At 35.0% G+C, this 72,089-nt stretch overlaps 3 protein-coding genes and 1 non-coding gene across 4 annotated transcripts in view; all 4 read right to left on the reverse strand.

Moving 5' to 3' along the window:
- Nucleotides 1–29,762: 29,762 nt before the first annotated feature.
- On the reverse strand, nucleotides 29,763–30,086 carry LOC139850113 (uncharacterized). Its single transcript, XM_071839703.1, has one exon. It carries the CDS (start codon nucleotides 30,084–30,086, stop codon nucleotides 29,763–29,765), a length of 324 nt encoding a protein of 107 aa, XP_071695804.1.
- A 3,773-nt stretch (nucleotides 30,087–33,859) lies between these two features.
- Nucleotides 33,860–33,932, reverse strand: TRNAA-CGC (transfer RNA alanine (anticodon CGC)). The gene has a single exon. It is a non-coding gene; the product is annotated as a tRNA-Ala (tRNA).
- A 699-nt stretch (nucleotides 33,933–34,631) lies between these two features.
- On the reverse strand, nucleotides 34,632–36,856 carry LOC139847106 (nucleoside diphosphate kinase 3-like). Its single transcript, XM_071836715.1, has 7 exons — nucleotides 36,662–36,856; nucleotides 35,853–35,987; nucleotides 35,687–35,724; nucleotides 35,527–35,577; nucleotides 35,266–35,433; nucleotides 35,073–35,185; nucleotides 34,632–35,001 (listed from the first exon to the last, which is right to left on the reverse strand). The coding sequence occupies exons 1-7, from the start codon at nucleotides 36,738–36,740 to the stop codon at nucleotides 34,878–34,880; spliced, it is 708 nt and encodes a 235-aa protein (XP_071692816.1). The 5' UTR covers nucleotides 36,741–36,856; the 3' UTR covers nucleotides 34,632–34,877.
- A 32,358-nt stretch (nucleotides 36,857–69,214) lies between these two features.
- Nucleotides 69,215–72,089, reverse strand: part of LOC139850114 (uncharacterized) — a 5,776-nt gene continuing 2,901 nt past the window's right edge. Inside the window, exons 2-5 of the mRNA XM_071839704.1 lie at nucleotides 71,730–72,089; nucleotides 70,250–71,372; nucleotides 69,855–69,926; nucleotides 69,215–69,741 (exon numbers count right to left, since the gene is read on the reverse strand). The exon at nucleotides 71,730–72,089 is cut by the window's right edge and continues 490 nt beyond it. Coding sequence (XP_071695805.1) covers nucleotides 69,316–69,741; nucleotides 69,855–69,926; nucleotides 70,250–71,372; nucleotides 71,730–72,089 — 1,981 coding nt within the window. The 3' untranslated portion in view covers nucleotides 69,215–69,315. The remainder of the gene's footprint in view (nucleotides 69,742–69,854; nucleotides 69,927–70,249; nucleotides 71,373–71,729) is intronic.

The raw sequence follows: 72,089 nt of genomic DNA on the forward strand, positions 1-72,089 counted from the left end.
TAACGGAAGTACAAGCGAGGACGCCGAGTTCTCAACCAAGGTCGAGACCATCTTTAAGAAGTTAAAAGCGGATTTTCTTGCGAACGTTCGAAAGGTTTTTCAAGATTCGGTTGATGAGCAAATAACCGATCTAATTAATGAACGAATGAAGGCCACTATCGAAGAGGCCCTTGACGCTAGAAACATATATCCTCGTGGTGAAGGAGGTGAAGGAAGGCGAGACTTCCACTACAAGAATTTCAAGGATGCTCAACCCCCGATGTTTAATGGGGTGCGGAATCCTTTAAAAAGTACATGTTGGATCTCCGATATTGAGGGAGCTTTCCGTACCTCGGAATGTCCTCCCGAAAAGAAGGTGAGGTATGGCTCTAGCATGCTACGAGAAGAGGCTAAGTTATGGTGGGATGATAAAATCAACTTGTATGGTGAGGAACAATGTATGGGTTTGACGTGGGAAGAATTTAAGAAGGAGTTTTTCAAGGAATACCGAACTTCTTCCGATCTCGATAGAATCCGGGACGAGTTGCACCATTTGCAACAAGGTTTAATGGACTTAGTTACTCTTAAGTCTACCTTCTTGGCAAAGACTCGTTTTTGCCAGGAGTATGTTGGTGATGATCACAAGCTAATGAAGGATTTCTACCGCACTTTAAATGATGAGTACAAGGGTAAGATTAGTCGGGGTATGGCTAAATCTTTTGACGAGTTATTTGAATTGGCTCGGGGTTTTGAGCCGGAGGTGCCAAGAAAGAGCGATTTTACTTTTTCAAAGAGGAAGTTTGAGGGTACAAGTCATTCGAACTTTTCAAATAAGAAGTCAAAGAAAGGCTCCGAAAGCTTTAATAGTGTGAAGAAGGGTGCTTACGGGGGTTTCGGGCCCACGTGTTATAATTGTAATCAAAGAGGACACATGGCCCGTGATTGCACCAAGGCGTCGACCAAAATCACTTGCTTTAATTGTGGTAAATGAAATGTCCCGTTCTTATTGATTAAAAACGTTCCATATTAATTGATTTCGTTGCGAGGTTTTGACCTCTATATGAGACGTTTTTCAAAGACTGCATTCATTTTTAAAACAAACCATAACCTTTATTTCATAAATAAAGGTTTAAAAAGCTTTACGTAGATTATCAAATAATGATAATCTAAAATATCCTGTTTACACACGACCATTACATAATGGTTTACAATACAAATATGTTACATCGAAATCAGTTTCTTGAATGCAGTTTTTACACAATATCATACAAACATGGACTCCAAATCTTGTCCTTATTTTAGTATGTAACAGCGGAAGCTCTTAGTATTCACCTGAGAATAAACATGCTTTAAACGTCAACAAAAATGTTGGTGAGTTATAGGTTTAACCTATATATATCAAATCGTAACAATAGACCACAAGATTTCATATTTCAATACACATCCCATACATAGAGATAAAAATCATTCATATGGTGAACACCTGGTAACCGACATTAACAAGATGCATATATATAAGAATATCCCCATCATTCCGGGACACCCTTCGGATATGATATAAATTTTGAAGTACTAAAGCATCCGGTACTTTGGATGGGGTTTGTTAGGCCCAATAGATCTATCTTTAGGATTCGCGTCAATTAGGGTGTCTGTTCCCTAATTCTTAGATTACCAGACTTAATAAGAAGGGGCATATTCGATTTCGATAATTCAACCATAGAATGTAGTTTCACGTACTTGTGTGTATTTTGTAAATCATTTATAAAACCTGCATGTATTCTCATCCCAAAAATATTAGATTTTAAAAGTGGGACTATAACTCACTTTCACAGATTTTTACTTCGTCGGGAAGTAAGATTTGGCCACTGGTTGATTCACGAACCTATAACAATATATACATATATATCAAAGTATGTTTAAAATATATTTACAACACTTTTAATATATGTTGATGTTTTAAGTTTATTAAGTCAGCTGTCCTCGTTAGTAACCTACAACTAGTTGTCCACAGTTAGATGTACAGAAATAAATCGATAAATATTATCTTGAATCAATCAACGACCCAGTGTATACGTATCTCAGTATTGATCACAACTCAAACTATATATATTTTGGAATCAACCTCAACCCTGTATAGATAACTCCAACATTCACATATAGAGTGTCTATGGTTGTTCCGAAATATATATAGATGTGTCGACATGATAGGTCGAAACATTGTATACGTGTCTATGGTATCTCAAGATTACATAATATACAATACAAGTTGATTAAGTTATGGTTGGAATAGATTTGTTACCAATTTTCACGTAGCTAAAATGAGAAAAATTATCCAATCTTTTTTTCCATAACTTCTTCATTTTAAATCCGTTTTGAGTGAATAAAATTGCTATGGTTTCATATTGAACTCTATTTTATGAATCTAAACAGAAAAGTATAGGTTTATAGTCGGAAAAATAAGTTACAAGTCGTTTTTGTAAAGGTAGTCATTTCAGTCGAAAGAACGAAGTCTAAATGACCATTTTAGAAAACATACTTCCACTTTGAGTTTAACCATAATTTTTGGATATAGTTTCATGTTCATAATAAAAATCATTTCCTCAGAATAACAACTTTTAAATCAAAGTTTATCATAGTTTTTAATTAACTAACCCAAAACAGCATGCGGTGTTACTACGACGGCGTAAATCCGGTTTTACGGTGTTTTTCGTGTTTCCAGGTTTTAAATCATTAAGTTAGCATATCATATAGATATAGAACATGTGTGTAGTTAATTTTAAAAGTCAAGTTAGAAGGATTAACTTTTGTTTGCGAACAAGTTTAGAATTAACTAAACTATGTTCTAGTGATTACGAGTTTATACCTTCGAATAAGATAGTTTTATATATATGAATCGAATGATGTTATGAACATAATTACTACCTCAAGTTTAGTAGGTAAACCTACTGGAAGTGACAAGAAATGATCTAGCTTCAAAGGATCTTGGATGGCTTGAAAGTTCTTGAAGTAGGATCATGACACAAAAACAAGTTCAAGTAAGATTTTTACTCGAATTAAGATAGTTTATAGTTATAGAAATTGAATCAAAGTTTGAATATGAATATTACCTTGAATAAGAAAGATAATCTACTGTATATAACAAAGGTTTCTTGATCTTAGATGATTACTTGGAATGGATTAGAAAGCTTGGAAGTAAATTAGTAAACTTGAAGGGATTTTTGAAGTGTTCTTGAAGTGTTCTTCCTATGATGATTATAGCTTGATTCTTGAAGTGATTTTTGATGAAGATGATGATTAACTACTGGAAAAATACGTTCATAATAGTGTGTGTGTGTGTGTGTTGAGAGAGAATTAGAAAGAGAATTGGAAGTGAAATGGAGTGAATGATGAGTGGTAATTGGTGAGTGGTGAGTGGGGTTAAAAGGAGTTATAGTTAGTTGACTAGCTCATGGTAGAAGTTAAAATTGATTAGTCATACATGACATAATCAAGAGTGGAATCCCATGCTAGTTCCTATTGGTATATACTCATAGTAAGTACGTTTTGAAGCTGTGTATAATACGGGTAAGAATACGACTAGAATTCTTGATGAAAGAAAAGAATGGAAAAGTAACTGTAACGATTTTCGTTAAGTATGAGTGTTTTGATATATGTCTTGAAGTCTTCCAAAAGTATTTTAATACATCTAAATACACTACATGTATATACATTTTAACTGAGTCGTTAAGTCATCGTTAGTCGTTACATGTAAGTGTTATTTTGAAACCTTTAAGTTAACGATCTCAATTAATGTTGTTAACCCATTGTTTATTATATCTAATGAGATATTAAATTATTATATTATCATGATATTATGATATATTAATATATCTTAATATGATATATATACATTTAAATGTCGTTACAACGATAATCGTTACATATATGTCTCGTTTCGAAATCCTTAAGTTAGTAGTCTTGTTTATATGTATATAACTCATTGTTAATATACTTATGAAGATACTTACTTATCATAATCTCATGTTAACCATATGTATATCCATATATATATCGTCATGTCGTTTTTACAAGTTTTAACGTTCGTGAATCACCGGTCAACTTGGGTGGTCAATTGCCTATATGAAACATATTTCAATTAATCAAGTCTTAACAAGTTTGATTGCTTAACATGTTGGAAACATTTAATCATGTAAATATCAATCTCAATTAATATATATAAACATGGAAATGTTCGGGTCACTACAGTACCTACCCGTTAAATAAATTTCGTCATGAAATTTTAAGCTGTTGAAGGTGTTGACGAATCTTCTGGAAATAGATGCGGGTATTTCTTCTTCATCTGATCTTCACGCTCCCAGGTGAACTCGGGTCCTCTATGAGCATTCCATCGAACCTTAACAATTGGTATCTTGTTTTGCTTAAGTCTTTTAACCTCACGATCCATTATTTCGACGGGTTCTTCGATGAATTGGAGTTTTTCGTTGATTTGGATTTCATCTAACGGAATAGTGAGATCTTCTTTAGCAAAATATTTCTTCAAATTCGAGACGTGGAAAGTGTTATGTACAGCCGCGAGTTGTTGAGGTAACTCAAGTCGGTAAGCTACTGGTCCGACACGATCAATAATCTTGAATGGTCCAATATACCTTGGATTTAATTTCCCTCGTTTACCAAATTGAACAACGCCTTTCCAAGGTGCAACTTTAAGCATGACCATCTCTCCAATTTCAAATTCTATATCTTTTCTTTTAATGTCAGCGTAGCTCTTTTGTCGACTTTGGGCGGTTTTCAACCGTTGTTGAATTTGGATGATCTTCTTGGTAGTTTCTTGTATAATCTCCGGACCCATAATCTGTCTATCCCCCACTTCACTCCAACAAATCGGAGACCTGCACTTTCTACCATAAAGTGCTTCAAACAGCGCCATCTCAATGCTTGAATGGTACCTGTTGTTGTAGGAAAATTCTGCTAATGGTAGATGTCGATCCCAACTGTTATACATACTCGTAGCATGTCTTCAAGCGTTTGTATCGTCCTTTCGCTCTGCCCATCAGTTTGTGGATGATAGGCAGTACTCATGTCTAGACGAGTTCCTAATGCTTGCTGTAATGTCTGCCAGAATCTTGAAATAAATCTGCCATCCCTATCAGAGATAATAGAGATTGGTATTCCATGTCTGGAGATGACTTCCTTCAAATACAGTCGTGCTAACTTCTCCATCTTGTCATCTTCTCTTATTGGCAGGAAATGTGCTGATTTGGTGAGACGATCAACTATTACCCAAATAGTATCAAAACCACTTGCAGTCCTTGGCAATTTAGTGATGAAATCCATGGTAATGTTTTCCCATTTCCATTCCGGGATTTCGGGTTGTTGAAGTAGACCTGATGGTTTCTGATGCTCAGCTTTGACCTTAGAACACGTCAAACATTCTCCTACGTATTTAGCAACATCGGCTTTCATACCCGGCCACCAAAAATATTTCCTGAGATCCTTGTACATCTTCCCCGTTCCAGGATGTATTGAGTATCTGGTTTTATGAGCTTCTCTAAGTACCATTTCTCTCATATCTCCAAATTTTGGTACCCAAATCCTTTCAGCCCTATACCGGGTTCCGTCTTCCCGAATATTAAGATGTTTCTCCGATCCTTTGGGTATTTCATCCTTTAAATTTCCCTCTTTTAAAACTCCTTGTTGCGCCTCCTTTATTTGAGTAGTAAGGTTATTATGAATCATTATATTCATAGATTTTACTCGAATTGGTTCTCTGTCCTTCCTGATCAAGGCATCAGCTACCACATTTGCCTTCCCCGGGTGGTAACGAATCTCAAAGTCGTAATCATTCAATAATTCAATCCACCTACGCTGCCTCATATTCAGTTGTTTCTGATTAAATATGTGTTGAAGACTTTTGTGGTCGGTATATATAATACTTTTGACCCCATATAAGTAGTGCCTCCAAGTCTTTAATGCAAAAACAACCGCGCCTAATTCCAAATCATGCGTCGTATAATTTTGTTCGTGAATCTTCAATTGTCTAGACGCATAAGCAATCACCTTCGTTCGTTGCATTAATACACAACCGAGACCTTGCTTTGATGCGTCACAATAAATCACAAAATCATCATTCCCTTCAGGCAATGACAATATAGGTGCCGTAGTTAGCTTTTTCTTCAATAACTGAAACGCTTTCTCTTGTTCATCATTCCATTCAAATTTCTTCCCTTTATGCGTTAATGCAGTCAAGGGTTTTGCTATTCTGGAAAAGTCTTGGATGAATCTTCTGTAGTAACCAGCTAGTCCTAAAACTGGCGTATGTGTTTCAGAGTTTTCGGGGTTTCCCACTTTTCAACAGTTTCTATCTTTGCCAGATCCACCTTAATACCTTCTTTGTTCACTATGTGACCGAGGAATTGAACTTTTTCCAACCAAAATGCACACTTTGAAAACTTAGCGTACAATTCTTCCTTCCTCAATTCTTCTAACACCTTTATCAAATGTTCACCGTGTTCTTGGTCATTCTTTGAGTAAATAAGTATGTCATCAATGAAAACAATGACATACTTGTCAAGGTATGGTCCACACACTCAGTTCATAAGGTCCATGAACACAGCTGGTGCATTAGTTAAACCAAACGGCATGACCATAAACTCGTAATGACCATAACGTGTTCTGAAAGCAGTCTTTGGAATATCATCTTCTTTCACCCGCATTTGATGATACCCGGAACGTAAGTCAATCTTTGAATAAACAGACGAGCCTTGTAGTTGATCAAATAAGTCGTCGATTCTCGGTAGTGGGTAGCGGTTCTTGATGGTAAGTTTGTTCAACTCTCGGTAGTCGATACACAACCTGAATGTACCATCTTTCTTCTTGACAAACAAAACAGGAGCTCCCCACGGTGATGTACTTGGTCGAATGAAACCACACTCTAAAAGTTCTTGTAATTGGCTTTGCAGTTCTTTCATCTCGCTGGGTGCGAGTCTGTAAGGAGCACGAGCTATTGGTGCAGCTCCTGGTACAAGATCTATTTGAAATTCAACGGATCGCTGTGGGGGTAATCCCGGTAATTCTTTCGGAAATACATCAGAAAATTCTTTTGCAATGGGAACATCATTGATGCTCTTTTTTTCAGTTTGTACTTTCTCGACGTGTGCTAGAACAGCATAGCAACCTTTTCTTATTAGTTTTTGTGCCTTCAAATTACTAATAATATGTAGCTTCGTGTTTCCCTTTTCTCCGTACACCATTAAGGGTTTTCCTTTTTCTCGTATAATGCGAATTGCATTTTTGTAACAAACGATCTCTGCTTTCACTTCTTTCAACCAGTCCATACCGATTATCACATCAAAACTCCCTAACTCTACTGGTATCAAATCAATCTTAAATGTTTCGCTAACCAGTTTAATTTCTCGATTCCGACAAATATTATGTGCTGAAATTAATTTACCATTTGCTAATTGGAGTAAAAATTTACTATCCAAAGGCGTCAATGGACAACTTAATTTAGCACAAAAATCTCTACTCATATAGCTTCTATCCGCACCCGAATCAAATAAAACGTAAGCAGATTTATTGTCAATAAGAAACGTACCTGTAACAAGCTCCGGGTCTTTCTGTGCCTCTGCCGCATTAATATTGAAAACTCTTCCGCGGCCTTGTCCATTCGTGTTCTCCTGGTTCAGGCAATTTCTAATAATGTGGCCCGGTTTTCCACATTTATAACAAACTACATTGGCATAACTTGCTCCGACACTACTTGCTCCGCCATTACTCGTTCCGACACCATTTGTTCCTTTCGTTCTATTAACCTCTGGTCCGTAGACCTCACACTTCGCCGCGCTATGACCATTTCTTTTACACTTGTTGCAAAATTTGGTGCAGAACCCCGAGTGATACTTTTCACACCTTTGGCATAGCTGCTTCTGATTGTTGTTGTTGTTGCGGTTATTATTGTTATTGGGATGATTGTTGTAGTTGCTGTTGTTGTTGTTGTTGTTGTTGTTGTTGTTGGGCCGTTTGTTGTAGTTGCGATTGATGTTGCGATTGTTGGGATAATTGTTGCGATTATTGTTGTAATTGCTGTTGTTGTTGTATTGGTGATTCTTATCACCGTTTTCCTCCCACTTTCTTTTGACTTGCTTCACATTGGTCTCTTCAGCAGTCTGTTCTTTAATTCTTTCTTCAATCTGGTTCACTAGTTTGTGAGCCATTCTACATGCCTGTTGTATGGAGGCGGGCTCGTGTGAACTTATATCTTCTTGGATTCTTTCCGGTAATCCTTTCACAAACGTGTCGATCTTCTCTTCCTCATCTTCGAATGCTCCCGGACACAATAGGCACAATTCTGTGAATCGTCTTTCGTACGTGGTAATATCAAATCCTTGGGTTCGTAACCCTCTAAGTTCTGTCTTGAGCTTATTGACCTCGGTTCTGGGACGGTACTTCTCGTTCATCAAGTGCTTGAATGCTGACCACGGTAGTGCGTACGCATCATCTTGTCCCACTTGCTCTAGATAGGTATTCCACCATGTTAATGCAGAACCTGTGAAGGTATGCGTAGCGTACTTCACTTTGTCCTCTTCAGTACACTTACTTATGGCAAACACCGATTCGACCTTCTCGGTCCACCGTTTCAATCCGATCGGTCCTTCGGTTCCATTAAATTCTAAAGGTTTGCAGGCAGTGAATTCTTTGTAGGTGCATCCTACACGATTTCCTGTACTGCCAGATCCAAGGTTATTGTTGGTATGTAGCGCAGCCTGTACTGCGGCTATGTTTGAAGCTAGAAAAGTACGGAATTCCTCTTCATTCATATTCACGGTGTGTCGAGTAGTCGGTGCCATTTCCTTCAAAATAGTCAAATGGAACAAGTTAATCATACAGAATATTAAGAGTAGTTAATAGTATTTCGTAGCATAATATGAACTCATTTATAAAAGCTTTTTCTTCATATTAGCGTTTTATAAGTTTAAATTCGGGTAGTACCTATCCGTTAAGTTCATACTTAGTAGCTAATATACAATTCAACTACTACAATTCTATATGAAAAACTGATTATAATAATATTTTGCGTTCAAACTTTTATACAATATTTTACAAACTTACAATACCGCTTATTTTACATAAAGCATGAAATATAGCACACAATAACTTTGATACAAGATAGTTGTGAAGATAATTCTAGCTAGTACACAAGTCGTTCAGCAAAGGCAATAAAGACACGTAATTCATACGTCCAGAAACAAGTCATGCATTCTGGTTTTACTAGGACTATTTCCCATCCTTGGTCTTGTGGAACATAACCGTTATGGCCGTTGATAAGACAGCGTGTTGTAACGTCGTCAAAGGGACGAGGGTTACGTAATGACCAACAGTCTCGTAATAACCTAAAAACCTCATTTCTTACCCCAATTACGACTCCGTCACTTGTGGGAACGTTTTGTTTAATAGTTGTAGCCCGATGTTCTTGTTCTCACTTTGGTGAGAAGCGAACATTACTAACCCGTAAGCATAACATGCTTCTTTATGTTGCATGTTAGCCGCTTTTTCTAAATCACGAAGTCCTATATTCGGATATACTGAGTCAAAATAATTTCTTAACCCGTTGCGTAAAATAGCATTTGGGTTCCCCGCAATATATGCGTCAAAGTAAACACATCGTAACTTATGGATTTCCCAATGTGATATCCCCCATCTTTCGAACGAAAGCCTTTTATAAACCAAGGCATTCTTGGAACGTTCTTCGAATGTCTTACAAACTGATCTCGCCTTAAATAGTTGTGCCGAGGAATTCTGACCGACTCTAGACAAGATTTCATCAATCATGTCTCCGGGTAGGTCTCTTAAAATATTGGATTGTCTATCCATTTTGTGTTTTTATACTGTAAAATGGACAAGAGTTAGATTCATAAAAAAAAATACTTATTAATACAGATAGGAAAAAGAACGAATTCTGTTATCAATCTAATTACTTTTTATAGTTAATTATTATTAATATATTAATAATAATAATAATACTAATTAATTATAATTATATTAATATTAATAGACATACTAATACTAATAATAATAGAATAAATAATATTTATAATAATAATATAAAAACAATACTCAATAATAATAAATATAATGATAAGTGTCATAAAAATAATGATAATAAGTCTTAAATAAAATGATAATTTTTAGTAATAGTAATAATCATATTAATAACTAAAATTATTGTTTTATTCATTCTTATATAATAATATTTATATAAAGCATAAGCACACTATATTACATATATTACACCACACGAATACAACTATCTTATTCCGACTCGCTCGTTTCTTCTTGTTCGGTTTTGGTTCGTTTTGCCAAGTTTCTAGGGATATATGATGTTCCCCTAATACGAGCCGTCGTTGTCCACATTGGTTTAGAAAAACCTGGTGGTTTAGAGGTTCCCGGGTCATTGTTACAACTTAAGGACTTCGGGGGTTGACGATACATATAAAGTTCATCGGGGTTGGAATTAGATTTCTCTATTTTTATGCCCTTTCCCTTATTATTTTTTTTTGCCTTTTTAAATTCAGTTGGGGTAATTTCTATAACATCATCGGAATTCTCGTCGGAATCCGATTCATCGGAGAATTGGTAATCCTCCCAATATTTTGCTTCCTTGGCGGAAACACCATTGACCATAATTAACCTTGGTCGGTTGGTTGAGGATTCTCTTTTACTTAACCGTTTTATTATTTCCCCCACCGGTTCTATTTCTTCTTCCGGTTCCGATTCTTCTTCCGGTTCCGATTCTTCTTCCGGTTCCGACTCTTCTTCCGGTTCCTCATCGGGAACTTGTGAATCAGTCCACGAATCATTCCAATTTACATTTGACTCTTCATTATTATTAGGTGAGTCAATGGGACTTGTTCTAGAGGTAGACATCTATCACATAATATCAAACACGTTAAGAGATTAATATATCACATAATATTCATATGTTAAAAATATATAGTTTTCAACAAAAATGTTAAGCAATCATTTTTAAAGAAAACACGGTCGAAGTCCAGACTCACTAATGCATCCTAACAAACTCAATAAGACACACTAATGCAAATTTTCTGGTTCTCTAAGACCAACGCTCTGATACCAACTGAAATGTCCCGTTCTTATTGATTAAAAACGTTCCATATTAATTGATTTCGTTGCGAGGTTTTGACCTCTATATGAGACGTTTTTCAAAGACTGCATTCATTTTTAAAACAAACCATAACCTTTATTTCATAAGTAAAGGTTTAAAAAGCTTTACGTAGATTATTAAATAATGATAATCTAAAATATCCTGTTTACACACGACCATTACATAATGGTTTACAATACAAATATGTTACATCGAAATCAGTTTCTTGAATGCAGTTTTTACACAATATCATACAAACATGGACTCCAAATCTTGTCCTTATTTTAGTATGCAACAGCGGAAGCTCTTAGTATTCACCTGAGAATAAACATACTTTAAACGTCAACAAAAATGTTGGTGAGTTATAGGTTTAACCTATATATATCAAATCGTAACAATAGACCACAAGATTTCATATTTCAATACACATCCCATACATAGAGATAAAAATCATTCATATGGTGAACACCTGGTAACCGACATTAACAAGATGCATATATATAAGAATATCCCCATCATTCCGGGACACCCTTCGAATATGATATAAATTTCGAAGTACTAAAGCATCCGGTACTTTGGATGGGGTTTGTTAGGCCCAATAGATCTATCTTTAGGATTCGCGTCAATTAGGGTGTCTGTTCCCTAATTCTTAGATTACCAGACTTAATAAGAAGGGGCATATTCGATTTCGATAATTCAACCATAGAATGTAGTTTCACGTACTTGTGTCTATTTTGTAAATCATTTATAAAACCTGCATGTATTCTCATCCCAAAAATATTAGATTTTAAAAGTGGGACTATAACTCACTTTCACAGATTTTTACTTCGTCGGGAAGTAAGACTTGGCCACTGGTTGATTCACGAACCTATAACAATATATACATATATATCAAAGTATGTTTAAAATATATTTACAACACTTTTAATATATTTTGATGTTTTAAGTTTATTAAGTCAGCTGTCCTCGTTAGTAACCTACAACTAGTTGTCCACAGTTAGATGTACAGAAATAAATCGATAAATATTATCTTGAATCAATCCACGACCCAGTGTATACGTATCTCAGTATTGATCACAACTCAAACTATATATATTTTGGAATCAACCTCAACCCTGTATAGCTAACTCCAACATTCACATATAGAGTGTCTATGGTTGTTCCGAAATATATATAGATGTGTCGACATGATAGGTCGAAACATTGTATACATGTCTATGGTATCTCAAGATTATATAATATACAATACAAGTTGATTAAATTATGGTTGGAATAGATTTGTTACCAATTTTCATGTAGCTAAAATGAGAAAAATTATCCAATCTTGTTTTACCCATAACTTCTTCATTTTAAATCCGTTTTGAGTGAATCAAATTGCTATGGTTTCATATTAAACTCTATTTTATGAATCTAAACAGAAAAGTATAGGTTTATAGTCGGAAAAATAAGTTACAAGTCGTTTTTGTAAAGGTAGTCATTTCAGTCGAAAGAACGACGTCTAGATGACCATTTTAGAAAACATACTTCCACTTTGAGTTTAACCATAATTTTTGGATATAGTTTCATGTTCATAATAAAAATCATTTCCTCAGAATAACAACTTTTAAATCAAAGTTTATCATAGTTTTTAATTAACTAACCCAAAACAGCCTGCGGTGTTACTACGACGACGTAAATCCGGTTTTACGGTGTTTTTCGTGTTTCCAGGTTTTAAATTATTAAGTTAGCATATCATATAGATATAGAACATGTGTGTAGTTAATTTTAAAAGTCAAGTTAGAAGGATTAACTTTTGTTTGCGAACAAGTTTAGAATTAACTAAACTATGTTCTAGTGATTACGAGTTTAAACCTTCGAATAAGATAGTTTTATATATATGAATCGAATGATGTTATGAACATCATTACTACCTCAATTTTAGTAGGTAAACCTACTGGAAGTTACAAGAAATGATCTAGCTTCAAAGGATCTTGGATGGATTGAAAGTTCTTGAAGTAGGATCATGACACAAAAACAAGTTCAAGTAAGATTTTTACTCGAATTAAGATAGTTTATAGTTATAGAAATTGAATCAAAGTTTGAATATGAATGTTACCTTGAATAAGAAAGATAACCTACTGTATATAACAAAGGTTTCTTGATCTTAGATGATTACTTGGAATGGATTAGAAAGCTTGGAAGTAAATTAGTAAACTTGAAGGGATTTTTGAAGTGTTCTTCCTATGATGATTATAGCTTGATTCTTGAAGTGATTTTTGATGAAGATGATGATTAACTACTGGAAAAATACGTTCATAATAGTGTGTGTGTGTTGAGAGAGAATTAGAAAGAGAATTGGAAGTGAAATGGAGTGAATGATGAGTGGTAATTGGTGAGTGGTGAGTGGGGTTAAAAGGAGTTCTAGTTAGTTGACTAGCTCATGGTAGAAGTTAAAATTGATTAGTCATACATGAAATAATCAAGAGTGGAATCCCATGCTAGTTCCTATTGGTATATACTCATAGTAAGTACGTTTTAAAGCTGTGTATAATACGGGTAAGAATACGACTAGAATTCTTGATGAAAGAAAAGAATGGAAAAGTAACTGTAACCATTTTCGCTAAGTATGAGTGTTTTGATATATGTCTTGAAGTATTCCAAAAGTATTTTAATACATCTAAATACACTACATGTATATACATTTTAACTGAGTCGTTAAGTCATCGTTAGTCGTTACATGTAAGTGTTGTTTTGAAACCTTTAAGTTAACGATCTCAATTAATGTTGTTAACCCATTATTTATTATATCTAATGAGATGTTAAATTATTATATTATCATGATATTATGATATATTAATATATCTTAATATGATATATATACATTTAAATGTCGTTACAACGATAATCGTTACATATATGTCTCGTTTCGAAATCCTTAAGTTAGTAGTCTTGTTTATATGTATATAACTCATTGTTAATATACTTATGAAGATAATTACTTATCATAATCTCATGTTAACCATATGTATATCCATATATATATCGTCATGTCGTTTTTACAAGTTTTAACATTCGTGAATCGCCGGTCAACTTGGGTGGTCAATTGCCTATATGAAACATATTTCAATTAATCAAGTCTTAACAAGTTTGATTGCTTAACATGTTGGAAACATTTAATCATGTAAATATCAATCTCAATTAATATATATAAACATGGAAAAGTTTGGGTCACTACAGTAAAGAGGGGCATAAGAGGCCGGAATGTCCCAATTTGAATAATGATAATGTTAAACGGTTAGAGAAAGCGGCGGGCACGGCTAGGGGTCACAACTATTTGATGACCAATGACGAAGCCAAACGATCAAACGAAGTAGTCTCGGGTACTTTCATGGTTAATTCTAATCCGGCGAGAATTCTATTTGATAGCGGTGCAAATTTGTCGTTTGTGTCTCCTAAATTTGTGCCTAAACTTGATAGACCGTTAGCTAAGTTAAGTCGTTCGGTAGAAGTCGAAATAGCGGACGGCAAGACGGTGCTAGTGGTTGATGTGTGTGAAAATTGTGATGTTGTTTTTGGTGCCGAAACCTTTAAAATTGATCTTATTCCAATGACCTTGGGCGACTTTGATATTGTCGTTGGTATGGATTGGCTCGATCGTTATAGAGCCGATATTGCATGCCATGATAAGTTTATTCGTGTGAAGACCCTAAGTGGGGGAGAGTTAATTATTCATGGTGATAAGCGAAGGAGACCGGTGCCGATATGCACTTTTGCACGGGCACGTCGTTTTGTTGTTACCGGTGGCATGGCTTTCCTTGCTCACGCTGTTGATACTCGCAATGAGCCACCACCTATTCGTGAAATTCCGGTTGTTAGTGAATTCGAAGACGTTTTTCCTGACGAATTACCGGGTGTTCCGGCGGAAAGACAAGTTGAGTTTCGTATTGAGTTGGTTCCGGGAGCTACTCCCATTGCTAAAACTCCTTATCGTTTAGCACCAACGGAAATACAAGAGTTGTTAAATCAAACTCAAGAGTTGCTCGAGAAGGGTTTTATTCGACCGAGTGCTTCACCGTGGGGCGCTCCGGTGTTATTTGTGAAGAAGAAAGATGGTAGTATGCGTATGTGCATTGATTACCGTAAGTTGAATAAAGTGACGATCAAGAATCGTTATCCATTACCTAGGATTGACGATTTATTTGATCAACTTCATGGTGTAACGTATTTCTCTAAGATCGACATACGATCCGGTTATCACCAAATGCGGGTCCGTGAGGAAGACATAGAGAAAACGACTTTTCGAACGCGTTACGGGCATTATGAGTTTGTAGTTATGCCCTTTGGTCTTACGAATGCATCGGCGGCATTCATGGATCTTATGAACCGAGTGTTCCAACCTATGTTGGACAAGTCGGTAATAGTGTTCATTGACGACATACTAGTCTACTCGAAAAGTATGAACGAACATGAACATCATTTGCGTGAAGTATTGAAGACGCTACGAAAGGAGAAGTTGTATGCAAAGTTCTCCAAATGTGAATTTTGGCTAAGGGAAGTTCAATTCCTTGGTCATATTGTGAACGAAAACGGTATTCAAGTAGATCCGGGGAAGATCGAAACGGTGAAGAGTTGGGGACGACCGACTACGCCTACGGAAATCCGAAGTTTTCTCGGATTGGCCGGTTATTATCGTCGGTTTATCCAAGATTTTTCTAAGATCGCTTCTTCGTTGACGAAATTGACAAGGAAGAATGCGAGGTTTGGTTGGGAGAACGAGCAAGAAATTGCTTTTCAATTGTTAAAAGAGAAGCTGTGTCAAGCTCCGGTGTTAGTATTACCGGAAGGTGTTGAAGACATGGTGGTTTATTGTGATGCTTCCTTAAATGGTCTCGGGTGTGTTCTAATGCAAAGAGGTAAAGTCATCGCTTATGCCTCTCGATAATTAAAGGAACATGAAACGAGGTATCCGACTCATGATCTTGAGTTGGCGGCGGTAGTACATGCGTTGAAAATTTGGCGCCATTACTTGTATGGTGTCAAGTGTACGATTTATTCGGATCATAAGAGTTTGAAACATCTCTTTAATCAACGAGATTTGAATTATCGCCAACGTAGGTGGATGGGTGTGGTGAAAGACTACGATTGTGAAATACTTTATCATCCGGGTAAGGCGAATGTGGTCGCGGATGCGTTGAGTTGAAAGAGTCAACATCCGGCGATAAAAGTGGGGTCGTTACGTTTGATTATTACCAACGAATTTCTTGAAAAGCTTGGTGAGATTCAAATAGAGGCTTATGTTCACAACAAGCATACGGAGCGAATCGTGGGCCAATCGGAGCTTATTACTATGGGTCCGCGTGGTTTGTTGTCCTTCCAAGGAAGGGTGTGGGTGCCTAAGATGGGTGATTACCGACGAGTGCTACTTGATGAAGCACATAAGTCAAAATACTCCATTCATCCGGGCGCGACAAAAATGTATCTTGACTTAAAGAAAGATTATTGGTGGCCGGGCATGAAACGTGATGTTGTGAAGTATGTTGAGCAATGTGTCACGTGTTTACAAGTAAAAGCCGAACACCAAAAGCCGTATGGTAAGTTGCAACCGTTAGAAATCCTGAAATGGAAATGGGAGAACATTACCATGGATTTCATTACAAAGTTACCTAAAACGGCGAGAACCCAATTTGATTCGATTTGGGTTATAGTTGACCGATTGACAAAAAGCGCTTTGTTTCTTCCCATTAAAGAAGCGATATTGTCGGAGGCCTTGGCTAAGTTGTTTATCAAGGAAGTGGTCTCGCGACATGGGGTTCCTATATCTATTATTTCGGATCGAGATACCCGTTTTACATCTCGATTTTGGGAAAAGTTTCATGAAGATATGGGCACGCAATTGAAGTTGAGCACGGCGTATCATCCTCAAACGGACGGTCAAACCGAACGTACGAATCAAACTTTGGAAGATATGCTACGAGCGTGCATCATTGACTTTGGTGGTAGTTGGGATGAGCATTTACCTTTGGTGGAATTCTCGTACAATAATAGTTATCATACTAGTATCGAGATGCCACCTTACGAAATGCTTTATGGGCGTAGGTGTCGAACTCCCGTTTGTTGGGGAGAAGTGGGTCAAAGAGAGATCGGGAGTACCGATTTGGTTTTAGAGACAAATAGCAAGATCGATTTGATTCGGCAACATTTGAAGAAGGCTCAAGATAGGCAAAAGTCGTATGCCGATAGACGTAGGCGATTGATTGAGTTCCAAGAAGGCGATATGGTGATACTTAAGGTTTCGCCATGGAAGGGTATTATTCGATTTCGAAAACGGGGAAAGTTAGCTCCTCGGTTTATTGGGCCGTTCAAGGTTTCAGCTCGTGTTGGTGAAGTTGCATATCGATTGGAATTACCCGAAGAGCTTGCGGGGATCCATAATACATTTCATGTTTCCCACCTCCGTAAGTGTCTTGCGGATGATTCCTCATGGATGCCTTTAGACGAGATCGAGCTAAACAACAAGTTAGAATATGTCGAGGAACCGATTGCTATCCTTGACGAGAAGGTGAAAATGTTGAGGAATAAAGAGGTGAGAACTTTCAAGGTTCAATGGCGGCGAAGTAAAGGTTCTGAGTTTACTTGGGAGCCCGAAGAGTTTGTCTTGGTTTATCTTCCTGCTTGTCATGCGACGTGGATTGCGAGGTCGCAATCCGGTTCAAGTGGGGGAGAGTTGTAAGATCCTGTTTTCTTTTTGGGTTTGGACGCCGTCCAAACATTTGGGACGCCGTCCCACATTGAAGACCTGGACGCCGTCCAACATTTAGGGACGCCGTCCCAGTTTGAAGACCTGGACGCCGTCCAACATTTTGGGACGCCGTCCAGAATGGCTGACAGGCATGTCTTTTTGCTTTTAAATATCTTAGATGGGTAATTTGGTAATTTCACTTGGTGGATGAATTAAAGGCCCTAGATCAGTTTGGTTGAGCCTCATTACTCCATTCCTAACCACCAAACTTCATCCACTTAAATCCTAGTGAGAGAGTGTGATTCAAGTGTGAGAAAGCTCAAATCGGAGAAGAAGAAGCTTGTTTCGGGTTTTAGCTCGAGCATTAAAGTTGTTCATCTCCTCGTTAGCTTCGTTTTGATTGTTGTGGTAAGCCCTAAACTTGATTACCTTAGTTTAATGTGTTTAAGGGTTAGGGTTTGGGTTAGTATTGCACATAAAACCCATTTGTGAGTAATTTGGGGTTTTGGGTAAGTTTGGGTCATGAAGACCCAAATGGTGACTAACTTAGGGTTTTGAAATGTTGAAATGTGTAAATGGGTCTTAAAGGCCTAATAGATCACTAGTACACCTATAGTTAGTGTTAGTGGGAGTCATTTGGGTTGTGGGTGACCTAAATGGGTATGTTGACCTTGAAATGGGTCAAATGGGTCTTTGATGACCTAGGTTGTCTTGCATGTATGAAAACGAGTTAACTTTGTGGTTAAAAGTGTGTTAAGACCTTAATTGGCTAGAGTTAGGGTTTTTGGTGAAGTTAACCCATTATTAGCGTTAAAGGTGCAAAATGGGTTGGGATTGCACTTAGGGTCAAAAGACTCTAGATTTTTGAGTGAGTTGCTTGACCGACTTGAGTTGTGAATTGATTATGTGCTAAAATGTAATAGGTACGTTACATTGAAGTGGCAAGTTCGGTTATCTTTCACGAAGACTCTAAGGTGAGTGGAGTAATTATACGTATGTGTATATGACGTATTTATTTGTGGGTGTTATGGTATGAACCATCGAGCCGGTAGTGCCATAACATGTGTGTGATCGAGTGTGAACCACGAGCCGGTAGCACTATAAACTAAGATGTGAACCACGAGCCGGTAGCATCGAGTGTGAACCACGAGCCGGTAGCACTATAAACTAAGATGTGAACCACGAGCCGGTAGCATCGAGTGTGAACCACGAGCCGGTAGCACTATAAACTAAGATGTGAACCACGAGCCGGTAGCATCGAGTGTGAACCACGAGCCGGTAGCACTATAAAAGAGTATGACTCAATTGCGTATGGTGTGAACCACGAGCCGGTAGCACCATAGCGTTATGGTTAACCATATTGAGATTGTGGATTGTTTAGCATATTGTTTAAATATATTGTGTTGAGTATATGCTAATGCGGTTTTGTTATAATGTGCGACTTGTTAAGTATTTCGGGTATGATGTTATGCTAATTTGAGTTTCAAGTTCGTACAAGGTATTCGGTAATTGTGATTGCAAATAGATGGGTTATATATATGTATGTATAATTATTGCATTCACTAAGCTTTGCTTACCCTCTCGTTGTTTACTTTTTTTATAGGCTCGGGCGTTGACAAGGGTAAGAGCGTTCAATTGGATTAGTAATCTCCCGCTTGTCTTGTTAGGGGGTGCTTTTGGGTGTTAGCTTTTGGAGTTCGACCGAGATTGGGTAGTTTAACCCCAAACACCATGCTCTAGTGTCGTTTGGAACTTAAACTTATATTTGGTCGAAACTTTTATTTTTGAACGAAACTCGTAAAATGGGCGATGTGGCCCCGTTGATGTAAAACTTGATTTGATGATGAAAATATCTTAGTTTCACTTATATTGACTTGTGGTAAAAAGGTTTTCGTTTGAAAGTGTCGGGAAGCGGGTTTTCCGCTCGTGTGAGTTGGACCCGTGATCACTAGCTGGAAGACCATTGGGACGCCGTCCCAATTGCTTGGACGCCGTCCCAGTTATTTGAGCTGGACGCCGTCCCAAATGTTTGGACGCCGTCCCAACTTTCTGAGCTGGACGCCGTCCAGGATTCTGGACGCCGTCCAGATGCACTGACATACAAAATTTTTTCTTTTTGGTATGCGTTTTGAGTTTATGAAGTCGGGTTGTTACATCTGGATGAATTGGGGATGGGTTCGTAGTCTACTCAATCATTGGAGACAAGAAGAAGGTGATCCCTTCCATCCACCACATTGCCCTCTTGGCGAAAAACCTGAAGCACTTATCGGCGAACCTGTTCGTAATACTATTTTCTCTCTCATTTCCAGAGTATCTCGTCACGATTATATATTATCCCATATTTTGAATCTTATTTATCCGATCGTCCGAACCACCGATCATCCCGGTATAATAGAAGAAGTCAACGAGCTTCGCGCTCGAATAGTGGCTTTGGAACATATGGTGCAAAGATTACAAGCACCATCAGCAACACCAGGACCGCCAGCAACATCCACATCGCAAGCCTCAATACCATAAGCACCAGCAGCATCACCGGCGTCAACAATACCAGCATCATCAACACCAACAGTATCATTATCACCACCAACAACAACATCCCCATCACACGCCTCAACATCACAATCTGTACCTCGGATATCAACATCATACTCATCATAGATACCAAGGAGTACCCGCAACAATAACCGATGAAGTATTAATTCATAACTTCATTAGAGAAACATTCTGCGGTGATTATGTAATCTCTAAAGTCTTAGAGATTATCTATTTCAGCCTTAATCATAAATCAGATAAATGGACAGAAATGATAGAAGGAAGAATAGAAATCCTGAAAAAGATGGTGTGTAATTTACAAGCTAGACTTGTTTTACCAATAAATTCACCAGCACCGTCAGTACCGTCAGCATCATCAACACTAACAGCACCTATAACATCATAAGCTCCGCCAGTTCAAGAAATTACTGTGGATATCATCACAAATCAACAACGTGTTTATTGTATCAACGAGTTATGAAGTATTAACTCATTTTCTTTTTCTGAAGAATTTATATATATATTTTATATATATATATATGAATTTTGAAATTATAATACATCTTTTCGTACTAAGCTATTATGTATGAATTGAAAAAGGGTAGATACTACTCGGTTAAATTCATATTACTAATATGCTATGATGTACATCCTTCGTTAACAACTTAACCATCGTTAACTACAATCTCTGTTTCAATTCAATGAATTCCGTATCATAATGAACCAAATGTATTATTCAATAACATGCTTGATTTTACACTTCCGTCTTCGATACACTTAAAACTTTCTAGAAAACATCAACCGTACCTTGTGAAGTTCGCAAGAATTCCACGAGCATCAACATCCTTCACCGAGGAATATCAATAAAAAATAAAAAAATAAAAATTGAAGTATTGATTACATTAGTGAAATACTCCGCGAAGATTATGTAATCTCTAATGTTTTAGAGGTTATTCATTCTAATTCAAGCCGAAAAATCAAATGAGCTTAATATGATATTAACTCATTAAATCTGTATTACATCTGAAGAAAATATATATATATTTTCATAAAGATTGTAATAAAATTCTCTGGTACAAAACATTACTTGTGAATTTTTTTTTTAACGGGTAAGTAATACCCGAGAGATATATATAAATTTCCAATTAATATAATTCTTCGAATCTGATTCAGCAATCACCAACTATATTCACTACTTTCACAACAATATACATTCTTTTATAGAAATCAAAACAACCATACTCATTCAAAATCTAATTACATATTCTGATTTTGAAATCTCAGAATTCAACTCAAGATATAACCAATATCATCACTCTTAGATCCTTACATCTTTCAAAGCTATACTTTGACTTCAAAACTGTGCTAGAACATCATATGTATATTAACAACTTAAGTCTGTGTTCAAAACCTCCGAAATCCCTGAAGACACTTCAAATAATGACAATCGAGATGATGATCCAACCAAATATTACCCACACTCTTGTACCTGAAAAACTCTCGAAACCAGAGTCATAGTTTAACACGTATCCGTGTCAGATCCTTTGACATTTATTAGCAAAAACAACTTTACGATTCCTTTTCAAAGTAGCCAGTTTTGTCACAGCTCCAGCAAGTCAACCTCGACTTTTCAGTAAGACTAGTCTTATTATAACATCGATAGATACGTTGCCCTTTCGCCATCGTTACTGGGGAACCTTTCATATTCCACCACATTAGCAGTAAAGTTACCAACAACTTCATTACTCAATGGTTTAAGTCTCTCCGAAAAACCATTATATTTGTTCGTTAAAACCCGACCGTATACTCACTCGCATCTTGTAACAAAAACTGACTTACCAATTATCGGGAATTAGCAATCAGTATTTTGAATTTCGTAGCGTTTCTACGCCAACAGTTATATATAACGTCTACCCCCAAGATTTACATACTTCGAATGTGAAGTTTCTGAAAAACATCCCAAACTATGAACTAGTTCTTCGAAATTGGAAAAATGCTGATGAAGCAGCAAAAACTGTAAACGACTTTAACAAGTCAAAAGTTTGATGATAAAGAATGGTATGATGGTAAAGCTGAGAAAAAGAGAAGGTTTAGAACTGGAAAACGGATTGAGCATACCATGAAGGAGGCTGTGGACAAATCACAAAGACTAAACCTACCTTCAAAGGATCTAAATGATCCAGTGTCTGCTGAAATCGTTAGCAAACACCTTACTCCTCATTCTAAACCTTTACAGACAAATCTTCATCATCATCCATCGATATTAGAAATTCTAAGATATCATCGTATCTTTCATTATAAATATCTTCGGTATTCCTGAAGATATTTTCACAACTATTCTTATTTGATATCATTTATCTCTTCGCAATATCTGCGTTACAACATAAAAGAAACTGTGTTAGTTTCTAAATTCTGAAGAAGAAAAAATTCGAATTTAAAATATGAATGTTTTTTTTTTAGTAGTGTTGGGAACTGAAGCATGAGTTAGTATAATATAATGACACTTGATCAACGTGATTATATTACAGTAAGTCATGCTAAATTTTTAATGGAAGATGATGATTCATAGACTTTATAATCATCATTTGCCATGTTACACGACTCTTACATTCTACTTAATTTCTGAACATATCAAGAAAATATATTCTTGATAGTTCTATCCTCAGTAATTCTAGTAATTTACAAATCAAATCGTGATATTACCGCTTAGAACAGTAGGTTCATTCGAAACTTCATACCTACGAATTATGGACCATTACTCGCTTTACTTAGAGTCGAGAAGAGAATAAAAAGGCAAAGAGCTCCGACATATAAGTGGAAGTATAAAGCCCGATAACAACACGAAAATTACAAACCGTGTATATCAATACATACTGCAATGTAAAGACACGGGACAATTAAAACACTATAAACCCAAGGTAATAGTAGAAGTGAATAGACTCTTCCGGCGACAGATAAAAAGAAGAACGATAGATATAAAAGTCAGGACTATATCCATAATTAGAACTGGATGAAGCATATTGACGAATCTTTTGGAAGTATGAATTGAGGAATAAGGTATAAAAGTAGTGAAGATAATGAAACGGAAGAAGCTAATTTATAGCGAAATTCCAGACACATCAATCGAGGCAATTCACCGCATTTAATCAAAGAAAATCACAAATTCCTTAATTACCGGAGAATCAAATCTTATAGATTACGAAAATTTCCTTTAAATTCCTTAAATTCCGAAAATCAATCGTGACTACGTCAAAAGTTAAGGCGAACATTTAATTTTCTCATTTCACTCTTTTGTGATAGCTTCATTTATACTCTTCCTATAATCGAATCGTTTTATCTATATTACCCAATGTTGATAAAACTCTATTTTCAACTCATATTCATCATTCTTGTTGTAAAGAATGACAATCTCTATCAAATTTCACGACTATGATTTTCATGAACTCCTCTCTATTTTGTCTACCCTAGCGTGGTGGTATAAAAGCTCAAGGTTTAAATGAGCTCAATATTATTCATAACACATTTTATGTATCTAATTTATTGAAATGACTTGTATAACATCATCATTTGAATGATCTCCGCATTAATAATAAAATGCACTTCGTAGAAGAACTTGTAGAAATTATGGTTTGTATGATTTTAATTCTTGAAACAGAACAATATTCTATCCGTTAGAATTCACGCAAGGCCCCGAGCATACCTGGGAACGTGAAAACCAAATAAAACGTAAATATCCTCGTCTATGTACGAACAACGCCGCTGATGGCAACAACTAAATTTTGGTACGAAATTTCTTTTAACGGGTAGGTACTATAACAACCCTCATATTTCCATACTAGAATTGACTAATTTGCCTATAGAGTTGTTATCCATACGTAATATATAATTAAATTTGACTTTGATCAAATATTTATTTTTAGTCGACACTTTTTGTTAACTAAAGTTTACACTAATTATATAAAATAACTTTAGTTAATATTAATATTAATGCGTATTATATTTGAAACTATATGTAACATAATTATTAATTAAATGATAAGTTATTTTAATCATTATATATATATATATATATATATATATATATATATATATATATATATATATATATATATATATATATATATATATATATATATATATATATATATATAGCTTATAAAAAAGAGATTTTTTTTATAAATTAAATAATGAGCCCATGAATTTTGATTAAATATTTTCAAAAACAAAAACTTATTAAAAATATTTTTAACATGTTTTTATTTTTTTGTCAAAATTGGCACCTTTATTTTATTTATATTTTTTTCTTTTCACCAACCATTTTTTCCTATAAATACCCACTTCCATTTCATAAAAACTTGTATCAAATCTTTGAAAAAACTCTCTCATAAACTTGGGAAACTACTTGAGGTATTTTCTATATTTTTTATCGAATTGCTTTTATTTTTTGTATATTCTTTATAAATTCGAAATTAATATATATAAATTATGTTTATATGTTATAATTAGTATTATAAGTATTATAATATATAAAAATAATTTTGATAATTTATGGAATATTATTTATAATTAAATACGAATTATGGAATAATTAAACGTAAAAACAATGTAAAATTCGTAATAAATATTTTTAAGCAAAAATAAAATATATATAATTTTTTTTTTCTAAGTTTATAAAACTTATATAGATCTTCAAAAATTATAAAAATAATTATTTAGGTTGAATTAGTATTTATTCCATAATTAACTCTTATTATGTAATAACCGAAAATATAATCAAAGATATATACAAAATAAATATAAAAATAAGGTATAATATTTTTATAAAATTTTTATAAAGATTTATAAACTTAAAGAAACTTATAAAAATTATAACTTAATTATTTGATATTTAATTAAATTAAAAACGAATTTAGGGTAGTATATATCTATTTTTAGAATATATAATGTATATGAAATATAAAGTAATTAATTACATTAATTCTGAATATAAAAATCTGCAAATAAACATTTAAATAATTAAATATTTATTTAACATATATAGTAAATATTTAATATTATACATATACCTTGTAAATATAATATATATTATACATACATATACTTTATTAATTCATAAAATACAATAATATATATAATAATAAACCTAAACTTATATACACTTAAATAAATAATAAAGATAATCGAATTATTAATACGATAACAATAAACTTATTAATATCATATTATTAATACATAAACATGTCGTATTTCTATACGCACATAATGGGTGAAGGTTATGATCAAAAGATAACGTATGACTTTTACGAATTCACTGCTATTTACGGTAAAGTGGATGATGTCTAGGTTGCCATAATGGGAATAAGGTTTTGGATTAAACGAAAGGTTGTAGACTTATAGTCCAACTGAAAGTTCCTGACCCCCGGTTACATCTGGTCATCCCGACTTACTTAATAGCTACGAAGTTTGGACAAAGTTGTACAACGTCTTAATGTGGAGGATTATAACCCAAACTTTCTAAAACTATAAACCTGCTTTAAATGGAAACTTTTCAAAAGTAGAAACTCTTACTATAAATTGTCACTATTAATATAATCCTTATATTAATAAACATACTTTTTGTCTGTTAGAACATAACTGACTAAACGTTATATCTCTAGGTTGAGATCTCTGTTACTTACTTCCGTCATTTCTTTTCTTTGTGGATTATCTTCAACTGCAATTTAAGGTGAACTTCATAGCTCCATTTTTTACTGTTTCATAACTGTTTTATAACTTTTGGGGTGAGACACATGCTTGCTTTATAACTGTTTTACGCTTAGACACAAGTACTAAATTGTTAACTATGCTGTCATGCTTTGATTCATGCTAAATCCCTACCGTAATATCGTTAATTGCTATGTTTAAATGCAAACTTAATTAGTGTGAGTAGGCCTATTGAGAGTAACGTCTCTAACCATTTGACCGCTGATCTTTGGTTACATAATAATGATTCCACGACACTGACAGTACAAGGTGTCATAGGGTAAACTTGTTTAGTAGCGATATTACAAACTGCAGCAACACTTTTATATTGAAATTTCTATATCAATCAACTTTAAACTAAATCTTGAGGTCTAAAACTTTGGATATTATTTATAAACCTGTGAATTTCACTCAACCTTTTTGGTTGACACTTTAAGCATGTTTTGTCTCAGGTGATGATTGAGCTAGCTGTTTGCAACTTTGTGATGATAGATTTGATGCTTGCATGGAGTCCACATCGCATATTATATTTTAGTTCATAAACATTTATTTTACATTTTAATAATAAAGTAAACATTTATTACTGCTTCCGTTGTTTTATTAACAAAGGTTTTATTTAAAAAGTCTCATATAGAGTCGTTCTCGTTTATACAACTGTGTTATTATATGATTAGTCACAATTACCCCTGGTCCATTTTGGGGGTGTGACAAATAGTAACCCACTTCTATGCTTCAAGTAGTTGTACGTTCTACTTAAATCATTGTATCTACAAGCATTCTTTACTATCAAATGTTAAACACTCCAAACTCCAAGGGTTAAAGTGAAAATTAAATATTTCTAAATAAAAAACTTAAAAAAGTCACTCAAATCTTCAATGGACCACATCTTCTCGCTCGGCACGCGTTATATTTTTCCGAAATCACGGTTCAACTCGAAATAATTTTACGAATACAACGGAACTACATATACACAAAATGGACGCTTTTCCAAAAACGCTAAATATCTCGGGTTACTATGTTTTTGTTAGACTAAAGATTATTGTTAGCCCATTTAACATAGCCCGGCTCGTTTGTGGGTTTAGAGTTTCTAGGATTTCTATGTATGTCTATAAATACCGGTCAGTAAAACATTATAACCTACGGGTTTACAATGTTTAACATGGTATCAGAGGAGGTCTGATACCGAAACCTTGTTATCTTAAACCACCCCGTCAATATAACCTACCCTATAACACCAAGGAAAGCTGTCGTCACCGCCATCACCACGTTACATCACCATCTATTCTATTTTATTCCTTCGTTTGTCCGGCTGCAAAAAGTAATTGGATGTAGCCTTCCGCTCCTTTCTTCAAACCAAAATTTTTTTTCTTAACATTTTGTTTTACTTTTGTTCTTTTTACCGTCGCCTTTTGTTTATGCTATCGATGTTTGCAGAGGAAAAAACATATTCATTAATTAATTCCATTGATCTTGTCTTACTCTGTTACTCACCAAGTCACCGTCAATCTTTTATGTTTTATTTCATCAAGATCTTTAATTCCTTGAAAAATGGTCACAACCATCTCCGTGTCTAACCTTTATTATCTCGGGTAAATTTTTTTTTTTTTTTTTTTTATCAATAATAATCGGCGTGAGGCTGAGCCGCCTAACTTGACTAGGTTCCAAACCCCGAGAAAAAAGAGGAATATAAAAAAAAACACGAAAAAAGATTATAGTAAAAAAAAAAATTATTTGCAGTATTGATGAAGATTGTTATCGATGACAAAGTTCTCTGCCCAAGTCTTGCTCAATCCTTAGGCAAAGCAAACCACGACGTATAAAAAAAACGTTACGGAAAAGAAAACGCAGCCAAATCAGCGGATATCAGTCCATTTAGTGCCACAAATAATAAAAAAAAGTTACTTTTGTTTATTTTGTTTATTTGTTAGCGTTTTTTCTTTCAGTCCGAACTTTCGCGATTTCGCCGTTCGGATTGCGGGGGAGTGTTAGACTAAAGATTATTGTTAGCCCATTTAACATAGCCCGGCCCGTTTGTGGGTTTAGGGTTTCTATGTAGTGTCTATAAATACCGGTCAATAAAACATTATAACCTACGGGTTTACAATGTTTAACAGTTTTGGGGTGCCTTATTAAATTGTATTAATATATTCAGGATGTTACAGTCATGTTGGACAACTTTCGCTAACTACAAGTGCAGGAAAGACATTCCAAGATAAAAAAGAGCATGTGATTATGCAATGTATGCAAACTCATGTAATAACCTTTTGTATGTAACAACCTGCAACTTTTTGCGATAACCTGTGATTTTTCCAAATTCTTAAGTTTACCGCAGCATTATATATATATATATATATATATATATATATATATATATATATATATATATATTACAATATATGTTGTGGCGGTGTCTTAGGGATGAGTCCAATATTGGGACTCGGTTACTCGGGAGTTTTGAATAGTCAAGTCCACCGGCGGGAATTCGATTGTTCGAGGGTACTAGAGGTTTTACGTGTTGTATTGTGTGAATGTTGCGCTAGTCCGGGTAAAGTACTTTACATGACCATGTAGAAATGATAAGGTACGCAATTGTAATAATGTCTTATCACCATTAACAACTCTTTAGTTAAATTTAGTATTGTGTTTTGTATTGTCTGAATGCCGCGCTAGTTTATTATATTTATATATTAATCAATATATTTATTCACAAACAATAGAATAAAAATAGAAACTTAAACGTTAGTAGGATATTTTATTAAGAACACAAAAATACAATGATAACGAAAGAGCTTTTGGTCTAGCAATATAAAAAAAAGAACTTGTCAACATTTAGATTGTGAATTTAAGTCCCTGTTGTGAAAAAAAAGAAAAGAAAAAGTTATGTATGTTAGTTGTTCCAAAAAATAATACTCATAAATACATATGATGTCTGTCACATTAAGTTACTCCGGACCACATAAGTTATCTACCTTTTAACTATAAAATGAATCGTGAAAGAATTCAAGTGTAGGTGGTTTTAAAAACCGACAACTATTAAAGTTAATCAATAATCATATTAAATTATTTATTTGAATTTGAAGAAGAATAAAAGAATTCAGAGCTCTTATTTGCATTGTAAGTTTGTAACTACTAGCTACTTACTACGGAGTAGTTTTTTACATACTAAAAAGTTTATTATTATTTTTCAATAAAAGAATTCAAATTTATTTGTAATAAATAACAAATTAAAACCGCATAAACTAAAAAGTTAATAAGAAATTACTTAGTACGTCTAAAAAAATGTCTTATAGAATTTTATTTATTTAAGGTATGTATGATAATGTACGTTTTGCCTTAATAAGTTTGACTGAATTTCAAAAAAAAAAAAAAATGAGAGTAAATTGCAGAATTTTATGATATCTAATCATTATTTTTGCAAGATGACAATATACAGTAGAAACTCAATAAATTAATACTCGATTATTTAATAAACTTTCTAAGATAATATTTTTTTGCCGGTTCCGACTCGAGGATAGGGTGCTAAATTAATAATTCGCTAAAATTATAAGATAATACAATTTTGATAATTTCTTTAGACCCCTCATAAAATATAAATTAATAATTCCTTATACAGTATATAGCATATTACATGATTTATGAAGGTTTCTTGAAAAATGACTCAATTGTTTTTTGTTTTTTGTTGAAATCAATTTCCCCTTGAATCCCGTCTCTAATTTTCCTTAGCATGGTAAGAACTTCTGGTGTTGTTTTCTCATAGCTCAACAAGAAATTATTCAATGTGATTGCCGCGTTAATAGCTTCGTTTCGCGAAGGGGGCTCCATTGTAGAACTTTCATCATCTTCTTCATCGATATCATCTTTATTAATTCCAATAACGCTTTCAATAATTTCTTCATCAGTCAACAACTGTGTAACTACATTTTCTTCTAGGTGAGTCAAAACATCTTCGACATCCATTGCATTGCGATAATCCAATTCTTTGATATATACATGCATTGTATACAATAATTAAGCGGAAGGTTGAAAGGTGTTTGTAAACTAAGTATTCTACTATAAATTAATAAAATATTAATTAATATATAAATTAATAATTATTAATTTATCGATTAATTAATAACTCTTTTAATTAATAAAATTTGGTGGTCCCAAGTATATTATTTTATAGAGTTTCTACTGTATAAAGTATTAAAAGGGGAATTGATTTACATAGTGTTCGTTGTTCAGTTTGTGATGATGACTTAGAGAGTACGGATCACACTTTGCTTTTTTGTTCGTATGCTTTTGAGAAATGGAATCAGGTTTATTCGTGGTGGGGTTTGGGTGCCTTTTCGAATCTTGGTTTCAATGAAATTCTTAGAGTCAATTCCGGCGCCATAATGTCTATATTTGGGGAAAAAATTTGGCAAACAATTGAGTGGATAAGTGCATATTACATTTGGAGGAATCGCAATAACAAAGTTTTTATAGGATATTCGTGGAGCGCATCGGTTACTCTCATTGAGATCCAAGTTAAGTCTTTCGAATGGATTTTCCTATGATCGAAAGGAAAGAAGTTTGATTGGCTTGTTTGGTTGAGTAACCCACGTATTTATCTTTCGAGTTAGTATTTTTGTATTGTACAATTTGGTTGCTCCCTTCGCAACCAAATATTTTCGTGTTGTATCTCAAAAGTCCGTGTACGCTTATTTTGTTTAATTAATAAAATTACCTTGCCTTTCAAAAAAAAAAAAAAAAGTATTAAATTAAGAGGAGTATAAAAGTAAGGAGTTTTCAGATTTTATAATGTAGAATGAATTTTTTGTACCAAGTAGAGAAACGAGATTAAAAACATGTGAAAGTGCAAGGGTGTAAAGTGTACTCTACTGCTTGAAATCACATGGCTTTGGTACTAGCTTTGTAAGCATGAAGCATTTTTACATCACAAATGTATTCAATCATAATGACAGCTAAATAACCCAACTGGACTACTTAACAAAACTTTTTAAAATATAGATTGCAAAAGGCCAATTTATGCTGAGGTTTCAGACAAAAAAACACTTAATAGTTCCTAAACACGGAAGTATTATCGCAATGACAATCAAATCATTTAACTTTCTGCTAACAAATATGACAAACGAAATATTAGTTCATAACATGTGTCACAGACTCACAATCATTTAAATTGCCACGTCATAATCAGATTTTACCTATGTTCCAAAAGTGCAAAATCCCAATCCGCGTCACCGTTAAAACCCATCAAGGTAACTCATGATCTAACGGGTGGTCTAACTAACTATGGCTTGTGTTTCGTCAGAAAAAGAAGTCAACAAACTATATGTGTCTTTCATTCTAAGCCACATTTAGCGATGATTTAGCTTAATTTCATGTTTTCAAACATCAACCTCCCTTTTTGAATTTACAAACTTCTGAATCTTTTATACATGATGAATCAGACACCAGGTTTTCTGTTTTAATATCAACATTGAAATTGAGCACGATAGTGTTAATCAGGGCCGTCCCGTTAATTTTATGGGCCATGTTCGAAAAATAAAAGTGGGCCTTTTGTATACAAAAAATTTCTTATATAACATAATACTAAGATTCGACAATTAAGTATTAGAGCATGAACGTGGAGTATTGGAGCATAATGTTAGATTACGGAGTATTCGACATTGATTATGTATCTTATTTTTCGATTTTTCTATTTGTTTATTAACAAATGGACCAAAATATGTAAAAATGAGCCTATATATGTAATGTTAGTATATTTTTTAGGGGCCCTTATAGATGTTGGGCCTTGTGCGGCCGCACGGCTTGCACGCCTAAATATCCGGCCCTGCTGTTAATCTAGATTGAACCCGAATTATGGATGGTTCATAGTTCATACTATGTGAAATTCTAAAGAACCAATATCCAGTATCGGATGATTATGTATGAAAACTGATTTTATGATACCCAACTCAAAAGGTCACATATCGACTTCTTTTTTTCAACCATTAAAGGTATTATTGTGGATGTTTGGAAATTAACTCAATGGAGCTGAAAAGGTCACATATTGACATTTTGTTTTGGTAGGAAGAAACTTTGATTTTTTGAAAGAGGAACCGAATTAATGTATGAGAATAATGGTTAACGCACCACACTGCTGGCTACTTCAGCAGCAAGAACATCGGAGTCCATTTCCACTTCAATTTCAATCATCGAAGTTATCTGTAAAGAAGAAGAGTAGGTACGCATAAATTAATAAACTAGCAACACGATGCTTATAATTAAAAAAAGATAAGATGTTTATGGAATTATGTGATGCAGAATACGTACTCTTGTATAGCTTTCGATCAGTTCAATTCGTGATTTCAGCAAACTTTCCAATCCTTCGCGCACCCTTTTGACTTTATTTGTCTGTGCAGTTGAAAAAAATAGATAAAAAATAATTCAAAAAATGTTTTTTCTTTACATTTTTATCTGAGGAAACCAAGAGATTACACTGCCAAGAAGGAAATTAATGGAATTATTTTAAAAAGATCACAGGTAAGAAGGTTCTTCAACAGCAACAATTTTGTTCTCCAGCTGGGACATAGGAGCCAACATCCAAATCTACGAGTAATATATTAGGAAAATAAGATTGTTGTTGTATGCCGATTTATGTGGTAAACTAAAGGAGGGTTTACATCCTTATACAACAGTGACATGATTGTAGAGATGATCAAGTATTACAACTAATATATGGATCAGAAGTTCATTCCTACTTTTATGAAACAACTCAAAGCACTATGTAGATGATTCAGACTACAGAGGACAAATGAGAATGCAAACAACCAACCTTATTTCTTCTGACTCGATGCTTATTATGCTCCCGGAAACAAGCTCGTATTGGCAACGGCATTTGGAGCAGGAAACAATCTACAGAAGGTCAGTTTCAATCTGATAAGTAAAGCATAGTAAAAACTACAATGTCATGTTTTACCAATCAAGCTAATCAGAAACTGAAAGAAAGAATGAGTATGAACCATTAAGTGCTTAATAATTTTCACTTTTTGGGAAGGTATAATGAATTTGAAATGGCTTCAAAATCCGTTACCAAATATTCAAAGTGGGAAAGTTAATAAATCTCTAGAGGTTTTTCTGTTCATGCTTGAATACCGTTTTGCGGTTGTGCAACAGCCGCGGCTTTTATTTAACTAGGACTTCTTACATTCTTACCAAACGGGACCTGCATCGAGATTAACAAATACCAGGTTAAAATAACACATTTACAAGAACTTGACTACACAGTAACTACAGTTATATGCCTCTTCACCCGGAGATACACCCACTCGACAGACATTATCAATGATCCTAAGTGCATCTGAGACCCTCAATGAAGCTACGAGACCACGAATCAACAATGTGTATGTATTTACATCAGGTCTGGACCAGCTTAATCTATCACTGATATCACCTACACCGTATGCATATAAATAAACATTGGTATGTTAAGAGGGATCAGTATTCTATGAATCGAAAGAATGTAGGTAAAACACAAAGGAGTTAAACCTTTTTTAGAAAAATATCTAACTTTAAAGGTATACCCGTCGTTATGTGAATCATATTTTTAATATTTGTTACTAGTATCATCATTAATTGCAGCATTTGCGTGAGAGTTTTCGCTTAATTGTTATTGTTGTAGTTATAATTTGGTGAACAGAAAAAAATGTGAGATTTTGAAGTGATCTGGTGATGATGTTTGAGTAAAAATATAAAATAAACCTAAATGGAGGTGCGGGGAATCGAACCCCGTGCCTCTCGCATGCGAAGCGAGCGCTCTACCATATGAGCTACACCCCCGAACTGTTATGTTGCGTGTAAATAGAGTACTTACACACGAAATTAGTGAAAAGAATATAACAAGAGTTTAAGTTAACAAACAAGTTTTCGAGATAAATGTTGATTTGAACATTAATACTGGAAATTGTAGTGATTACACCAAAAAAATTTATCAACACACCATAAAGTACGTTACAGTACCGTATAACATTATAAAGAATGTTTGGTGGTTTATGTTTAAAAAATGACGGTACACGGACAGGCACGGAGCTTGAAATTTCATATTACAGGGGCCGAAAAAAATCAACTAAAACATGTAGTTTCAAATATAAAAATAAAACCTCAGCATAGTGGACTGGTGGGCCAAAATTTCTTAAAGCCCAAAATTTCTTGAAGTCTTAAAACAAATTACAAAAGTGACGGTTGTGTATTAGGGGGGCCAAGGTTTAATTTTTACATATAGTCCTCATAAAATACGAAAAATTACTAATAAGTACAAAAGTTTTTGGGGTGGCCAGAACCCCCCTGCCCCAAGTAACCTCCGTCCTTGTACACGGATCACTCTCCATATTCAAGGTGAAGCTAAACGGCTACACCTAAAAAGTCTTTTTGGGGGGTTTGTACCAATGTACCAATTGCTATAACAATTTGATAACAAGATTCAAGAATGATTATTGTGTGTTAGTTTCTTCTCTATTTATAACCTGAGTAATAAACATATGAAAAGCAATAATCAATACATTGCAAAATACATGGAGATGAAAACAGATTCCAGCCACTCTTCAGCCATGTATTTCTCTCTTCAAAACAAACGGTTTATAAGAACTTTATAAGTTTACAAAACTGATACTGCTTTGCTCATTTAAATAGGTTACAAAACAACCTTCTTATGCTTTAATTTTATTATTCTTGTAACCGAGAAACTAATTGCCTAAACAGGAACTGATAGGAAGCGAAATCGTGCCATTAGTTGTCTCCATAGACCCACGTCTCTTGGTTGCTCGTGTAAGTCGTCACCTCCTCTGGTTTGAACCACAAGTTGATTTCATCCTTGGCAGTTTCCGGACCATCGCTTCCATGGATAATGTTCCTACAAGGCGAATTATAAATTCAACTTTTTCTGAATAATATAAAAACAATTTTTTGTCTAAAGAGTGGTACCTTCCAACAACAACAGCCAAATCACCCCTGATTGTTCCTGGCTCAGATTTTTGTGGGTCCGTGGCTCCAATAAGTTTACGGCCATATTTAATCACACCTTCTCCTTCCCAAACCTGCATTAGTAAGTAATGATCAATTAGTTCACTGGTTCAACTGTATAACCTATAAAGGAATCAATTTGGAATATGGTTACCATGGCTAGAACGGGGCCCGAGCTAAGGAAGTCGCACAAGCCATTAAAAAATGGTTTTTCCTTGAGATCATGGTAATGTTGCTGGGCGAATGACTTTGTAGGGGTCACAAGCTTAATGGCTACAAGCTTGAAACCTTTACGTTCAAAGCGAGCTATAATCTCTGAAATCTGGAATATGGTTTATTTTGATATAAGAAACGGGACATCAATAAGAAAAAGGTAATCTGAAATATATAAAACATGGTTGGTTGGTTAATATACCAGTCCTCTTTGCACACCGTCTGGTTTGATAGCAATGAATGTTCGCTCGTTCTGCACATACAAGAGAAAGGATCAATTAGGCTTAATGGAGTAACTGATATAAAATGGGACGAAATAATATTATGCTGTTGGTCAGGAAAATGAAGACTAGTTGTAACACCTGAGCTGCATGGGCCTCTTGGTCCTGAAGCATGTAAGCTATCAAGAAAAACCAAAACAAATTATCGTTTCGATCCAAAAAGCTTGTAGACATGTTGTCCATAAAGTTTTGATAGTTTAGAAAATAAGGCAATTATATTTCATAAATAATTAAAAAAAAAAAACACCTGCAGCAGGAAGCGCAAATGCTCCAGCGATCCATGAGCTGGATGTGCTTCCAGAATTATCACGCCCAAAAGAAGACAGAGCCGGAAGAACTCCTTTGGCTGAAACGACAGTAGCTGCTGCAACCGATCGTCCCTCTACAAATAAGAGATAAAACAACAAGTACATTTTACATTAGTATAATAAATTGAATACGCATCATCTTATAAGTTGTGATGCTTGCAACACATAGATCTCTAAATTATGACAGGTGCCAATCTGTTTGGCAATACAAGCAACTGTGCCATACATAGTAATTACACTTTTATAATTTATAAAGTGTTTAATTAACTAAGCAATTAAATTTCAATTACTAAAAGAGATCTGATTCATAGATTTTATATCAAACAAAAGTTGTTCAGTTATAAGTTCTCATATCCATAATGTACTTCATTCACCTCTTGTATGCTTAATTAGTTGATTTAACTTAGCATACTTAAAACGAAAAATCCGCAGCAGCAATCAAGTTTATTTAAACAAATACACATGTAGAAAATTATAGAGTACTAATTTTTTCAATTATATTCATATTTCACTGACAAATAATAATAGCTTACATTAATTCGAGCTCTGTTATTAGTCAATCAATAGTTAATCTAAGCATCCTATTAGAATCAACGCCAATTATCATCAGTTGTAATTTTTTCGATTTTACAAATTACTACTCGTATATAACAGAAAATTAATCTATATTAATCGGATCAATACACATACAATCTATTACGATATGATAAAAACTGAATTAAATAAACGAAAGTGTTGAAAATTATACCGGAGAACTGACGTGGCTTCTGCTTAGAAATGAAAGACCTAGCGGCTCGTGAAGCAGATCTCAAGATTTGTGAGCTCATTTTCTTCTTTGATTGATTAATTAGTGTGAATTTAATTAATTAATCAATCAGAAATTGTTATAAACGAAGAATAAATATCTTGTGTTGTGTGTATGAGAGTGAGAATAGATAGCAGTTTGTAGAGAGAGTGAGGTTTTAGATTGTGATTGGTTATTTGAGATTCCCAATAACAAACCAACGGAGAATACTACTCGAGTGACCCAGTGAACCCTGAGGTTTGCTTAAATGAGCAAAATGGTCCTTTAGGTTTTGAATCACGAAAATTTAATTTTTTCTTCTTTTTTACTGTTTGATCAAAAGTAAGTAGTGTTTTAAGTGTTTAAGGGTAACCTTCCTTTGTTTAACTTTAAATATATTTGTAATAACACTATACTTAAAGATATATCTAAAATCTGGGACTAAATAAAATTAAATGTTACAACATGGGTAAGCAAATAGTGGAAAATAAAAGGTGCAGGGGTTTAATTTGAACTAGGAAGTGGCCGTTGGCCCACTTCGTTGGGCCAGAAAATTTGAACCTACTAAACGAAGTTTGTTAAAAAAAAAGTACTGTAGCGGCACTGTTCATTCATGCCGGCTGCTATATATATATTGTAAATTATGAACTTATAATGAAGGGTTTGTCGGTAAGTGATGTGAATTTGAGGGATATTAATAAAGTGAATCGGGTACTTTATGATTGATGGCATCATATGCTGCGTGTGGAATTATCGAGTGACTCGAGTCAAATGCAAAAACCCTAAACCCGAGTGCATAGCGCTGCCCAATATAAAAAAGGATCCATGTGGCTCCAGATCTAAGGCTTGCAGTCATTTGCTGCGAATCACGTGGTGATTAGGTGAACTAATAATTACTCCATTTCAAACTAATTACACGCATTTATCATTCAAAGACAATCATATAGACTTGCAGTATTTATAATAATGATGTTTCTAAGACCGTTTCTAACAATGACATCTTTTCTCGTATGACATGGTAACATATCAACGTCACACATTAGTATGTTCTTTCAATTTCCTCCTCAAGAACATAAACACTGACATCAATGACATATTTTTTCACTTAGACATGTCGTTACAAAATAATTGATAAACCAGTTTAAAAGTGTAAACCTAAAAGTACAATTTTGAATAACAAAGTCATCCATCCTCAATTATGCGCACAAAAGAAAATATTCAGGGCATGAAGGTAAGCGCATGGTGAGAGCAGGACAATGACATTGGTACCCTCTAGGGTGCAAGTGAGGGCATGATGAACATGAGTCCGATGTTGAGAAAAGCGACACCGAATTATAGCAAACCGCTAGTAATAATTGAAATAACGACAATAATAGGACACCGAGATTTAACGTGGAAAACTCCAAAAGGGTAAAAACCACGGGCAAGGAAAGAAACGCTTCACTAATAAGAATAATAGGAATTAAACTTCTCTCTAATTACAAGGATAAACATTAATCTTTATATCTCTTGTAATTAGGAGATTACTCACAAACTCTCTATTTAATCTATTAGAACAATAATGGAGAATGAATTATGGGATGAGAAAATGTGTCTGCATGATAATCTATTTATAGTACTTGGATATGAGGTTGGTGAAGTATGAAACCAAAAGTCTTCCATAGAATAATAATACCATCAAATACATGTGGGTATTTGACCATAGAATTCACCAACCAAGCCTCCATATTTGACAATCTCCCACTTGAAGATTCGATTGAAGCTCAATCAATCTTCACACGATAATCCTTCCTTGCCACTGATGTTGCTTACGTCTCTGCTAGGCCGCATGAGGAACGGCACCAAATAAACTTGTCACGGTTGATTGACTTTGTTAGAAAATCGGTCACATTGTCATCAGTATGAATTTTCTGCACATCCACGGTTCCTTCTTCCACTTTCTCATGAACGAAGTGATACTGAACTCGTATATGCTTTGTTTTCGAATGAAATGCCGGATTCCTTGCAAGATGCAAGGCACTCTGGTTGTCACAAAATAAAGTGATATTCTTCTGTTTGTGCCCGAGTTCCTCCAACAACATCTTCAACCATACTGCCTCTTTAGTAGCTTGAGTAGCTGCTACATATTCTGCTTCTGTTGTTGACGTTGCCACAACTGACTGCAGTTTTGAAACCCAGCTTACTGTTCCACCACAAAGTTTGAAAACATATGCAGTGGTAGATTTACTTTTATCGATATCACCTGCATAATCTGAATCAACATACCCTTTGACAATAAATTCTGGTTCCCCATAACATAATGCAACATCTAAGGTTCCCTTGATGTATTTAAGGATCCTCTTTACCGCATTCCAATGCTCTTTATCAGGATTCGCCATGTACCGACTAACTACTCCCACTGCATGTGCAATGTCTGGTCTTGTACATATCATTGCGAACATTAAACTTCCCACTGCTGATGCATACGGTACTCGAGACATCTCCTTCCTCTCATCTTCACTGCTAGGACACATAACGGAGGATAACTTGAGATTAGTAGGAATTGGGGTTGAGACTGGCTTACTATCTTGCATATTGAAACGCTCCAAGATTTTCTTCAAATAATTCTTTTGAGAAAGCCAAATCTTCCTATTATCTTTGTCTCGGTGAATTTGCATCCCTAGAATCTTGTTTGCGGAACCCAAGTCTTTCATTTCAAACTCCCTAGCCAATTGAACCTTCAGCTTATTAATACGATCTTTGTTGAGGCCTGCAACTAACATGTCGTCTACATATAACAGCAAAATGACAAAATCATTGTCCCCAAACCTCTTGAAATATGCACAAGGGTCTGCATAAAGTCTGTTATATTCAAGGCTCATTATGAAAGAATCAAATCTCTTGTACCAACATCTCGGCGCCTGTTTGAGACCATACAGAGATTTCTTTAACCTGCAAACCAAGTTCTTTTTTTCTTGTAGTTCAAAACCTTCTGGTTGAAGAATATAAATTTCTTCTTCAAGATTTCCATGAAGAAATGCAGTTTTCACATCTAGCTGCTCTAGATGCAAATTAAATGTAGCACACATCGCTAGAACTACTCGAATTGTTGTAAGTCGAACCACAGGAGAAAATATTTCATTAAAGTCTTTACCTTCTTTCTGAGCATATCCTTTAACCACCAGTCTTGCACGATACCGCTCCACTTGATCATCGCCATTTCGCTTGATCTTATACACCCATTTATTTCCAATAGGTTTTCTACCTTTCGGCAATGGCACAAGTTCTCATGTTTGATTTTTATGAAGAGCTTCAATTTCTTCCTGCATAGCTGTCATCCACTGAGATGCATCTGAATGATTTAGTGCCTCGCGAAGAGTTGTTGGCTCTCCTTCCTCTGTTAGAAGACAATATGCAACATTGCTTTCCATAATATAATCTGAGTGCCACCCTGGACGTTTCCTTTCTCGATTAGAAATACGAGTCGCTGGAGCTTCATCAACGACTACTTGATTTTCATCGTGCTCTGGTACTGCTTCAGAAGAATCTTTATAAAATTCATTTATAACCTGTATCGGTGTATTTTCTTTTGAAGTGCTAACATCTTTAAGATCTTTGTCTTCCGTAAAGACAACATCTCTGCTGATGACTACTTTGTGGGCAATGGGGTTCCACAAGCGATACCCCTTAAATCCATCAGCATACCCCAAGAACAAACACTTTCTGGACTTCGGATCCAACTTTGTCGTTTCTTGATGTGACGATCGCTCCAAATCCATATGGATGAACACGTCAATCATTGATTTCATTGCGAGGTATTTGACCTCTATATGATACGTTTTGTAAACATTGCATTCTTTTCAAAAGGTACACAATAAATGAATATCAATTTCTAAGGTTTTCAACGTTTGATGATTTCTACATATAGACAATCACCATAAAAATAGTTTACCATAATACATCCGTTGACAATGAAGTCAAAATAGGATACACGGTGATGATTTTGTGAATGCAAAGTTTTCTTGAATAAACCATGTATGACTCCATGCACATAGCTTGTATCACATATAAGCAAACAGCGGAAGACTTCTAGAAATCTGAGAATAAACATGCTTAAAAGTGTCAACACAAAGGTTGGTGAGTTCATAGTTTTAATGTTGCGCATAATCTGTATATAAAGGTGAATCACAAGTTTTCAGTTGTTTCATCCAGAAACGTTTATCAAAATATTCTACGAAATTGAGCACCCTGGTAACTAAACTTAACGTATATATATTTTATACCCTTTGTATAATCATCTTAATAATACACGCAAACCAACGTGTACGCTTCTCAAATAGCATACGTCCGTTAAAAGGCTAGCGCTCTAGCTCAGACGGGGATATCAAGCCCTATGGATCCATATACTACTACTCGCGCCCACCAGTTCTTATAACCGGCAGTTACTAGTTACCAAAGCTAAGGGATTTTCGGTTCAAACTCAGTGTAGAATTTAGTATGTACTTGTATCCATTGTGTTTAAAATAAAGTGCATGTATTCTCAGCCCAAAAATATAGATTGCAAAAGCAATTAAAAAGGGAGCAAATGAAACTCACCTTAGCAGCACATAAGGTCATTCATCAAAAAGTGACCGTAACTCAGAATGCAAGATTAACCGTAGATCTCAACCTAGAGAACATATGTTGGTCAATACATGTCTAATAAACTAGGTTGGGTTATAGTGTATTACAATCCTAATGCTCGAGATCGACATACAAAAGTTATCAAAAGTCATTTCAAAAAGTCAATTTTGACAATTGTTCAACAAAACGAGACGTGCCTTATATAAGGATTCATTTACTTGGCTAGTAGTATTTTATCAATCTCATAAATAGGTTGTTTAAATATTAATTGCAGATTTAAAAGCAATTCCAATTAACGTCAATTATAATTCAGTTGACCATATCTTTTGATTCGTTCATCAAAATTACGCGATTTCTAAATGAAAAGTTATTGATTTTTCACCAGCTTTCCGAAAACATGTATATCATATACCTTTTACCAGTAATATATGTATTTAATTAGTGATTCATTATAAACTGTTTAACAACGAAATTTAGCATACAAGCATGTATAAATATATACTCGAGCACTAGACATGTATATACTATTAATATATAAAAGATAAGATATGAATGCTCACGTATCAATATTGAGATTCAATATTGCAGGAAAATACATAGACGCAACAGAGATGATAAATACTAGGTTTGACTTGCGAACAATACCCATGAACATTACCCATAACCTCCATAGCTATAACCCATAATTTCCTTAGTTCTATCCCGTTTGAAGCTTGTTTTGAAAGTGACACGCTCATGACCTCGTCGTAATATTTTATGTATAATATTACTAAAAATATTAAGATTAATAATAATAATATAATAATAATAATAATAATAATAATAATAATAATAATAATAATAATAATAATAATAATAATTATTATTATTATTATAATTATAATAATTAAATACTTACAGAGTATATGTGTAAAAGAATTCGAGCAGAAACTGGACTTTTATAGGCAATTTTTTGAAATCTGATGCCCATGCGATCGCATGGGTTTTATGCCTATTTCTCATGTGATCGCATGGCCGTCAAATACAGCTCACATATTTTTTTGTTTTCTTGTTTGTCGACATAATTAAATATAATATATATAATATATATAATTTAAATAATTAATTATATATTATATTAAATTCATGTGCATAGTTGACTTGTAATTTTCGTTCCGATGACTCGTACGTTGTCACTCGACTTATGTCCCGGTTCCAGTTTCTCGAACGCATTTTCGTACGCTTAGAAAACTCGCAATTTACGTTTTGTGACTCGTACCTTTGTCAAAATATAGTCTTAAATTATCAATAAACTATATCATTCTAAGTGTATCTTAAACTTTCGAGTGTTTTGGTCATTTACTACTATAAATCATTGTCTCGCTATTTGTTAATATATATATAATAACAAATCGTTTTATGACCAAGTTAATATATATTTTCAACATTCATAAACACGTTTTAAATATACGTCGCAAGTTATTCGTACAATTAATATTCCAACTTTTCATATATATTCAAATAAATATTTAAACCAATAAGTTTAATGTACGGTATCAAACAATTAATACATTGTTACATTTTTAAGTTATAGTATATATATATATATATATATATATATATATATATATATATATATATATATATATATATATATATATATATATCTATATACATATAATTGTTTGCTAATCGTCAAGAACAACCGAAAGGTATTTGAATATATGAAAGTAGTTCAAAAATTTTGAGATTCAGTTTTACAGACTTTGTTTATCGTGTCAGAAATATTAATCATACAAAGATTAAGTTTAAATTTGGTCAGAAATTTCCGGGTCATCACAGTACCTACCCGTTAAAGAAATTTCGTCCCGAAATTTGAGTGAGGTCGTCATGACTAACAATAAAAATGTTTTCATGACGTATATGTGTTGATAAATAGAGTTTTATCACCGTTGAATAATATGGATAAAACAATCCGATTATTCGAAGCGTATGAGAGAAGTTATCGTAAAAGAGTGAAATGAAGAATAGAGATTCGTCTTAACTCTTGACATATTAACGATTGATTTTCGTAATTTAAGGAATAGAAAATCTTCATAATCTAAATAAGATTTGATTCTTCGGAATTTAAGGAAATGAAGATTTCTTTTGATTAAATGCGTAATTTGCCTCGATTGCTATGTTTGATATTTCGCTATAAATTGACCTCTTCCGTTTCATTATTTTCATCACTCTTACATCTTCTTCCTCATTTCCTATTTTCAAAAGATTGTGAAAAATGCTTCATCCAGTTCTGATTCTTGATATACTCCTAACTTTCATATCTGTCATTCTTCTTTTTCATCTACCACCGGAGGAAGTTATTTTCTTCTACCATTACCTTGGGGTTATAGTGTTTTTTATTCTCCCGTGTCTTTATATTGCTATACGCATTGATATACACGGTTTGTAATTTCTGGGTGGTTGTTGGGTTTTATATCTTCCCTTATATTTCGATGTCTCTGCTTCTGTCTTTCCATAATCATTGACATCCACAGTTAATACTCTCTCCAATTTACTGTGATTTATATATACTCCCATTGATATTTTGAAGCTTCATGCTTTTGTTTTATCTTCCCGACTTTAAATCAAGCGAATAATGGTCCAGAATTCGTAGGTATGAATTTTGGAATGAACATAAATAATGTTCTAAAAAGAAACGGTAATAGCACAATCTGACTTCTCAAATTACCAGAATACCTTGAAAAAGACAGAAAATATTTTCTTGATAGTTTAGAGGTTAAATAGAATGAAAGAGTTATGTAACATGGTTTATAATGAGGGTATGATCTGTGAACCTTTATCACATTCCATTAGAAACTCAGCATGACTTACTGTAATATAATCACGTTGATCAAGTGTTATTATATTATACTAACTCATGCTTCAGTTCCCAACACCTCTTCAAAAATATTCATATTTTAAACTCGAAGGTTTCAGAATTTAGAAACTAAAATAGTTTTTTTTTATGATGTTACACAGATATCGCAAGGAGAAAATTGATTTCCGATAAGAATGATTATGGAATTATCTCCAGAAATATGGAGGATATTTATAATGAAAGATACGATGATATCTTAGAATTTCTAATATCAGAGGATGATGAAGAATATTGTCCGCAAGGGTTTAGATTCGGAAGCAAGGTATTCGTTAATGTCTTCATCAGATACTGAATCATTTAGATTCTTTGAAGTCAGGTTTCGTACTTGTGATTTATCCACAGCCTCTTTCATACTTTTCTCAATCCGTTTTCCAGTTCCAAACCTTCTCTTTTTCTGAGTTTTGCCAACACACTATTCTTTATCATCAAACTTTTGGATGTTAAGGTCGTTTACAGTTTTTTGCTGCTTCATCAGCATTCAAAGTTATCATAACCGAATCGTTGGTTATCAATCCGAGGTGTTTACAAAAGTTTGAAGGGTTTGCATGAAGATTGTAATTGTCAAGATACATATGATGTTCTAGAATTTTGAACGATACAATTTTTTTTTTCTTTTTTTTTTATGGGTTTATGAATAGAAGTGATGTTCTAGCACAGTTTTAAAGTCAAAGTATAGCATTTGAAAGATGTAAGAATCTAAGAGTGATGTTTTCTGTTAAATCTTGGCTTGGATTCTGATTTTTCAAAATCAGAATATGTAATTGAATTTGTATGGAAACGATTGTATATCGCTGTGAGCATAGGTAATAATTTTTGAATCAAAGTTGAAGAATGTACAGTATAACATATTAATTGTGAACTTATATATTTCCCGAGTATTACCTACCCGTTAAAGATTTCACAATTAATACTTTGTACAAAAGAATTTTTTTTTATTACCGTCTTTATGAAAATATATGTATGTATATTTTCTTCAGATGTAATACAGATTTGATGAGTTAATATCATATTAAGCTCATTTGATTTTTGAATTGAATGAATAATCTTTAAAACATTAAGGATTACATAATCTTCGCGGAGTATTTCACTAATGAAATCAATACTTCATTATTTATTCTTATTCCTCGGTGAAGGATGTTGATGCTCGTGGAATTCTTATGAACTTCATAAGATATAAATGATGTTTTCTAGAAAGTTTCGAGTACATCGAAGATAAAAGTGTAAAATCAAACATGTAATTGATTAATACACTAAGTTCATTATGAAATGGAATTCATTGAGTTGAAACAGATATTTGTAGTTAACGATGGTTAAGTCATTAAAGAAGGATGTACATCATAGCATATTAGTAATATGAATTAACCAAGTAGTATTTACCCTTTTTCAATTCATACATAATAACTTAGTACGAAAAGATTTATGATGGTTTTAAAATTTATATATATAAGATATACATATAAATTCTTTAGAGGAATTGAGTTATTACTTCATAAATCATTGATATAATATACTCGTTGTTGACTCGTAATGATGTCCACGGTGCTTTCTTGAACTGACGGAGCTTGTGATGTTAGAGGTGCTGCTGATTCTGACGATGTTGACAGCACTGACTGTGCTGGTGAGGCTAAGGGTACTGTTGATGCTGTTGGTAAAACAAGACTAGCTTGTATCTTACACCATTCGGATAAGGGTTTCTACTTTATCTGATTTAGGGTTAAGGCTAGAATAGATAATCTCTAAACTTTGTTAAGGCTAGAATAGATAATCTCTAAACTTTAGAAATTACATAATCGCCGTAGAATGTTTCTCCGATGAAGTTATTAATCTATACTTCATCGTTTGTTGTTGCTGGTACTTCTTGGTACCTATGGTGCGTATGATGTTGATATCCGAGGTACAGATTGTGATGTTGAGGCATGTGATGCGGATGTGGTTGTTGGTGGTGGTAATGATCCTGTTGGTGTGGATGATGGTGGTACCGGTTATGCTGTGGGTGCTGCTTCTGGTGTTCGTAACCCTTGCACCATATTCTCTAAAGCCACTACCCGAGCACGAAGCTCGTTGACTTCTTCTATTATACCGGGATGATAGGTGGTTCGGACGATCGGATAAATAAGATTTATAATATGGGATAGTATATAATCATGATGAGATACTCTGGAAATGAGAGAGAAAATAGTATTACGAATAGGTTCGCCGGTAAGTGCTTCAGGTTCTTCGCCAAGAGGTGAATGTGGTGGATGGAAGGGTTCACCTTCTTCTTGTCTCCAATGATTAAGTAGGCTACGAACCCATCCCCAATTCATCCAGAATAGGTGATGGCTGATTGGTTGATCCATTCTGGTTACACTTTCTTCAGAGTTCAGGTGAATATCCATATCGGAATAGCTGTCAGAATTTAAGGAATTTGAACTAGATACGGGATCCATCTTGTATAATTAGAGAGATAATTTTTGATATGAAATAGATTTTAGAATTTGATTGGTACTCTTCAATACATAATTTACATATGTATATATAATATCAAAATCCCGTAAATTACGGAGAAATTTTCGGAAGATGGTAGTCAAAGTTTACTGTAATAGATAAGCCAAGATATGAATTTTGTCTATACACTATCTATGCAATCAATGCAATAAGATGCATTTAGACTTAAGATGATAGACAGGTAATTTCTGACAAGAAATGATAAGCAAAACTTTTGACATGCAGACACAGTCGTAGTCCAGACTTACTAATGCATCCTAACAACTATCAGTTAGACACACTTATGCAAGACCTGGTTCACTAGGACCAACGCTCTGATACCAACTGTGACGATCGCTCCAAATCCTTATAGATGAACACGTCATTCATTGATTTCATTGCGAGGTATTTGACCTCTATATGATACGTTTTGTAAACATTGCATTCTTTTCAAAAGGTACACAATAAATGAATATCAATTTCTAAGGTTTTCAACGTTTGATGATTTCTACATATAGACAATCACCATAAATAATAGTTTACCATAATACATCCGTTGACAATGAAGTCAAAATAAGATACACGGTGATGATTTTGTGAATGCAAAGTTTTCTTGAATAAAGCATGTATGACTCCATGCACATAGCTTGTATCACATATAAGCAAACAGCGGAAGACTTCTAGAAACCTGAGAATAAACATGCTTAAAAGTCAACACAAAGGTTGGTGAGTTTATAGTTTTAATGTTGCGCATAATCTGTATATAAAGGTGAATCACAAGTTTTCAGTTGTTTCATCCAGAAACGTTTATCAAAATATTCTACGAAATTGAGCACCCTGGTAACTAAACTTAACGTATATATATTTTATACCCTTTGTATAATCATCTTAATAATACACGCAAACCAACGTGTACGCTTCTCAAATAGCATACGTCCGTTAAAAGGCTAGCGCTCTAGCTCAGACGGGGATATCAAGCCCTATGGATCCATATACTACTACGCGCGCCCACCAGTTCTTATAACCGGCAGTTACTAGTTACCAAAGCTAAGGGATTTTTGGTTCAAACTCAGTGTAGAATTTAGTATGTACTTGTATCCATTATGTTTAAAATAAAGTGCATGTATTCTCAGCCCAAAAATATAGATTGCAAAAGCAATTAAAAAGGGAGCAAATGAAACTCACCTTAGCAGCACATAAGGTCATTCATCAAAAAGTGACCGTAACTCAGAATGCAAGATTAACCGTAGATCTCAACCTAGAGAACATATGTTGGTCAATACATGTCTAATAAACTAGGTTGGGTTATAGTGTATCACAATCCTAATGCTCGAGATCGACATACAAAAGTTATCAAAAGTCATTTCAAAAAGTCAATTTTGACAATTGTTCAACAAAACGAGACGTGCCTTATATAAGGATTCATTTACTTGGCTAGTAGTATTTTATCAATCTCATAAACAGGTTGTTTAAATATTAATTGCAGATTTAAAAGCAATTCCAATTAACGTCAATTATAATTCAGTTGACCATATCTTTTGATTCGTTCATCAAAATTACGCGATTTCTAAATGAAAAGTTATTGATTTTTCACCAGCTTTCCGAAAACATGTATATCATATACCTTTTACCAGTAATATATGTATTTAATTAGTGATTCATTATAAACTGTTTAACAACGAAATTTAGCATACAAGCATGTATAAATATATACTCGAGCACTAGACATGTATATACTATTAATATATAAAAGATAAGATATGAATGCTCACGTATCAATATTGAGATTCAATATTGCAGGAAAGTACATAGACGCAACAGAGATGATAAATACTAGGTTTGACTTGCGAACAATACCCATGAACATTACCCATAACCTCCATAGCTATAACCCATAATTTCCTTAGTTCTATCCCGTTTGAAGCTTGTTTTGAAAGTGACACGCTCATGACCTCGTCGTAATATTTTATGTATAATATTACTAAAAATATTAAGATTAATAATAATAATAATAATAATCTTAATAATATAATAATAATAATAATAATAATAATAATAATAATAATAATAATAATAATAATAATAATAATAATTATAATAATTATAATAATTAAATACTTACAGAGTATATGTGTAAAAGAATTCGAGCAGAAACTGGACTTTTATAGGCAACTTTTTGAAATCTGATGCCCATGCGATCGCATGGGTTTTATGCCTATTTCTCATGTGATCGCATGGCCGTCAAATACAGCTCACATATTTTTTTGTTTTCTTGTTTGTCGACATAATTAAATTTAATATATATAATATATATAATTTAAATAATCAATTATATATTATATTAAATTCATGTGCATAGTTGACTTGTAATTTTCGTTTTGATGACTCGTACGTTGTCACTCGACTTATGTCCCGTTTCCGGTTTCTCAAACGCATTTCCGTACGCTTAGAAAACTCGCAATTTACGTTTTGTGACTCGTACCTTTGTCAAAATATAGTCTTAAATTATCAATAAACTATATCATTCTAAGTGTATCTTAAACTTTCGAGTGTTTTGGTCATTTACTTCTATAAATTATTGTCTCGCTATTTGTTAATATATATATATATATATATATATATATATATATATATATATATATATATATATATATATATAATAACAAATCATTTTATGATCAAGTTAATATATATTTTCAACATTCATAAACACGTTTTAAATATACGTCGCAAGTTATTCATACAACTAATATTCCAACTTTTCATATATATTCAAATAAATATTTAAACCAATAAGTTTAATGTACGGTATCAAAAAATTAATACATTGTTACGTTTTCAAGTAATATTATATATATATATATATATATATATATATATATATATATACATATAATTGTTCGCGAATCGTCAAGAACAATCGAAAGGTATTTGAATATATGAAGGTAGTTCATATATTCAATCAAAAGAAATATCAAACATAGAAATCAAGGCAAATTACGCATTTAATCAAAAGAAATCTTAATTTCCTTAAATTCCAAAGAATCAAATCTTATTTAGATTATGAAGATTTTCTATTCCTTAAATTAGGAAAATCAATCGTTAATATGTCAAGAGTTAAGACGAATCTCTATTCTTCATTTCACTCTTTTACGATAACTTCTCTCATACGCTTCGAATAATTGGATTGTTTTATCCATATTATTCAACGGTGATAAAACTCTATTTATCAACACATATACGTCATGAAAACATTTTTATTGTTAGTCATGACGACCTCACTCAAATTTCGGGACGAAATTTCTTTAACGGGTAGGTACTGTGATGACCCGGAAATTTCTAACCAAATTTAAACTTAATCTTTGTATGATTAATATTTCTGACACGATAAACAAAGTCTGTAAAACTGAATCTCAAAATTTTTGAACTACTTTCATATATTCAAATACCTTTCGGTTGTTTTTGACGATTCGCGAACAATTATATGTATATAGATACATACATATATATATATATATATATATATATATATATATATATATATATATATATATATATATATATATATATATACACTATAACTTAAAAATGTAACAATGTATTAATTGTTTGATACCGTACATTAAACTTATTAGTTTAAATATTTATTTGAATATATATGAAAAGTTGGAATATTAATTGTATGAATAACTTGCGACGTATATTTAAAACGTGTTTATGAATGTTGAAAATATATATTAACTTGGTCATAAAACGATTTGTTATTATATATATATTAACAAATAGCGAGACAATGATTTATAGAAGTAAATGACCAAAACACTCGAAAGTTTAAGAGACACTTAGAATGATATAGTTTATTGATAATTTAAGACTATATTTTGACAAAGGTACGAGTCACAAAATGTAAATTGTGAGTTTTCTAAGCGTACGAAAATGCGTTCGAGAAACCGGAACCGGGACATAAGTCGAGTGACAACGTACGAGTCATCGGAACGAAAATTACAAGTAAACTATGCACATGAATTTAATATAATATATAATTAATTATTTAAATTATATATATTATATATATTATATTTAATTATGTCGACAAACAAGAAAACAAAAAAATATGTGAGCTGTATTTGACGGCCATGCGATCACATGAGAAATAGGCATAAAACCCATGCGATCGCATGGGCATCAGATTTCAAAAAATTGCCTATAAAAGTCCAGTTTCTGCTCGAATTCTTTTACACATATACTCTGTAAGTATTTAATTATTATAATTATTATTATTATTATTGTTATTATTATTATTATTATTATTATATTATTATTATTATTAAGATTATTATTATTATTAATCTTAATATTTTTAGTAATATTATACATAAAATATTACGACGAGGTCATGAGCGTGTCACTTTCAAAACAAGCTTCAAACGGGATAGAACTAAGGAAATTATGGGTTATAGCTATGAAGGTTATGGGTAATGTTCATGGGTATTGTTCGCAAGTCAAACCTAGTATTTATCATCTCTGTTGCGTCTACGTACTTTCATGCAATATTGAATCTCAATATTGATACGTGAGCATTCATATCTTATCTTTTATATATTAATAGTGTATACATGTCTAGTGCTCGAGTATATATTTATACATGCTTGTATACTAAATTTCGTCTTTAACAGTTTATAATGAATCACGAATTAAATACATATATTACTGGTAAAAGGTATATGATATACATGTTTTCGGAAAGCTGGCGAAAAATCAATAACTTTTCATTTAGAAATCGCGTAATTTCGATAAACGAATCAAAAGATATGGTCAACTGAATTATAATTGACGTTAATTGGAATTGCTTTTGAATCTGTAATTAATATTTAAACAACCTGTTTATGAGATTGATAAAATACTACTAGCCAAGTAAATGAATCCTTATATAAGGCACGTCTCGTTTTGTTGAACAATTGTCAAAATTGACTTTTTGAAATGACTTTTGATAACTTTTGTATGTCGATCTCGAGCATTAGGATTGTGATACACTATAACCCAACCTAGTTTATTAGACATGTATTGACCAACATATGTTCTCTAGGTTGAGATCTACGGTTAATCTTGCATTCCGAGTTACGGTCACTTTTTGATGAATGACCTTATGTGCTGCTAAGGTGCGTTTCATTTGATCCCTTTTTAATTGCTTTTGCAATCTATATTTTTGGGCGGAGAATACACGCACTTTATTTTAAACAAAATGGGTACAAGTACATACTAAATTCTACACTGAGTTTGAACCGAAAATCCCTTAACTTTGGTAACTAGTAACTGCCAGTTATAAGAACTGGTGGGCGCGAGTAGTTGTATTTGGATCCATAGGGCTTGATATCCCCGTCCGAGCTAGAGCGCTAGCCTTTTAACGGACGTATGCTATTTGAGAAGCGTACACGTTGGTTTGCGTGTATTATTAAGATGATTATACAAAGGGTATAAAATATATATACGTTAAGTTTAGTTACCAGGGTGCTCAATTTTGTAGAATATTTTGATAAACGTTTCTGGATGAAACAACTGAAAACTTGTGATTCACCTTTATATACAGATTATGCGCAACATTAAAACTATGAACTCACTAACCTTTGTGTTGACACTTTTAAGCATGTTTATTCTCAGGTTTCTAGAAGTCTTTCGCTGTTTGCTTATATGTGATACAAGCTATGTGCATGGAGTCATACATGCTTTATTCAAGAAAACTTTGCATTCACAAAATCATCACCGTGTATCTTATTTTGACTTCATTGTCAACGGATGTATTATGGTAAACTATTATTTATGGTGATTGTCTATATGTAGAAATCATCAAACGTTGAAAACCTTAGAAATTGATATTCATTTATTGTGTACCTTTTGAAAAGAATGCAATGTTTACAAAACGTATCATATAGAGGTCAAATACCTCGCAATGAAATCAATGAATGACGTGCTCGTCCATATGGATTTGGAGCGATCGTCACATTAACTGAAGTAGATTCATTCATGCGTAGCGCATAAAGTTTCCTCTTAAGGAATATCTTGTTGTGGAGTGATTTGGTCTCGTACAATTTTACGAGGTGATCCCAAATCTCTTTCGCCGTCTTCTTTTCTTCAATGCTAGACAAAACGCCATCTGCTAGTGCCAGATGAAGATTTGCGATAGCCTGACCGTCCATCTCTTCCCATTTTTCAATCAGTGACTTCGGCGGAACGTCCACTGATGGCTGCCAAACACTTATCCTTTCTCAGGATAGCTTTCATTTTTAGTTTCCATAACGAGAAGTTACTCCCGCTGAACTTTTCAATTTCGAATTTCGTAGACATTGCTATAATCACAATCTTCTTTTTGACAATACTATTTTTCAGAGAAATAGTACCCGAGAACTTTTATCGAGTGAAATTAATCTTACTTATTTTCTGATGTGGACGATCCACTCCCATGGCAACCACAGAGCATACGATAAGTAGATTAATACACACTAGATATTAGAACCTTAGCTGTAACGACCCTACTTTTTCGACTTGCTTTTGTGCCTTGTGTTTTTGTGAAACTGCGTATTTGTGCGTACTGTGCTACTTTATACTCTGGAATCTTTATACACATGGCTTACTTTCATTTATGTTTTAAAACGTGCCTTTGATTACGTTGATACTTTATTTGTTCATCGGAAGCCTTTATGACCGTTAGTGTCACTTGACGTTACGAACAAACTGCGTACTGCGTACACGTTTAACTTTTATTGTAATCGGAATATTATGACTACGAAATCTTAATTATTATTTCATAATAATAATTACTTAGGTTTTTGGATGCTTAATTACGCGTAGTAATTTACTTATGCTTACTAGTTAGTCTTGTTGGACTTTCTACCTTGTTGGGCCTTAGCCCACTCTACACTAGTTAGTGGACTATTTAATTAGCCCAATTATTATTAGCTAGTGACCCATTAATATGTAAGATAAATGTCCATTTATTAGAGGAAACATACTAGCATTTATGTCAAGTATTATCCTTAATGTTGCATGGGATCCTAACATAAGCACCAACTTTAGACAACCATTAACCAAAAAAAAAAACTTTTGTCCCCCCTTGTCCCCCCTAATTCCAATGGCCACAACACCCCTCCCCTCCCCTCACCACCTATAAATACTAGCCTTATTTCATCCATTTTACACTTACTTTCATTTGTAATTCACACACACTCACTCTCTAATTCTCTCTATATCTTTCTCTCTCTAAAAGTGTAAGTATTTTGAATTTCTCTTCTTCTTCTCCTTCTCCTTCTCATCATCACGAATTCATCATCATCATCATCATCATCATCATCATCATCATCATCATCATGGGTCTAGCTTTTTAGCTTTTGATCTTGATTACATCTTGTAGATTCAAACATGGTTTTGAATCTTTCAAGAACATGGAAGATTCAAGCTTTCTAGCTTTGAATATTCACCCACTTTGCAGATCTATATTTTTTTTAACTTTAATCTTGCTATTTTGTTATAAAAATTCAAACTTTTGTTTGTAATCTTCATGTAACTTAAAGATCCAAGCTTTATGCTTTAAGATCTTCAAGAAAAATCAAGATGCAAGCTTTCTAGCTTGGATCTTCATATATTTTGTTGGATCTAAGTTTTCTAACTTTTGATCTCATTATTTTTTTATAAAGATCAAAACTTGTGTTTATGGTCTTCATATAACTTAAAGATCTAAGCTTTATGCTTCAAGTTCTTCAAGAACACTAAAGGTTCAAGCTTTCTAGCTTTGTAACCTTATAACTTGTGTGAAAGGGATCCAAGCTCTCTAGCTTAGGGTTCCATCACTTTATTTGACTTAGATTATGTTCATACTTGCTTGATTGAAGTAAAGTTTGTAGCTTTAGTTGTAAATGTAACTTGTAATTGTGTTAAGACTAAGGATATGATGTAACCTTGGTTCATCATCCATCTAAGACTCTTAAATGAGTTGTGTTCTTACTTGGTCATAACATATTGTGTGTTGATGGTAGAATCTTGGTCAAGGTGATGCTAACCCATCAACGAGTTGTACACTTGAAGCTACAAGCATCAAGGATGAGAACCGCGATGAGCATCAAGCACTAAGAACCGCACTGGAGCACCTTGCTTACTGTTTTCGAGATCTGATCAGACCACCTGGGCTAGTGGAAAGTTGATTTTCAGTTATTTCGGTTCGAGTAGATGATTTTCCGTTTAGACCTCGTCTTAATCCGAGTTACGGTTTAGGATTTATGGCCTTCCTAAAGTCATTACACCCTATTAACGTTGTGCTGAAATTTCTGATCTACTCGCACTTAAACCGTCACCACGGTCAAAGGAAGACGAGTTTGGTTCTGGAAATTGGTCAGAAACTAGGGGACTCATATACGGAGCCATAGCCATTGATTACGCATCTTTTTGATTTACGTAGAGGTCGTAGCAGCTGACCGAAGTCAGCCTATTGTTTCGATCTCTATTCTTGTCAAACTTACTTAGCTTTTATGATGATGAACGATGATGATGATGACACTTAAACTTATTTTATGCTCTATTAGAACTTATGAGGATAACCTACTGACCTAGCAACCTTTGACTTAGGTTGACGACCTTTCGGACCGACTTACTACTTGTGTACCTTCATTATCGACTTTACCGCTCTTATCACTGTGAGTTATAGCATGTAGTATTCGACCGTGTAAAGATCCTGTTGTTGACGAATCGTACACGATGGTTTTGTACGGGGCGTCACATTAGCTCTGATACCACTTGTTGAGAAAAGCGACACCGAATTATAGCAAACCGCTAGTAATAATTGAAATAACGACAATAATAGGACACCGAGATTTAACGTGGAAAACCCCAAAAGGGTAAAAACCACGGGCAAGGAAAGAAACACTTCACTAATAAGAATAATAGGAATTACACTTCTCTCTAATTACAAGGATAAACATTAATCTTTATATCTCTTGTAATTAGGAGATTACTCACAAACTCTCTATTTAATCTATAAGAACAAGAATGGAGAATGAATTATGGGATGAGAAAATGTGTCTGCATGATAATCTATTTATAGTACTTGGATATGAGGTTGGTGAAGTATGAAACCAAAAGTCTTCCATAGAATAATAATACCATCAAATACATGTGGGTATCAGAGTAGGATTCACATTTGGTATCAGAGCATTGGTTGTAGGGAATTAGGTTGCATTAGTGAGTCTAGACCGGACCGAATAGGATTCACTAATAGGACTAATCTACAACTTGCTAGTTTACTTGTTTCTGTGGAACTTACTGCATGTTGCTGCTTACTTTTACTGTTATATGACGTATACTGCTACTTGACTTTCATTACTGCGTGCTATTATCTTCTTTCGATTTGCATGATACTTCTGTACGATTTGCTATTATTGCCATGCTATTTACTTTTATAGATGATCTAGACTGTCGTAGTTATTTTGCCTAATACGTGCTTGCTTTATGACTTACTGACATGGAAAAAGTTATTTTTCCTTGTTCAGATGTCGGATGTCCCGCCCGTTATCATTTTGGAGAGCGACTCAGACTCACCCTCCACCTCGCCTGCCATTGTTGCCGATTCACAGATCCCGTCGTCGACACACTCCAGTGACTCTGGCGCTTCGTCCTCTGGAGCCAGTGGCCATGCACCAGACCCAGTGATCACCTCAGACGGACACGAGGATCCACCAGAGATTCCAGCTCCACTCATCCCAGGACCCTTAGAGCCACAGCACCATTCCAGTGGTGTTGTGATTCTCGGGGAATACGGGGACGTTCCGTTCCGTAATGAGCATAACCATTGGTGTAGACGCCTTCCTGATGGACGTGTCGTGCCGATTCCGCCTTTCAGATATCGGATTATGACTACCGGCCGAGCAGAGCCACCTCCAGCTGTTTTCGACGACTCATCATTCGACGACTCATCCTCTGATGACTCCGGTGACGAGGATTCTGACGAAGACCCTGAGGTGGCACCCGTGCAGCCACCCTTTACCCCGCCGAAGAAGCGGTATCGTTTTGATGGTACCGTTATTCCAGGGGTTAACGGAGGTAGGTCGTTCGTTAGTGCACATGGACTGAGGACTAGGGTCACCGCCCGCAAGCGGGTTGTGCCTTATCTTGCCGATCCATTCATGCGTAAGGCTTACCGTTTCGCACCATCTACTTCTGGCGTAGGACCATCTGCACCACCTGCACCACCTGTACCGACTGCACCGCCTGCCCAACCATCTCCCTCTGTCGAGGAACTGACGAGGGAAGTGGAGATCCTCCGTGCTCGGGTAACTGAGCTCGAGGACTAGATGTCCCACGTAATGGACATCCTTTACCCACCGTCACCATAGGGCATTGTTGTAGATTTCATTATGTAATCTCGTTTGTAGTTTCATATTTTACTCATGTATTGTACGAACTTATGCGGATGTATGCAACTTGTTATTAATGAATGGAACTTAGTGTTGTTTACTTTTTGCACGGTGTTCTTCTTACATTACTGTATGATGTTTCTGTGGTATCTGTACCTAGTGCATTGCTTAGTTAACATGTGTTGCGTTGGTTCCATGTTGGTTGCCTTATACTATATTATTATTTATTAAATGCTGGATTTTGACTTAAGTCAAAATTTCTGTTTAGAAGAGCAATGGCTAACGGAAGAGCAGCGCCCACAGCAGCACAAATTGAGAAAATGATCGCTGAAAGAGTAGCCGCAGCTATTGCGGAAATCAACCCACAAGATCCACCAGTTAACCAGCCAATTCGTGATGGGTGTACATATATGGAGTTTCAAAGCTGCAAGCCCCACAACTTTAGTGGTACTGAGGGGCCAGTTGGATTGACTAGATGGTTTGAGAAACTAGAAGTTGTGTTCCGTGTAAGCAACTGCTCAGAGACGAACAAAACCAAGTATGCCTCTTGTACGCTGTCGGACGACGCCCTAACCTGGTGGAACACACTTGCACAGGCCAAAGGTATTGACGAGGCTTATTCTACTCCTTGGGAAGAATTTAAGGGAGCCATGATCGAAGAGTACTACCCCAGAACAGAGATACAGAAAATGGAGGCTGAGTTCTGGGAGTTGAAGGTTGTGGGAAACGATCTTGATGGTTTCAACCGTAGGTATCTGTAATTAGCGCCGATGTGTCCCTCGATGGTTACCCCGGAGTTTAAGAGAATGGAACGATACTTGTGGGGACTTCTCAAGTCCATTCAGGGAAATGTCACCTCTTCGAAGCCACCAAACGTCCCGGAAACTATGCGCATGGCGCAAACCCTGATGAACCAGATCACCCGCAAGGAACCTGAGAAAGCGAAATCAGAATCGGGGACTAATCATGAGAAGCGTAAATGGGATGGAAACAAGGAAAAGGTCTTTGATCAAAACCCAGCTAAGAGGCATGAGGGTTTCAAGGGAAACAACGACTGGAGGAACCCCAACCTGACCCCTAGCTCGAACCCCAACTACAAGGGTACTCTACCGCAGTGCAAGAGGTGCTACAAGCACCATACTGGGTACTGTAATGTGGTCTGTGAAAAGTGCAAAAGGACCAGGCATATTGGTAAGGACTGCAAGATTCCCAACTCAACGGTGAAGACAAACCCTACTGGACCAAGGCAGTGCTATGAGTGCGGACAACAGGGCCACTTCAGGAATGAGTGTCCCAACAAGCGAAAGGACGGTGGACCACCACGTGGAAGAGCTTTCAATGTAAATGCAAGGAATGCCCGTGAGAACCCCGACTTGGTTACAGATATATTCACTATCAACAATCTATTAGCTTCTGTCCTATTTGATACTGGTGCTGATAGGAGCTATGTTTGTAGACACTTTTGCTCTAAGATAGATTGGTCGTTAGTTCCTTTAAAGGAAAGTATGCTTGTTGAGGTAGCCAATGGAAAACTTGAGAAAGTTGACCAAATTGGCCGATGAGCTACTATCAACATAGCTGGTGTGGATTTCGAGATTGACTTGATACCCATCAAATTGAGAAGTTTTGATGTGATTGTCGGTATGGACTGGTTGACCAAAGTAAGGGCCGACATTATCTGTAGAGATAAAGCTCTTCGTATACCCCACGGAGATGGTGAGCCACTGATTATTTGCGGAGAGAGATGTAGTTTGAAGCTGAACCTTATTAGTTGCATGAAAGCACAAAAGATCATGAAGAAAGGACGTCTTGATGTTTTAGCACATGTGAAAACGTTAGAAGACGAGGTGAAGAGTGTGAACGATGTACGAGTTGTGAACGAATTTCCCGATGTCTTTCCAGAAGAATTGCCTGGATTACCGCCACCGAGAGCAGTGGAGTTCCAGATCGATCTAGTGTCGGGAGCTGCACCCGTAGCTTGTGCACCTTATCGACTAGCACCCTCCGAACTGCAAGAGTTGCAGAGTCAACTGCAGGAATTGCTAGACCGTGGATTTATCCAACCGAGTTCATTGTCTTGGGGCACACCTGTTTTATTCGTGAAGAAGAAGGACGGATCTTTCCGCATGTGTATCGATTATCGTGAGCTGAACAAGTTGACGATTAAGAATCGGTATCCCCTTCCCAGAATTGACGATCTTTTCGATCAGCTGCAAGGATCCAGCGTTTATTCCAAGATCGATTTGCGATCCGGTTATCACCAATTGAGGGTGAAGGAGAGTGAGGTGATGAAAACTGCGTTCAGAACCCGTTATGGTCACTATGAGTTTCTAGTGATGCCATTCGGTTTAACCAACGCACCTGCCGTGTTTATGGATCTCATGAATCGAGTATGCAAGCCATATCTGGATAAGTTCGTTATCGTTTTCATAGATGATATCCTCATCTATTCCTGAAGTGAAGAAGAACATGAACAACATCTTCGACTAGTGTTGGAACTCTTGAGACAAGAGCAACTTTATGCCAAATTCTCCAAGTGTGAATTTTGGTTGAAGGAAGTCCAATTTCTGGGTCATATTGTGAGTGATCAAGGTATCAAAGTTGATCCCGCAAAGATCGAAGCTATCAGCAAGTGGGAAACCCCCACTACTCCGACTCACACCCGCCAATTTCTAGGTCTTGCCGGTTACTACCAAAGATTTATTGAAGGTTTCTCTCTGATTTCGCGACCTTTGACCGCGCTGACTCACAAAGGGAAGAAGTTCGTTTGGGAGAAAGAATACGAATCAGCATTTCAAAACTTGAAGCAGAAATTGACCGCCGCACCTATCTTATCTCTTCCTGAAGGCAGTGATGATTTCACAGTATATTGTGATGCCTCGAAAAATGGTTTTGGTTGCGTATTGATGCAAAGATCGAAGGTTATTGCCTATGCTTCTCATCAACTAAAGATTCACGAGCGAAACTACACTACTCATGACCTCGAGCTCGGAGCCGTTGTTTTTGTGCTCAAATTGTGGAGACACTATCTTTATGGGACTAAAAGTACCATCTTCACCGACCACAAAAGCCTCCAGCACATATTCGATTAGAAACAACTGAACATGAGGCAACGACGATAGATCGAGACGCTGAACGACTATGATTATGAACTTCGTTACCATCCTGGAAAGGCAAATGTTGTAGACGATGCCCTGAGCAAGAAGGAGAGGACGGTACCTCTTCGTGTCCGCACCTTGAACATCATCATTCATTCAAATCTCAATAGCCAGATCTGAGTAGCTCAAGAAGAGGCTCTCAAAGAGGAGAATATTTCTCAAGAACACTTGAACATTCTCGTTTCACGATTCGAGGTTAATGAGACTGGACTCTGATGCTTTGCCGGAAGGATTTGGGTACCTAGTTATGGAGATCTACAGAGCCTTATACTAGATGAAGCCCACAAGTCGAGATATTCGATTCATCCAGGAGCCGGTAAAATGTACCACGATCTTAAGGAACAGTATTGGTGGCCTAATCTTAAGAAGGATGTTGCAACTTACGTTGGTAAGTGTTTGACTTGCTCGAAAGTTAAGGCCGAACATCAAAGGCCATCTGGATTACTTCAACAACCCGTAATCCCACAATGAAAGTGGGAAAGGATAAAGATGGACTTCATCACGAAGCTACCGAAGACGGTAGGCAGTTATGATACCATCTGGGTTATCGTTGACCGACTTACCAAATCTACACACTTCTTAGCCATGAAGGAAATGGATACGATGGAGAGACTCGCTCAACTATACATCAAAGAGGCTGTATCCCGTCATGGTGTGCCCTTATCGATTATCTCAGATCGCGATACCCGTTTTGCTTCTAGATTTTGGCGTTCTTTGCAAGAAGCCTTGGGAACTCGTCTCGACATGAGTACCGCATATCACCCACAGACCGACGGTCAGAGCGAACGAACGATTCAGACTTTGGAAGGCATGTTGCGTGCTTGTGTTATTGACTTTGGAAAGGCTTGGGAGAGACATTTTCCACTAGCTGAGTTCTCTTACAACAACAGTTATCATTCGAGTATTAATGCCGTACCTTTTGAAGCGTTGTATGGCCGTAAGTGCCGATCTCCTATTTGTTGGGCCGAAGTAGGCGAAAACTAAATCACCGGACCCGAGGTAGTCCACGAAACAACCGAGAAGATTGTCCAAATTCAAGCGAGACTTAAGGCGGCCCGTGATCGCCAAAAGAGTTATGCCGACCTTAAACGTAAAGACTTCGAATTCAACGTGGGTGACCATGTAATGTTGAAGGTCGCACCTTGGAAAAGTGTAATCCGTTTTAGAAAGCGCGGAAAGTTAAACTCGCGATATATTGGTCCTTTTGAAATCTTGGAACGTGTTGGACCCGTTGCTTACCGTTTGGATCTTCCGACTCAATTGAGCGCAGTTCACCCTACTTTTCACGTGTCGAATATGAAGAAATGTCTTGCCAAACCAGAATTTGTCATCCCTCTCGATGAGCTTACGATTGATAACAAACTCCACTTTGTGGAAGAACCTGTCGAAATCATGGACCGTGAGGTTAAGACTTTGAAGCACAATAAGATTCCAATTGTTCGAGTCCGATGGAATGCCAAACGTGGACCTGAGTTTACTTGGGAACGAGAGGATCAAATGATGCAGAAGTATCCTCACCTCTTCCCGACTTCAACACCTGCCTCAGCTTAAATTTCGGGACGAAATTTCCATTAACAGGTGGGTAATGTAACGACCCGACTTTTTTGACTTGCTTTTGTGCCTTGTGTTTTTGCGAAACTGCGTATTTGTGCGTACTGTGCTACTTTATACTCTGGAATCTTTATACACATGGCTTACTTTCATTTATGTGTTAAAACGTGCCTTTGAGTACGTTGATACTTAATTTGTTCATCAGAAGCCTTTATGACCGTTAGTGTCACTTGACGTTACGAACAAACTGCGTACTGCGTACAAGTTTAACTTTTATTGTAATCGGAATATTATGACTACGAAATCTTAATTATTATTTCATAATAATAATTACTTGGGTTTTTGGATGCTTAATTACGCGTAGTAATTTACTTATGCTTATTAGTTAGTCTTGTTGGACTTTCTACCTTGTTGGGCCTTAGCCCACCCTACACTAGTTAGTGGACTATTTAATTAGCCCAATTATTATTAGCTAGTGACCCATTAATATGTAAGACAAATGTCCATTTATTAGAGGAAACATACTAGCATTTATGTCAAGTATTATCCTTAATGTTGCATGAGATCCTAACATAAGCACCAACTTTAGACAACCATTAACCAAAAAGAAAACTTTTATCCCCCCTTGTCCCCCCTAATTCCAACGGCCACAACACCCCTCCCCTCCCCTCACCACCTATAAATACTAGCCTTATTTCATCCATTTTACACTTGCTTTCATTTGTAATTCACACACACTCACTCTCTAATTCTCTCTAGTTCTTTCTCTCTCTAAAAGTGTAAGTATTTTGAATTTCTCTTCTTCTTCTCCTTCTCATCATCACGAATTCATCATCATCATCATCATGGGTCTAGCTTTTTAGCTTTTGATCTTGATTACATCTTGTAGATTCAAACATGGATTTGAATCTTTCAAGAACGTGGAAGATTCAAGCTTTCTAGCTTTGAATATTCACCCACTTTGTAGATCTATATTTTTTTTAAAACTTTAATCTTGCTATTTTGTTATAAAGATTCAAACTTGTGTTTGTAATCTTCATGTAACTTAAAGATCCAAGCTTTATGCTTTAAGATCTTCAAGAAAAATCAAGATGCAAGCTTTCTAGCTTGGATCTTCATATCTTTTGTTGGATCTAAGTTTCCTAACTTATGATTTCATTATTTTTTTATAAAGATCAAAACTTGTGTTTATGGTCTTCATATAACTTAAAGATCTAAGCTTTATGCTTCAAGTTCTTCAAGAACACTAAAGGTTCAAGCTTTCTAGCTTTGTGACCTTATAACTTGTGTGAAAGGGATCCAAGCTCTCTAGCTTAGGGTTCCATCACTTTATTTGACTTAGATTATGTTCATACTTGCTTGATTGAAGTAAAGTTTGTAGCTTTAGTTGTAAATGTAACTTGTAATTGTGTTAAGACTAAGGATATGATGTAACTTTGGTTCATCATCCATCTAAGACTCTTAAATGAGTTGTGTTCTTACTTGGTCTTAACATATTGTGTGTTGATGGTAGAATCTTGGTCAAGGTGATGCTAACCCATCAACGAGTTGTACACTTGAAGCTACAAGCATCAAGGATGAGAACCGTGATGAGCATCAAGCACTAAGAACCGCACCGGAGCACCTTGCTTACTGTTTTCGAGATCTGATCAGACCACCTGTGAAATGTCCCGTTCTTATTGATTAAAAACGTTCCATATTAATTGATTTCGTTGCGAGGTTTTGACCTCTATATGAGACGTTTCTCAAAGACTGCATTCATTTTAAAACAAACCATAGCCTTTATTTCATCAATAAAGGTTTAAAAACTTTACGTAGATTATCAAATAATGATAATCTAAATTATCCTGTTTACACACGACCATTACATAATGGTTTACAATACAAATATGTTACAACAAAATAAGTTTCTTGAATGCAGTTTTTTACACAATATCATACAAGCATGGACTCCAAATCTCGTCCTTATTTAAGTATGTGACAGTGGAAGCTCTTAATAATCACCTGAGAATAAACATGCTTAAAACGTCAACAAAAATGTTGGTGAGTTATAGGTTTAACCTATATATATCAAATCATAATAATAGACCACAAGATTTCATATTTCAATACACATCCCATACATAGAGATAAAAATCATTCATATGGTGAACACCTGGTAACCGACATTAACAAGATGCATATATCAGAATATCCCCATCATTCCGGGACACCCTTCGGATATGATATAAATTTTGAAGTACTAAAGCATCCGGTACTTTGGATGGGGTTTGTTAGGCCCAATAGATCTATCTTTAGGATTCGCGTCAATTAGGGTGTCTGTTCCCTAATTCTTAGATTACCAGACTTAATAAAAAGGGGCATATTCGATTTCGATAATTCAACCATAGAATGTAGTTTCACGTACTTGTGTCTATTTTGTAAATCATTTATAAAACCTGCATGTATTCTCATCCCAAAAATATTAGATTTTAAAAGTGGGACTATAACTCACTTTCACAGATTTTTACTTCGTCGGGAAGTAAGACTTGGCCACTGGTTGATTCACGAACCTATAACAATATATACATATATATCAAAGTATGTTCAAAATATATTTACAACACTTTTAATATATTTTGATGTTTTAAGTTTATTAAGTCAGCTGTCCTCGTTAGTAACCTACAACTAGTTGTCCACAGTTAGATGTACAGAAATAAATTGATAAATATTATCTTGAATCAATCCATGACCCAGTGTATACGTATCTCAGTATTGATCACAACTCAAACTATATATATTTTGGAATCAACCTCAACCCTGTATAGCTAACTCCAACATTCACATATAGAGTGTCTATGGTTGTTCCGAAATATATATAGATGTGTCGACATGATAGGTCGAAACATTGTATACGTGTCTATGGTATCTCAAGATTACATATATATAATACAAGTTGATTAAGTTATGGTTGGAATAGATTTGTTACCAATTTTCACGTAGCTAAAATGAGAAAAATTATCCAATCTTGTTTTACCCATAACTTATTCATTTTAAATCCGTTTTGAGTGAATCAAATTGCTATGGTTTCATATTGAACTCTATTTTATGAATCTAAACATAAAAAGTATAGGTTTATAGTCAGAAAAATAAGTTACAAGTCGTTTTTGTAAAGGTAGTCATTTCAGTCGAAAGAACGACGTCTAGATGACCATTTTAGAAAACATACTTTCACTTTGAGTTTAACCATAATTTTTGGATATAGTTTCATGTTCATAATAACAATCATTTTCTCAGAATAACAACTTTTAAATCAAAGTTTATCATAGTTTTTAATTAACTAACCCAAAACAGCCCGCGGTGTTACTACGACGGCGTAAATCCGGTTTTACGGTGTTTTTCGTGTTTTCAGGTTTTAAATTATTAAGTTAGCATATCATATAGATATAGAACATGTGTTTAGTTGATTTTAAAAGTCAAGTTAGAAGGATTGACTTTTGTTTGCGAACAAGTTTAGAATTAACTAAACTATGTTCTAGTGATTACAAGTTTAAACCTTCGAATAAGATAGCTTTATATGTATGAATCGAATGATGTTATGAACATCATTACTACCTTAAGTTCCTTGGATAAACCTACTGGAAAAGAGAAAAATGGATCTAGCTTCAACGGATCCTTGGATGGCTCAAAGTTCTTGAAGCAGAATCATGACACGAAAACAAGTTCAAGTAAGATCATCACTTGAAATAAGATTGTTATAGTTATAGAAATTGAACCAAAGTTTGAATATGATTATTACCTTGTATTAGTATGATAACCTACTGTAATAAACAAAGATTTCTTGAGGTTGGATGATCACCTTACAAGATTGGAAGTGAGCTAGCAAACTTGAAAGTATTCTTGATTTTATGTAACTAGAACTTGTAGAATATATGAAGAACACTTAGAACTTGAAGATAGAACATTCAGAGAGATCAATTAGATGAAGAAAATTGAAGAATGAAAGTGTTTTTAGGTGTTTTTGGTTGTTGGTGTATGGATTAGATATAAAGGATATGTAATTTTGTTTTCATGTAAATAAGTCATGAATGATTACTCATATTTTTGTAATTTTATGAGATATTTCATGCTAGTTGCCAAATGATGGTTCCCACATGTGTTAGGTGACTCACATGGGCTGCTAATAGCTGATCATTGGAGTGTATATACCAATAGTACATACATCTAAAAGTTGTGTATTGTACGAGTACGAATACGGGTGCATACGAGTAGAATTGTTGATGAAACTGAACGAGGATGTAATTGTAAGCATTTTTGTTAAGTAGAAGTATTTTGATAAGTGTATTGAAGTCTTTCAAAAGTGTATAAATACATATTAAAACACTACATGTATATACATTTTAACTGAGTCGTTAAGTCATCGTTAGTCGTTACATGTAAGTGTTGTTTTGAAACCTTTAGGTTAACGATCTTGTTAAATGTTGTTAACCCAATGTTTATATTATCAAATGAGATTTTAAATTATTATATTATCATGATATTATCATGTATGAATATCTCTTAATATGATATATATACATTAAATGTCTTTACAACGATAATCGTTACATATATGTCTCGTTTAAAAATCATTAAGTTAGTAGTCTTGTTTTTACATATGTAGTTCATTGTTAATATACTTAATGATATGTTTACTTATCATAGTATCATGTTAACTATATATATATATATCCATATATATGTCATCATATAGTTTTTACAAGTTTTAACGTTCGTGAATCACCGGTCAACTTGGGTGGTCAATTGTCTATATGAAACATATTTCAATTAATCAAGTCTTAACAAGTTTGATTGCTTAACATGTTGGAAACATTTAATCATGTAAATATCAATCTCAATTAATATATATAAACATGGAAAAGTTCGGGTCACTACAACCTGGGCTACTGGAAAGTTTATTTTCAGTTATTTCGGTTCGAGTAGATGATTTTCTGTTTAGACCTCGTCTTAATCCGAGTTACGGTTTAGCATTTATGGCCTTCCGAAAGTCATTACACCTATTAACGTTGTGCTGAAATTTCTGATCTACTCGCACTTAAACCGTCACCACGGTCAAAGGAAGACGAGTTTGGTTCTGGAAATTGGTCAGCAACTAGGGGACTCATATACGGAGCCATAGCCATTGATTACGCATCTTTTCGATTTACGTAGAGGTCGTAGCAGCTGACCGAATTCAGCCTATTGTTTCGATCTCTATTCTTGTCAAACTTACTTAGCTTTTATGATGATGAACGATGATGACACTTAAACTTATTTTATGCACTATTAGAACTTATGAGGATAACCTACTGACCTAGCAACCTTTGACTTAGGTTGACGACCTTTCGGACCGACTTACTACTTGCGTACCTTCATTATCGACTTTACCGCTCTTATCACTGTGAGTTATAGCATGTAGTATTCGACCGTGTAAAGATCCTGTTGTTGACGAATCGTACACGATGGTTTTGTACGGGGCGTCACATTAGCTCTGATACCACTTGTTGAGAAAAGCGACACCGAATTATAGCAAACCGCTAGTAATAATTGAAATAACGACAATAATAGGACACCGAGATTTAACATGGAAAACCCCAAAAGGGTAAAAACCACGGGCAAGGAAAGAAACACTTCACTAATAAGAATAATAGGAATTACACTTCTCTCTAATTACAAGGATAAACATTAATCTTTATATCTCTTGTAATTAGGAGATTACTCACAAACTCTCTATTTAATCTATTAGAACAAGAATGGAGAATGAATTATGGGATGAGAAAATGTGTCTGCATGATAATCTATTTATAGTACTTGGATATGAGGTTGGTGAAGTATGAAACCAAAAGTCTTCCATAGAATAATAATACCATCAAATACATGTGGGTATTTGACCATAGAATTCACCAACCAAGCCTCCATATTTGACATCCGAGTGGCCTAATATATATATACATGACACAATTCCTAGTCAAAATTTTCTTAAATACTGATTTTTGACTTGTACATAGTTTACAACATATTAACGCTATGTTTCACCGTTGTTCAGCGAATGAGGTCCATATCTATATGATTGGATCCAATACTAGAAAGACAGTTACAGCTCGAATATACATTAACAAAAAAGATTCCAATATGTATTTTATACAAAGAGAGTACTTGATATTTTAATAGATAAGCGAATGTGCTCACTAAACTTTTAGAGTTGCAAATTTATTGAATATATCTCAAGTTTAATATTAAAAAAAGAAAAATTGAACCCTCACGACGAAAAAAAAAAACGAGAAATCTTATACGTTTTAGAGATACTTATGTAGAAAATATATAAATGTATGGTATAGAGATGGTTATTTTAGAAAATGTAATTGTATTGTACGAACTATGGAGTACAAGTTTTGCGAGTTTTGCCGATGCCTAAAGAATGAGGTTAAAAATCAGGTGTTACAATAGAAGCTTAGAAACATGATGTTGGTGTATTGGTGGTGGTCTGACTTCTCATAAGAGAGGTCAGAGATTCGACTTTCATGCGCTGTAAAATTATTTCTATTGAGGTTACCAGCTCATTCATGGGCCTTGTAGGTCTCGGAGGTCTTGCGCTCGAGCATCACCCAGAGGCCGGGTTTTACCACATGCGATGTCTGTATGGATTCGCTCCTGAGGGCGGTAGAACTATAAAGGTTCGTCTTAGAAAATGATCGAGTAGGTGGGCACCAATATCGTGTTCGAACCCCAGCGACTCTTAACCCCGACGTTAAACAAAACAATAGAAGCTTAGATAGGAAAAAATCAGTGCGTGCCACGGCAAGTGAACACGTACCAATTGGAAAGTGTTGTGAAAACAAATAAGTATTTTATTGCAGAAAACACGGGTATGTTTCAAAACATGTAAAATAGAAATGTTCTACCTACCTAATTGTCGTTAAAAAAATATTACATACAGTGTGTTTAAATACCTTTGTGGCGAAGGTTACTTGTGAACAATTCATTTATGTGTTAAGGACAGTCATATAGGCTATCTTAACGAGTTACATATAGGCTAATCGTTAAAAAATTTTATAAAATATGACAAAATCATGTTTTCCAACATTTTAATTCCGTCTCCCAAACCATGGAGACATAAAAGGATCAATCTTTGAAGTCTTTTCTTCTTTTTAGTAGAGTAATGGTGTGTATTTTTGGTCCTACAAACACGACCCTAAAAAAACTGGAGATTGACTGCTAGGTCAACCACTCGGTTATTTTGACAAATGTTTTTTATTTTTCTATATATACTAGATTAATCTTAATACTCACCGTTAACAAGAAACAAGAACCAATCTCACCTTTCAGATTGGTCAATAGAATATGTGTACAATTGCAGTCAGCGCAAGTCAAGATTACCTGAAAAAGTAAACCAGCAAACGACTACACAAGCAATATCAATGGAACTGAAACGTTTTATTAATGAACGAGCAACGAGATAATAATAATATGAAAATAAAAAGAGGGCCAGGGGTTGGCATTTAAAAGGCATAAATATAAAAAAATGTCTCAATGTGTACTTTCATGAGAATGGTGATGTATCCGATTAAGATTTACTGACCCAAACTCGACTGACTCAGTTGGCATCACTGCCACATCAGCAGTCGACACACCATTGGTAGACTCGTATTCCACGTCTTCAACCTTACAAGGTAATAATAAGCCACCCGCAGATGGTTCAACATTCTCTTCGACTGCAGCCAGAGTAACATCGGGTTCTTCCTCTTGCTTTACAACAGCACAATCCAAATCTATATCCATCTGTTCCTCGGTTTTGGCTGACTCAGCAATCATATTGGCTTCTGTATCAAGCTTTTCCTCAGTTGGTTTGTCATCTTTATCTGAACCACCTTTATGTTGATCAACGGGTGGAACAAACTCGGGACCCACCAAATAAATCTCATCCTTTTGCTTCTTGTAAAGAAGCATAGCTTTCTGCATTGGCAAAATTAATGCATTATTTATCAACCTAAAGCTTTTATGTATGTATTCAACATAGAAAAAACCCTTCAAGAATAAACGAAAATTTTAATTTTGAAGAAACGAACCTGAAAAACAGAATCATTTATAGCAGTAAACAGTGAAACAATGTCTGTAACATTGGCTTCTACACCCACCTGCTACACAGAAAAGAAAAAATTCAGTAAATGCATGTTGGTGACAAGTGCATCGTGTAATTAGACAAACACCAACTCAAGGTTGTAAGGCGTTGACCAACGTTGACTTTTAGTATAAACAAATTAAACGTATATATATTACACGTAAATATATCAAACACAAAACACGAATATTTCTAATATAGATATAGGCACAAAATCTGAAAGAAAAAAATATTAAAATTTTGACCAATTTTAACGTTGACCGACTCAGCACAACTCAGCCCGACTTTGACCCGACTTTATAGGCGTTTTGGGTCGACTTTTACAACAGTGCATTAACTCACCTCTAAAAACAAAATCTTGCAGCCAAATTCATCTGACAATTGTTCCTGGCCTAAATCCATTAAACTTGTGCACTGATCATAAAGCTCAGGCAGAGTAAGATCTTGAGACACATCAACCCTAGAAAAATAAGCTTTTGAGATAAGGGCATAATTGTCTTCCTGTACATCCTCAAAAATTTTAGGGCTTTTAGTAATTTTCTCAGCTTCAAAAGTGTTTGTTTCAAGATTCAAAGTCTCTGTCTGAATATCCATTTGGTTCTGCTCATTCTCATCAGCCTGTCCCGTTTCAGTTGGCCCGCGAGCCGGATACCAATCTTGAGGGGGACCCACTTGCACATCCGATCTTGGTACAACATTTTGACCCTTCCACATCTCACCACTTTGGTCCCACCCTTGGATATTCATGTGGGTCCTACGATCCCAATCACCAAATGCAGCACTATTATTAGCATCCCAACCATGCATCGGTGGTGGTTCACCATGGTAAGGTAAACCCGGGGTTAACTTCATTGGCGGTCTACCAAATATAGGTTGTGGAAATTGCTGCATAAGTGGATGAAACATTGGCGGTGGATCATGTTGGAAAGGCATGTAACCGCCACCTGTCATCGGAGAAGGCCAATTCGGGACGTTTTTCCAGTTACCTTGAGCTGCTCTTCCCATGTTCGGGTCAACCATCCTACGATGACGATTGGTTGACTTATTTCTGTCATCTTCTGACTTTGAATTACCAGAAAATTGGGAGTTTGAATTTCTAGTGAAAGCTGACGAAACAGATATATTGTCATTATTATTATTATCAGCTTGTGAAAAATCGTTATCAATAGACAAATCTCGACTTCCTTTATTGTCTTTAACAGTATCCTTGGCGGGGCCCGGTTCTTCGCTTCTTCTAGTATTAGACCTGCTTAAATTCTTTCGTTCATTACTTGTTGATGATGGGGATTTATCAACTTGTGGAGAAGATCTAGATTCGGGCCTAATGTAACTGTCATCTTTTGGGTTGACTTTTTTATCCGATTGACCAGTGGAAGAAGTGTAATCTCTACTAGAGTGAGCTGTATGACGAACTCGATCCTCGTAAGCATAATCTCGATACTTGGTTTCTTCCTGTTTTGAAACCCTAAACAACGCAATGTAATATTTTTGTTAATCAGATAGTAGGAGAAGGATTTTAAGTTTTTGGCAAAATTACATGAGGCGTCCAGATTTCATCCGGGGTCCTTAAAACTTTTTTTTACGTGTGGGGTCCACGTACTTTACACTCGTTTTGTGAGGGGTCCGTGTGGTTTACGAATACTTCTTCACGAGTGTAAAGTGCGGGGACCCCCACGTTACTCGCAAGCATCCCCGCGAAACGAGTGTAAAGTACGAGGACCTCGCATGTCAAAAAAAAAAGCTTAGGGACCCTGAATGAAATTTGGGGTAAACCACAGGGACGCCTCAAGTAACTTTGTCTAAATCAGAAAATAAAAATTACCTATGATCTCTTGAAGAATAAGTACTACCGCTAGGGGAGCTCCTACGACGGCTTTGACTAGCATTGACTTCCACGTCAGCATAACGAGAACCGGATCTTACCAGTTCAGAAACTGAATCTACTTTATTACTAGATCTTTTTTCCGATTCAGGATGTTGATCCTTCATGCTACGTGATCTATACTCACTAGACTCTTCTTTATCATTATTAACTCTTCTCCTTTCCTTATCATCTTTATATCTTGTAACCCGATCATCATAAAACGGGCTTCCATTTCGATTATTTGCTTTTCTATCATCCCTCGCCCGTTTGGTCTCGGGCTCAATAGTAAGGTCTCTTGACGTATACTTAGAATCCCGT

The sequence above is a fragment of the Rutidosis leptorrhynchoides genome, chromosome 5, assembly GCF_046630445.1.
Source record: "Rutidosis leptorrhynchoides isolate AG116_Rl617_1_P2 chromosome 5, CSIRO_AGI_Rlap_v1, whole genome shotgun sequence".
In the NCBI taxonomy this organism is placed as follows: Eukaryota; Viridiplantae; Streptophyta; class Magnoliopsida; order Asterales; family Asteraceae; genus Rutidosis; species Rutidosis leptorrhynchoides.

What these genes read in the sequence shown, in the direction of transcription:
- LOC139850113 (XM_071839703.1), bottom strand. Translation starts at nt 30,086, where the DNA reads ATGGATGTCGAAGATGTTTTGACTCACCTAGAAGAAAATGTAGTTACA.
- LOC139847106 (XM_071836715.1), bottom strand. Translation starts at nt 36,740, where the DNA reads ATGAGCTCACAAATCTTGAGATCTGCTTCACGAGCCGCTAGGTCTTTC. An exon ending in ATTTGCGCTTCCTGCTGCAG is followed by an intron (nt 35,725 to 35,852) that starts GTGTTTTTTTTT and finishes TTTTCTTGATAG; the next exon opens with CTTACATGCTTCAGGACCAA. An exon ending in CGGGCCCCGTTCTAGCCATG is followed by an intron (nt 35,186 to 35,265) that starts GTAACCATATTC and finishes TTACTAATGCAG; the next exon opens with GTTTGGGAAGGAGAAGGTGT.